Here is a 72,089-nt window from a genome sequence, read left to right on the forward strand (position 1 = left end):
AACTAACAGACTGCATAGCCTGAAGACCTAATGCTAAGCTATTAATTAATAATTAAAAATTAATAATAGTTTCTCATAATTCGGCCTTGGTTGCATAGCCTGTAGTTTATTTTTTATTCCAGATGTGATCAACGTTTGCGTAAGTACTATATGTGTTGGGGAATTTGACATGTAACATTTTAATTATATTCTGCTGAAATAAACGAAATGATTTGGAAAAAAAATTCTTTGATTTTGCTGAACGAGATTCAAAGATCCGAGTCAGTAAAATGAGCTGAAGGCCCCATCACTATTACTTAGTCTTAACGCTGAGATACGGGGAATTCTATGGTAAGGTCTGGCAACCCTGTCTACGCTCTTCTGTTGGTAACTGGTTACCTGTAAGGAAAGGACAGGCTTCAGACGGTGGAGAAATATACCAGGTAATGTTGAATGTAGAGTAATTCTTCAGCTTTGTGAGATTTAGATGAATTAATGAGGTACAGATTCACTAAAACATCGTATGAGCCAGTGTTAGACTTATATTTGTTGCAGTATTTGGTGTGCAGTTTGCTAAGCTAGCATGAACTAGCGTAACGCAGGTTTGCTAGCTTGCTAGCTAATTACTTCCTGTCCGCACATAACTATATTTATAACAAAAAAAATTATTATAATAAGACCAGATATTTTATCTAGCTAGTTGCGAATATGAGTGAGTTGTAAAATGAACGGACAAATAGTTATCTATTTATTTGTTTGAGAGAGCTCTGCTGGACACTGTATGGAAATGGTTGGCGGTGAAAGTTTTTGGTGTGTGTGTGAGACATTAGCTAGTCAAGATAAACTAGCAAAGCTGATTTAGTTATTTAAATGTGCTGTGAGTACACGACTGGGGTTTATAAACATGATATAGCAAGCTAGGTGTCATATGTGCAACATATTTACCCCTTAATTATGTATTTGTTTTCGTGATACAGAGTCCATGGAGTCTAGTGAAACTTGTTGCCTTACAATAATAAACTGGCCACAAGCCTTGCATGATTGGTTTGTGTTTATTTCAGGTCCTGTCCTGAGGTCAGATATTACCATGTCTCACAGCGACGAGGGATACGTGGTGCGCATCCGAGGCTTGCCCTGGTCATGTACCCAGGAGGAAGTAGCCTCGTTTTTTTCTGGTAAGCTCAGACGAAAGGAAAAGTCACTCTTGGGAGAATGTCATTGTGATGAACCTGTATATCCTCTTATTGAAAACTCCTTCTACTGGTATCCACCCTGCAGAGGGAAACAAAACAATTGAAACCATCACAGAAATTGTAATGGTTTCCACTACAGATACCATTACAAATCATCAGCTAACCATTCAAATGATTTCCATTACCGTAATTGGTCCTTAATGGTATCCAGTAGACATAACATGCCACCAATAGAAGGCAACAAATTACCAGTAGAGACCCCCATGGACCAGTACAGTTTCCATTCAAACCAATACAGTTTCCATAAAACCAATTCAATTCCCATTATAACCATTAAAACCAATACAATTCCCATTAAACCATTACACATTCTATGAGTTTGTTTTTTCCAAGTAGGGCAGGAAGAGCAAATGTCCTGATTTGTCTTATTTCCTGTCTTGCAGACTGTAATATTGTGGGGAAAGTGAACGGGGTGTGTTTCACCTTCTCGAAGGAGGGAAGGCCCAGTGGAGAGGCTTTCATCGAGCTAAAAACAGGAGAGGACTTTAAAAAAGCCCTCTCAAAAGATCGCAAATATATGGGTCATCGATATATCGAAGGTAACAGACACACCATTTCAAAGTGTATAAACCGAAAACATCTGGCTTCATGTTTTGCATGAAATTGAAATTCTATTTCCCTAATACCACAGGCACGTTGACACGGATTCAGGTTTTGTTTTTGGTGCTAATTAATGAACAACAAGTTGTAGTTTTTAAAATCAGTTTATAGTTACATGGAACATATGCAAAACAAATTCAGAATGACTTGCGTGGTTACAGCTATGAAAAGTCATTTCCTCACCAGCTTCCTTTTTTTCTCTCCTCTGTATTGATGGTTTAAAAAATCTCCCCTGTGAATTAAGCCAGGGGTTTCCGAATTTTACCAGGGCAAGGCCCCCCAAATGGCATTAACATTTGACCGAGAACTCCCTTTTGCAAGATGTCTTTAAAACACATTAAAAATACAGACTTCTGGATATATCCCCATTTTTATTAATAATTACATCTTACATCTTTACATTACATTAAATTAGGAATTGATTGTGTGTGTGTTGTTGTCTGAGAGTGAGAAAGAGAAAACATACTAGTGGGAGGGATGGGCACACCAAATTGTTGAGGCCCCCCGGGCGGCCCCCACTTTGAAAACCACTGAATTAAGCTATAGAAGTAATGTATTAGAATGAGTGCATGGGTTAATCCACAGCTAGGTGTGCATTACATGATTTTTAATGCACAATGTGGAGGCAAAGTTTGACTGAAAAGATAAATGAGGGTTAATTTCAGTTCTGAGGCTTGCATTTACACTGCAGGTCTTGACGCCCAATTCCGATTTATTGACTATATCCGTTTTTTTGACGACCTGCTTACATCTTTTAAAAGTGACCAATATTTGCATTTACAGTATACATTTTGTGAAACAACCCAAGGTAGACGTCACTACAAGCTTTGGCCGAAAAGGAAGTTAAAATGGCGCAATTTGCAATGGACGCAGATGGAAAGATGATACAAGCTTTTTCTTTCCGCGCCGTATTTAAACGTAAGCAAAACACCAGCCTCTTAAGGCGTAGAAAAAAAAGAGAGCTCTTGTGGAAAGTTGTTTTCGCGGTCAGTGTCCACCTGAGTTGATGTCATTTTTTCAGTGACGTACGACTCACATCGACAGGGGAATATCCGATCGGTCTGCTTACACGGCAGACGCAAATGCATGCATCCGATTCATATCAGATTTATTTCCACATATGAATGAGGCCTGAAATGGATCTGAGAATATGGGAAGCCATGTGCTTACATGTTCATGGGTCGTATCCGATCTGTGTCACATGGGAGGAGAAAATCGGAATTGGGTCACTTGAACCATGTAGTGTAAACGTGGCCTACATCGTACACAGAAATAAAGTGCAATAAGATTACATTTATTTGAATGACTTGCTGTAAATGGAGTTATTAGAGAGAGAGCGAGAGAGAGAGAGTGTGTGTGTTTGTGCCACGTCTCCACGAACAACGAAGCTGTGAGTTTAACTGTATATTACTATGGTTACAGTTGTTTATAGGCAACAGTGATCAAACTGACCGGAACTACTAGTGTTATATACAGTTTTACCGCACACCTTCCAGCCAATCAGAATCGAGAATTGACAGACCATGGCGTAAATACACACAATGATTTGAATTTTAGCAGGCACTATTGTCAGAGCTGCTGATATAAAAAAAATTTTTATCAACACCATCTGATCAGTCAGTTTGGAGAATTCAACAGGCTTGGGTTATAATCAATTAATTATTTTATTTTATTTTAAACCTGATGACCGATTAAATCCATTTTGCTGTTAACATGACCACTTAAATAATGCCCAAATCGTACTAGGAGTGGATTATGAGTGTGCCTGTAAACGCAGTCACTGAGTGTATCACACTGTGCAGTGTTCAAGTCAAACCGCAGTGAGATGGATTGGGTGCTGAAACGCTGCGGCCCGACAGATTATGACAGCAGCAGCGGCTGCATGCTGAGGCTCAGAGGACTGCCTTTCGGCTGCAGTAAGGAGGAGATAGTTCAGTTCTTTTCAGGTATGCTTTCTAACCTCAATAGGTTTTGTTCTGTTTTTTTGTTAGTTCTGTTATTCTGTGAGAGTACTGTCTTCTATAAAAAAAAAAAATATATATATATATATTTTAAACATAATACTCGTGCATAGTAAAGATCAACATGTATGCCTTATACTTTCCCAAACGTTGATCTTTTAATGTGTGACTAACATAGTCTCACTAATTAACATACCATGAGTAAATGTCAAGTACACTTGACTGTTTAATTTGTACAGAACTGTTAGTGAATATGTTGCTAAGCATTAGTTGTGTGATTTTAGGAATTTTTAAACTATATGGGATGATTTAAGGGACTAAATTTGGGGGGACTTTCTTTTCTACACATGAGAATGTTGCTATTTAACATGTCCCCCTCTGTGGGGTTATTTGTCCTTGGGTTAAAGGGTTGAAAATCGTGCCAAATGGGATTACATTGCCGATGGACTACCAGGGGAGGAGCACAGGGGAAGCCTTCGTGCAGTTTGCCTCAAAGGAGATAGCAGAAAAAGCTCTGGGGAAACACAAGGAAAGAATAGGGCACAGGTGGGGCTGGCAAGACTGGGCTGGGTGATTAATGCTATCTGTAATGTGGGATTGGGGGGTCATGCATCTTTTATACTTTAGAAAAAGATGATTGTTGTTATTTTAATGTTAAACTTGGCATGTTTCTTACATATTGTAACATGGGTGGAAAATGATCTAAGAAGGAGTAACCTATATGTTTAGCATTATCTTGTGTGGGGAAGGGGAAACATTCAACTGTATTCAAAAGAGTCTTTTTAGGATTGCTTTTTAAAAGTTTAAGGGCTGTTCATAGTAAAGTTTTGGAGTGAGAGTAGCATTAGGCCCTTTGTCCCTTCCTCTGATCTTTAAACATCCACTCATTTTTGTTTGCTGAGGTAATTAAATAACTCATGGGTTTTTGGGTCATTGACCCACTAAGCTCTCGTCATTTCTGTGAAACAAGTGCAACGGTTCATATTTTTATGTGTTGCTAATACCCTGCATTTCAACAAACTCAGGTACATAGAGATATTCAAAAGTAGCCGAAATGAAATCCGTGCATACTACGATGTCCCCCGGAGGATGATTGGACAGAGACCTAGCCCATACGACAGACCAGTGATGGGTCGCGGGGGCTTCTTTGGTCCTGGACCTGGAAGAGGAGGTGCTGTTCTGGACCAGATGCGCAGTGGAAGTAGTTACAGTGGTGGTATGTATTCAATCAGAATTGGACTAAAAAAATTAAAGGAGTGAACTGATGTGAAACCTCTGTCTGCAATATCATTCCAAATCCTTCCTCTATAAGCGTGCTTCATCCAAAATTGAAGTGAAGCTCACAAGGAATTTTTAGCATGCACTAATTTGTTGTAGGCTTGCTTGTAGGTGGTCTTTTTTGCCCCATACTCAACCATGGATTCTCTGCCACCCAGACTATTTGATTAGGTGACTCGATTATGTCTGAGGACGTTTGGTCAGGAAGTTCAGTTCAGACTTGGTAAACAGTCAACGGAGCACAATTTTTGCATTGCCATGCTTTAAAATATTAATTATAACCACAGTGTTAAGATGGTAAAATGGATCCAGACATCATGCATTTAATGTTTCTTAGGAGTTGGTTTTCAATGAAAAATAGTCACCCTTGTATTATAAGGTTCTATCTTTCATTCATACTTAACCCGGAGAGAAAATAATAATGCTAAGGTCACTACATAGGTAAACACTTTGTTTTGGGGCTGAGCTACATGTAAACTCCATATCAAGGCTTTGATAGGTAACTTGCCTCTGTTCCGCAGGTTATGGTGGTTTTGACAATTACAATGGTTTTAACAACTACTGCTTCGGTAATGGGATGTTTGAAGAGCGTGCAAGGGGAGACCGAGGTGGAAGAGGAACAATGGGAGGTCATGGCTATAGTGGAGGGGACACAGGCTCGGGCTTTCACAGTGGACACTTTGTGCACATGAGAGGTCTTCCGTTCCGTGCAACAGAGTCAGACATAGCCAATGTAAGACACACCACAGGGTCCTTATCACCTTCAAAACCCTCATGACTAGCTTGGTGGTAAGAATGTCTCTCTTATTCCAGTTCTTTGCACCACTTCATCCTATCCGCGTGCACATTGACGTCGGGCCCAACGGCAAATCCACAGGAGAGGCAGACGTAGAGTTTGCCACTCATGAAGATGCTGTATCAGCCATGTCAAAGGATAAGAATCACATGCGTATGTGCTTCCTGTTTTTGTTCCTTATCATAGCCACAGTGTCCAGAAGATGGTGTGTTTCTCGTCTTATGGTTTTCCTTGTTATTTCCCCCATAGAACACCGTTACATAGAGCTTTTCTTAAATTCAACCTCCAGCGGAGCGTCTGAAATGGGTGAGTGTCACTCTTTTTACTGCTTAAATGCCCTGTCAAAAAATATACCTTTCTAACAGGCAGTTGCATGTAATTATTTCCTTTGTTCTCTAAAAAAATGTATGGATGACCAGGTCGTGGAGGAGGAAGTTACTATGGCAGCTCTGGGAGCATGGGCTCTCGAGGAAGCGGGCCAAGAGGCATGTACTGAAGACGCCGTTTTACAAGAAACAGTTTTCACCTGAAGTTGGAAGGGTTTTTTTTTTTTTTTTGTATATTCTTAGAAAATTGAAGCTGAATATTTTCCAGTCAGAGTGGAGTTTAAAATATAAATGAAGTATATAAATAAGTATATATAGGTTGACCAGCTACTGTAAATTTTGCTTAAAATTTTTATATCTGATTCTTCTGTGTTTGAGTGTTGCTTTATTTGTTGTCATCTATGTAGCGCTGCAATCTCAGAGGACACTGTGATGGGCTGCCATCTTTAAGAGTTGTAAGCCTCCCCCCCCAACAATGAACATTCTTTGGCTGTTAATTTTTTTTTCTCTTAGTTAATTATGCTAACTGAGGAGTTCTTGTTTGAATTATTCTTGTTCATGTAAGCATTAGTTGGCCGTTGCATTTAAAACCTCCAAAGTTAAACTAAACGTTTAGTTTGTGTTCGGTTATTGCAAATATGTGAATCTGAATGAGACTTAAGATGTTTAGCGAATTTAAGAATTCGCTATATTTAGAGATGTCAGGAACCTTTCGCTTCTAATATGATGTATGCTGTAAAGAAATGGCAATTTTAGCCATTCTCACAGTATGTCTGATTCACAATTAAATGATGTTTATATTATTTGATGAATCATGAGGGTCAGTGTGTGGAGTCCTCTTTGAAATAGCAAATTGGCAGAATGGCAAATAAGAACTTGTGTAAAAATAACTACACTTCATGTATTCGAAGTGAGTTCAAATTGGAGGCTTATATATATTGTTTGGAGACTTTGGGGAAAATGTGCACTCAACAAAAGGTTTTATTTGTATAACTTATTTGCAGTATATTTAAATGGATATTCTAGGTATTTATGCAGATAGTAGTAGATGCTGCACTGCAGCAGTGATTTAAAAATTAATTCAGCTAAATACATGCAGGAGGCAACTTCAGATTTGTTCATATTATTTGAGATATAACTTAAATCTTAAAATTCTGACTGAAATTTGTACTACAAAACTTGCAAATACAGGCAGACATCTTATCAGAGTTTGCCTTCATGCATAAAATACTAGTTCTAAATTTTAGTTGTCTAATCTTACCCAAGTGTAGAAATGAATAAATAGGAAAGAGCACAGAAACTGTAAGTATTCACTTTAGTGATTAAAGAAATGTACACAATTCCATACATCTTAATATTCAAAAATTATCATTTTAGCAACTGTTTCCATAACAGTTTACATTTAAACTCATTAAGATGAACTGTATTGAACATTCAAGGCAAGTAGCAGTCTAGATTTGCACTTTATGAAACATGTTTTGGCATCTAAGTACAGCCTGTAATGTACTATAGTGTGGAATAATACTTTGTTCAGGACGTCGTGACTGCTATTTCATGGAACCGTCCCAATCAAATGTGAGCAGCATTGGAAAAACATTAGTGCCTTATGAAAAAACTTTGCCTATTTGAGAGACAGGCACACATTCATTTTAATACAAAACAAACTTAAATAAAATCCCCACCATATTTCCCTAATACAGTGTTTCATTTTTTTTTAACACTATACAAAGATTGTACTGTTCACCCTGCGTTCCTCAGAACAGAGACTGGAATGTCGTTCACCTGTTTGGAGTATTAATACACTTTAGTGCTGCTCAGTTGTAGTGCTGAAGGCAGTTGATTATCTTTATATAATTAAGAAAAAGAAATTAAAAAAAAATACAAGGACTTGAACCAGTATGTTCACCAGACCCACATCCTTCACTGGGCACTTAACATTAAATGGCTACCTCACGTCCACGGGGAGAACTGCCGTGTGAAATGTAAACTTCAAACACTGGGAAACAGCCGTTTTGGTCACTTGTGTTATAGCTTGACACACTGCAGGAAATCACGGCACTCTGGGTTAAAGCCAAAGCCGGCCGCTTGGGCAGCACACGCTGATGTACGTCTTATGTGGCATTGGAGGAGCAGCGCTGGAGGAGTAGCGCATGGCATGTATCACATACTCGCACAGGCTTCGGGGAAGCAGGGAGGGGTAACTCGTTATCTGAGCAAGCATTGCAGAAGATTTCCCCGCAGTTCCTACAGTGATGCTGTGAAAGGAGGAAAGAGCAGTGATGAGAATGACGCAAACTGCGGCGGAGCCTTTCACTGGAGTTGCATGACATTCTTTAACTTATTATGGAGAATGTGTCATAGATCTTTTCGTACTAGAACCGACCCTATAGGTCATTTCATTCTTAGAATAATAAACAGACCAAAGTTGCAAAAAACATTGAATATATTAGTCAGTCCCTCCAGGATTTTGTGATTTTGCAAAATGACTGCAGATTTTCTACGGATTTGGGCCAAGATGAGTCATGTGATGTCATCACAACATGCATTCAGCCAAAGCCCTCTTCGTTTCATGTGCGTCGAACATGAGAACAGCTAAAAGATCTCGTTTACCAACAAGCATCACTGTGAAACAACGTGCAATTTCAAAGAAAAAAAAAAAACAATGCAAGTTACAACAAATTTTGAAAAAAGCCGCCATAAAATCGAGCATTTTTGGCCACATCACAAAAAAAAAAAACTTGATGAAATCCTGTACGGACTGACTAGTGAATCTTTTCATAGGTCACTTAACGTTTCAATGAAATTTTATTAAATCATTTCATTTTCAAAATACAACATTTTTTGGGGAGCGTAAAGAGTAAAGCACAGGTGAGTTGTGGTTTGTGGCTCTGACCTTTCTCCTGGAGATGGAGAACTCTTTCTCACAAAGTTTGCAGTGTGTGGCATCTTTGTCCTTAAGCCATACCTGCCCACCCTAAAATTACAACCAGCATACAATATAGCCAATCTGCATCAATTACAGCTACAATTAATAATGCATCGATCCCATTTTCGATATTTCTGATGTCAGAGCTCTGAGCATCGTCCAATGGTACTGAGGAGTTTGAGCATTTGAATTGTGCTTGCTTGTTTACACTTAATACAGAATGAGATTTAAAATATTATTTAAATGATGTAAGTTATAAATTGTGTTAAGATTTTGTCTTGATCATTATTTACTGATTGACCTACGTGTTACTAATGTGTACGAAAAGTCAGGAACCAATCTGAATCAAACTACATATACTATTTGTATTAGGGATGTCACAAGAACCGATACTTCGGTACCAAGTCAGTACCAACATTCTTAAAAGGTCACAGTACTTGTTTTTTTGCAGTCGTGTTGGTACCGTTGGTTATGAAGGTACTAAGGTTGCAATTCTTCTGGAACTGATGGGGCAGCAAATACCACAAGTGGTGAAGAAGAAGAAGAAGAAGAAGAAGAACGCCTACAAGCACACGGGAAAAACTACAGAAAATGGTGACAATTTTAGCTCCACCCCGACTTGTTGAGAGGCAGAGAAAGGAACGCTCATTGAGAGGAAAGGTAGCATTAGTTGCAGGTTTACAGCCGATGCTATCGTTCATGTCAAACAAAGCGAGGAAACACCTGGAATTTGGCGAAGCACCTGAAAGACGGTCCTATATTATATTTGTTTGAGGCAGCTGGCATTGTGGCTGTGAAACCAGCTAACGTTATGCTCCATGTGATGTTAGCGACAGCCAGTTATTTGTTAACGACCCTAACACATTGCAGTGTTATAAACTACCTCCGAATGGACCACCATGCATCGCCATTCAGCCCGTGTCCTGTCAGCTAAATGTAGCCTAATGTCACTAATAATTATTCAAATGTGCATGCTTTTAATAAATCTTTTTGGCCTGCCACCATATCAGTGAATTTAAACTAATGCTTGCATTCAGTGTATAAGAGGGGTGTGTGTGTGGGTGTGTGTGCGTGCGTTGCACGTTTAGGAGTGCACCTTAGCACTTGTGATTAGCACTTAGCACTGTTTTATTGGTCATTGTCAGACAGTGTTTGATAACTAAAATATCCCCCCTTCTCCCTCTCTTTCTGCCAGTATTAGCCAGAGGAGAATGTCCTCCAGGAGTTTTAAATTTTATTTTAAATTTTTTATTTATTTTTATACCACACTCTGGTATCGACTTTGGTATCGAATACCGTGTACTTTTGGTGGTATCGGTACCGACTACTAGATTTTTGGTTTCGTGACATCCCTAGTTTGTATTTATAAACACTTATGTATATATTAATTTTTATTTTACAGGTGAAAAAATGACTAACAGTGGATGAAAATGTAGAGATCGTGTTTCTTGGTACTTGGTACACTTATTGGTTCCTGACTTCTCAGACACCCTGTATATCCAGCACAGTTACACGCATTTGGTAAAAACATTACACTAACTGCCTGAAAGGAGATTAACAACACAAAATAAGGCAAAAATGTTATTTTGTAGAAACAAATGTGTCAAACTGGAAAATATTACAAATGTCCTCCAATGTCAGTCCAGAGCTTCAGGCTAACGTCAGCCACAGTTCCTATTCTCAGTATTGGCTCGATGCATCACTAGTTAAAGCTTGCGCTTCATAATCAATCACAATTTGTATTTCTGAATTCGATCAGAATTCAACATGTTTGTTGAAGTACATACCTGAAGTGCTTTATTGGCCTCCTTTATGTCTTCGATTTTTAGTTTTGATCTAATACGAAACACAATTGGTACAATACGGATCACAGTGATTTTCTCTTGAAGTGTAAACAATAAATCCAGTTCTAAATAATGTGACTGAGAACTCACTCGCTGAGTTTGCAGCCCAGCTCTTCTAGTGCCTTTTCTTGTTCCTCACAAATCCCCTTCAGCTGCGTGTTCTCATCCTGCAATCTGTGAAACTCCTGAAACAGCACACCAATTTACACTCCATTACCATCAGCATGAGACCTGATTTCATAAGTAAAGACGTATGACCCTATAACTACCCTCAAAAAAGTAATCATTACTGTTCATACTAATGCATACTACATATACAGTATGTAAAAACAGTGGGTATTATGCTGGCATGGTTTGGTTGCACTTGTCCCTTTTGAGGGAAGAGTCATAGATTCTTCTGCCTGTAATTAAACATTTGTATTCTGATGGGTCTGGTCTCTTCCACAATGACTCCACCCATATCTACAGGACAAGAGGGCTCACTGAATGATTTGATGAGGATGAAAATTATGTAAATCATATGATATGTTCTTGACAGTCACCAGATCTCAACCCAGTTGAATACCTATGGGAGGTTTTGGAATGATTACACTCTCCCTCCAGTGTTCTTCCCTCCAGTATAGCTACAGAGAATGTGTTTTCCTTGTCCTTGTCACCCGTCTGTCTCTTTATCAACTGACTTGCAGCGACTCTTCTCTCAAAGGGGACAAGTGGAAGCCCACGTGTACTTGTTATGTGCATCCACTCATTTTATCAGTATTTGCCATCCATTATTGCGAGCTTGCATGTATATGTATGTATGTGTGTGTACACGTGTGTGTATACACACAGAGCCAAGAACAAAAGTAGGGATGGGTGATATGGACTTAAATCTATATCACGTTTTTTTCTGGTATATATTGTGATAATGAAATATCAGTGATGATATAAATATAGTACCATGCACCACTGTTTTTGGCTACAAGTGATAGCTGTGATCTTCAGAGTGTCAGAAACACAAACACTGATCTAAAGTAAAACTGATTTTCTGTAACCAAACCAGTTCCAGATTGTAGAGTTAGCTCTTCGTTTAGCGATAAACTCCTCCTCAGATTCACGTCCGCCATCCACCGTACTTGTTTTCTCTCTGCACTTGAGCTGCAGTTACACACAGCAACACGTCATAAACTAGTCTTTACCGTTATTATCGCGGGAAGACTAATTATTATTGTGGCGAGAATTTCGACCCGTATATCGCAAACAATAAGATATCACCCATCCCTAAATAAAAGTTAAAATTACAAAGTAATGCATCGTTTTACTTGCTTTAAACTTAACAGTGACTACATTTATATGCACATCAAATTACGTTTAAGGTCTATATTCGGGTTGTAGTCATATTCAGAATGCCATGTTTATATGCATACAGGTATCAGAATATTCCTATAAACATGGCTGTTGTAAGAATTGCCATTCCTAAATACCAAGCCTACAGCTAAGCATCTATTAGACCCACAATTCCTTGTTAAATGAGCATGCGCATACATCTCCTTTCAGTGGATTTTCTGAAGAAGGTGTTTACATGCAACAAATTTCCAATTAAACCAGGCATAATCCAGGGGTGGGAATCAGAATATTGTCTTAATCTGAATTGTGCAATGGGATTATAGCGTTTACACGACTCAATACGAATTACAATATTGCCAAATTCCGATTAATATCCGAATATGGATGTGCATGTAAATGTAACCACTGTCTGTATTTCTCTTCAACATGGTGAGATTATAGAGAAAGCATTTGTTTTGACCTTCTTGAGCACAGTAATTTGCTGTGCTTCAGCCCTCAGTTGGTTGATGGTCTCTTGTTCTCTTTCCAGGTCGTTCTGTAGAGTTTGTCTCCACTCCCTCTCGATTTTCAAGTCTGTTTCCAGCTGCAACCTTCAGAAAACAGGAACATTTCAAATGAAACAGCTCATAACGATTTGTAAAATTTTTAAAACGACAACTTACATCTGCTTCTCTCTCTGGGCAATCTGCTTTTGGAGGCTGTCTGCTTTGTTGGCAAAGTCCTGCTTGAATCGGCGCACACCGTCCTCGGTGCTGAGTCGCTCCCTCTCCGCTTCCTGCAATCTGGTGTAATTCAAACCAACTGGGTAAAACTGAGGCTCCGATCACAAAGGGTAAAGGGGATGGGAATGGGATGGAACAAATAATAATAAAACTCTAGGGCTAAAACTCAACAAGCAAGCTACCTCATGATCGAACAAAATATGTCCAAAGCCAGATGAAAGGATATATATATATAAAAAAAAAAAAAAAGCTGCACAGAAATCTGAAAAGAGGTCAATTTAAAATGTAAGCGCATTGGGTTCGTTTTACATTAGCTGAAGCAGTTGGACGTTTATTATCAAATAATTCACAAAATAAATCTGTGTCATTATTTTAAAAGGTCAAATTTATTGATGATCTGGATAAAAGACAAAATTAATCATAGTTTTGCCTTAAAATTGTACATTAGTACACTTGCCATGTTACAGTGCCATGAAAACAAACTTTGATGAAATCATTAATTGATCAAGTGGAAAAAAACAATATCAGTTAAACAAAACCCTTAAAAAAAAAAAAAGCCACTATAGGGAAGTAAAACCGGTTACTTTCACAATATTTATACTACCAAACATGTTTTGTTACAGGAAAAAGAGTAAATGCATCTTAATTTCAGAAAGAAATATCTTTAACGAGTTTGTACTGATGTTCTGTATCTGTACTGGCACATTTTACAAACGACATGGCAAGAGTTCGTGTCTGGCTGAGCAGGTCTTTATCGCTAGTTTCATGTTTAATACAGGAAGAGTTTTTAAAACATTATAATGAGGAGAGACAAAAAAAAAATGGCGTAACATGAGTGTTAAACGGGATAGTGGATGAGGAGAAAGAAGAGAAAAGAAAGGGGAAGAACAAAAAGGGAAAGAGGATGTAAACATCAGTGAATTTCCATGTCATCCAAAGCTTTGAAAAGTCGTTTAGCAATGCATTCTTTAAATAAGCACAACCGAGATGGTGGTAAATCAATGAAGAAGAAAAGGGAAAGATGGTGTACGTGTGTGTGTGGACAGAGACAGGTCTGCTCTGACAGCATCACGCCACACAACCGAATAACAAAAAACACTAATGCATGAGTGGCCAGATGGAAGAAAGAACTTCAGTACTAATACGAAAAACACAACATGCAGAAATAATGTGCATGCCAGTCTGGCAGATAAGAAATGTTGGAGCCTATTTAATCAGGTGCTGTTAGACTTACACTGACCTTAGTCAACATTAGCCTAATATGCACACACACACACACACACACACACACACACACACACACACACACAAATACATATATCCAGAGGTGCATTGTATGTACATTGCATTCTTTATTTTTTTCTTTATTTTTTTTAATAATAATAATAGTCTCATGATTAAAAACAGTTACATTTTGTATTCCTCTTGCCCCCCCCTCAATGAAAGAGCTGTGTAATTGTAATATTAGTAGTAGGGCTGGGCAATTTTTTCAATTTTTTTTTTTCAGATTTTCCCTCCATCCATCCGTTTTCTGTACCATTTCTCCTACACAGGGTTGCAGGGACTTGGGGTACAAGGTGGGGGACACCCTGGACAGAGGGTACATTCGCACACACTCACACACCACAGACGATTTGGAAATGCCAATCAGCCTACAACGCATGTCTGTGGGCTGGGGGAGGAAACTGGAGTACCAGGAGGGAACCCCTGAAGCACGGTGAGAACATGCAATCTCCACACACAGGGAGGAGGTGGGAATCAAACCTCCGACTCTGGAGGTGCGACGCAAACATGCTAACTACTAAGCCACCATGCCCCCTTGTTTAGTTCTTACATAATGCAATTAGAACTAACATAATTTATCCAAAAAAATTTATTAGAATAGACTTTGGAAAATGTAGATGTGCAAAAATAGTAACAGTACTATCTATAGCAATTAGTGCAAACAATGGTTCTTTTAAATAAAGGATATTTAAATGAAAGATTAATTAAATAAAGGATATTTAAATGAAGGATTTTTATGAAAGAATTCCCACTTACAAGGTAAGCTGAATGCAGCATTAAATTTTACATGAACATTTCGACCTTAGTGATATTTCTACCTTATTTTGCTAAGAGCTTAGTCCTCAGCGAGGTGCTGCCTGTTTATCTTGCCTGTTTATGCTGCCTGTTTATCTGTGCATCTTAATTTCAGAAAGAAATATCTTTAACGAGTTTGTACTGATGTTCTGTATCTGTACTGGCACATTTGTGTACGATGTGCACACAGTGTTTTGGTGTATCGCTGGCTGTACGATGCGTTTATCTGGTTAAGAAGGCTGTGTCTTGCTTCTTATTGGTTTAAAATTTGAATAGCATTTGTAGAATTTGTTCAAAAAAATTTTAATGGAAAAATGTTTCTATGTGAAACATGTACAATCTCGATTAGAACAGTTTGAAAATCGCGTTAAAGCATTAATTTGCATTATCTGAATGAATTGTGAAAATCGCCCAGCACAAATTTTGTAGTAGTTGTCTCCTAAAAGCTGTTTGCACCGGTGGAATATAACTTAGCATTACGCCAGACAAAACATCATTCGGTACGATATTAAACGTCACTCACCTTTGCTCTAGCTGTTTCATCGTAGCAGTTATCTGATTGGTCTTCTCCTCCAGTCGTGCAATCATGTCGTTCTTCTGCTTCATGCCATCATCAGACGTCTGGTGACAATTACAGTAAAGGATTATTTTTACTGTGTGGCCTTTATAAATAAAACAAAACAATATAAACTGTTCACATTTAGAAGTGAAAACGGTTGCAACAGTACCTGCATTTTCTGGTACATTTCCACATTGATGGCTTTAACCTCGTCTAGTTGCTGCCGAAGTCCAATCAAAGTGTCCTGCTTCTCATGGATGTCCTTCTCTAAGAGCTTCATGGCCAGTTCCATCTCCTGCTTCATGCTAACCTGCACCACCAGCTCATTCTCCACATCCTACAATACAGTGGCTTCATTTGTTATATTAAAATATAATTGGTTACAAGCAGATTAAAGGAAAAGTCCACCCTGAAACATGTTTATATTTTAATATTTGTGATGTTTGGTGATTCTGGTGCTACTCTGTTGATTGGTGCTGTTATTTCATTATTCCTGTGAGAAGTTAGTGAGTGTAGACGTTGCAGTTACAATGGTGTTCAATAGGAGAAAAAATGTCAGTGAAATCAAACATACGTGATAACAGTCCGGTAAACTTCTAACCCCTTCATTTCTTATTCACCATTTCCAACAACATTTGATGTACAACCCCTGGCAAAAATTATAGAATCACTACACTTGGAGGATGCTCACCTGGTTTTTTATTTCGTAGCAAATAAACAAGTCACAGATATGACACAAAACCGTTTTTGCTTAATAGCTGAACATTCTGGCTTCATGAAACATACCTCAAACAAATTAAATAAAACAGTTTTAATTAATGGCCTATTTTATCCCAACTCAAGTAGAGGAAAAAAAATATGGAATCACTCAATGTTGAGGAAACAATTGTGGAATCAACAACACCACCAAAACAAAACACAATTAGTACTTTGCTGCTCCTCTGGCTTTTGTGACGGCCTGAATTCTTTGAGGCGTGGACTTCACTAATGGAAAACAATATTCTACATCAAGCTGGTTCCAACTTTCTCGAATAGCGGTTGACAGATCAGCTTTGCAGGATGGAGCCTGGTCATGGACCAATATTTTAAATTTCCACCATAAATTTTCAGTAGGATTGAGATCAGGACTGTTTTCTGGCCATGTCATTGAGTTGATTGGCCTTTCCTCAAGAAAAGCTTTAACACTCTTTGCTCTGTGGCAAGATGCATTATCATCTTGAAAAATGACCATCACCACCAAACCTATTTTCTGTCAATGGAATGTGAAAAATGTCCAAATTTCAATGTACACCTGTGCATTGACTGTTGAGATCTCCCCTGGTCCTTTACCCGACATGCAACCCCATATCATAAATGAGTGGGGAAATTCTATTGTTTTCTTCAGGCAGTCATCTTTATATGTTTCATTAAAACGCCACCAGACAAAAGTCCCAACATCATCTCCTTGGCCAACGCAGATTTGTGATTCATCACTGAATATCACTTTCATCCAATCATCCACACTCCATGATCGCTTCGCTTTAGCCCACAGTAACCTTGTTTTATTCTGTTTACGTGTTAGTGCTGGTTTTTGTTTGGCTTTTCTATACGTAAATCCCATTTCCTTCAGCGATTTCTTACAGTTCTGTCACAAACATTGACTCCTGTTTCCACCCATTCGTTTTTCTTTTATATTTTAAAGGCATATTGCTTTGAGTTTTCTATCCTGACATTTGCAATCTTCCTTGGTATACCTGTGTGTTCTCCTTTTATAACCTTCCCATTTTGTTTATACTTTTACCAAATTTTAGACACAGCTGACTGGGAACAGCCAACATCTTTTGCCACACTCCATGTCAGATTTCCTTCTTGTATGAGTTTTATAATCCTTTCCATTGTTTCAACTGACAACTTTCTTGTAGGGGTCATGTTTCCTTTCAAAAAGTCCAAGGTTAGTGTCTGTAAGCACTCTCTTTTAACTGCAGACATATTTGCATTTTTACATTTATGCTGGTATTTGTTTTAGAAATGCAAATTACAAGGTGATTCCATAAGTTTTTCCTTAACATTAAGTGATTCCATAATTTTTTCCTCTATTTGATCTGGAAAATAATATGCCAATAATTTCATTTAATGTGTTTGAGGTAGGTTTCACGAAGCCAGAATGTTCAGCTATTAGAAAAAAAAGGGCAGTGGTAGCTCAGTGGTTAAAATGTTGGCCTACTGATCGGAAGGTCGCGAGTACAAATACCAGCACTGCCAACATGCCACTGTTGGGCCCTTGAGCAAGTCCCTTAAGCTTCAACTGCTCAGTTGTATAAGTGAGATAAATGTAAGTCACCCTGGCTAAGGGTGTCTGCCAAATACCATAAATGTAAGTGATTTTGTGTCACATCTATGAATTTTTATTTGCTATGAAGTAAAAAAGCTGGGTGAACACCCTCCAAGTGCGGTGATTCCATAATTTTTGCCAGAGGTTGTAATATTTAATCAGATATCCAAAGTCGAATTAGGAGAGACAGCAAATGCTGGTCTCAAAGTCTCAGAATGCAATGCAGCTATATGCGTTACAGCAGAGACTCAGCTCAGCTAGTTAGTTTTCATCTATGAGATGAGAAACACAATGGTGTTGATGGCAGTGTTCGCATGAAAGTTGAAGCTTTGGAACCCAATATGTTTGAGCAGAGCATATAGATGAGGAGGTGAGAGAGCTGGACAGACTAAAGGACTAAAGTGCTGCTGCTGCATCACTCTAGTGTAAAAGGACTCAATCCCACTTGCACCACTGTGAATATGTAGCCAATTGGCATTGAGGGTAATGTAGAACCCAACATTTCAATGAATGAAGTCCCTACGAAATCAAAACTGAAGTATTGTGGTGTTTATTATGAATTAGTAGCCTTAATTTTAATCTATGAGCTAGTATTCTCCATAACAATAACAAAATTCGCATTTAGAAGATACATGCATTCAAAATTTACAGTCTCTCTCTACCACCAACATGGATCAACAATTTTGATGACATCATTCTGCACTTCAGCTTCTCATCAGAGGCTCTCCAGAGTCTGAAGTGTCCTGCCCCCAACAGTTGTAGGTTTCCTGGCTGTGAGGTAACCTAATGCTATTGGATATTTACAAAGGGGGAGGAGCCACTGAATATGTCCCGTCCTGACTTCCTGTTTCAGTGGAAATTAGGTCAACACATCGATTAACACTGCGTGTTTCAAGGAGCTTCACAGGGACTTTAAACTAAAATAGTCAACTCAGTATTTCATTATAAAATGAATCTTGGATGCCACTAAAGATCACATGTTAAATATAAAGATTTATATGCAAGTTGTTCAGGGCGGATGTTTCCTTTAAGTACACATGGTACAACTGATAACCAAAGCCCATATGTAAATCATTAAAAAATACATGGTCGATCAAGCGTTCAATGTCATGATGTCCTGAATTTCAAAACATACTACAAAAAGACTCTGAAGGTCATTTAAAAGAGACCTGCCGGAGCTGACACTCCTCCTTAAGCTGCCTCCGTGCCTCGTTGTACATTTCGTCCAGGCCCTGCCTGGACTGTTTATAGGTGTCCAGCTCACAGTGTACGTCCCCCTGTGTAACCTATGCACAACAGAGCAACATTTAGCCTCAGACTATTTTTATTAAAACCACACGGAAATTGTGATAAGCCATATTCCATAACTATTATCATAAGCTAATTATTCAGTTTTTACTCCAATTGTCTCACAATTTTGGAAATTTGCAAATTCCCACCTACGAGCGAGCCATCACCAAGGCTAGCATGTTCTTCTTCTGAGACAAGTAAAGCCACCACATCTTTTTAAACTGCTGCACATGCTATGTCAGAAGGCAATGTAACACTTGGAAGAAAGCACCACCTGCCCTCTTCGGCATACATGAGCTCACAGATGCCCACAATTGGCTAGTGTTACTTTAACTGACAGGGGAGAGAGAGTATGCCATCTCTTCTACCCAGAGAGCACAGTCAATGTTGTTCTCTTAGGCTCCTGGCCACAGATGGCTGTGGCTTCTTCGGGATTTGAACTTTAATTGGCTTTGTATTCATTCAACCTAATTAAAGAGCAAGAAAATATACGTTTTTTTATTTGCAGAAAAAACACACGACACACTCAATGCAGTACCTCAAGACGCCGCTGAGCCTTCATGATAATTAATGAATTCTCATTTCTTAGCTGGTGGTTCTCTTCCTGTAGTTTGATGATGTTGTTTTTTGCTATTGCCAACTACAGGAGAAAAACAAAACTGCTGAGATCATATCAGGCTTCATAGTTGACGTTGAGAATTATTCTACATCGTTAGTGTAAACTTTCCTACCTCCTCAATGAGTTTGGAATTTGATTTCTCTAACGAGTCCACACGGCCCTGCAGACCTTGAACCGTGGAACTAAGGTGGGGAAATGGAGTGCATTCAGCTTTAAAGTCCTTAAAATAAATATTATCATACACCTCTTACATGCTGATCTTACAGAACAATATATGCTTACTTGAGCTGCCTGTTTAGTTCTTCAACGTAGTTCTTCTGGTCCAATATTGCAGCAATTTGACCATTTCTATTTAACGAATGATAAAGTAGACTATTATTAGTCTTGTAAAATACTCCACTTTGAACAAAGTAATGTTCTGTGGTTCTTCTCATGGTACAAAAAGAAGACTGTATATGAACATCATATACGCATGCAATTAGAGCTGCACAATTAATCACATTTTAAAATCAAATCTTATCTTTCACTGTGTGGGTGCATACTCATCTAGCCTGATAATTTATGAATACATGTATGTATGTATGTATGTACAATATGTAGTGATAATTTATTATAATTGCATTTTTACTGAATATTTAAAGGATACACTTAATATATATCCATCCATTTTCTGTACAGCTTATCCTACACAGGGTTACGGGGAACCTGGAGCCAATCCAGGGGACTCGAGGCACAAGACAGGGGACACCCTGGATGGGGTGTCAACCCATCGCAGGGCACAATCTCACACACTACGGACAATTTGTCACACACAAAGTGCCAATTAACCTACGGCGCATGTCTTTGAACTGGGGGAGGAAACCGGAGTACCTGGGGCAAGCCCCCCGTAGCACAGGGAGAACATGCAAACTTCACATAACCCCGGTAGTGCAAGGCAAACGTGCTAACCGTTTCCACCATTTTGAATACAAAACTATAGGCTTATAATGTACAATATAAAAAAGAAGGCCTGGTTTCTGTTTATGTAAAATTATGTAATAAAATTCCTTTGGTCCCAGAAAATTCTGATGAACAATCTTCATTTCAATATTAAACGAAAGCCCATTTTTGCCATTATTGTGCAGCTCTATATGTCATAATTTAGAATAACACTAATACATATTAATTACAATTTCATTAACTTTCTGGAAGAATGAAATAACTTCTTACCTTTCTTCACTTCTGTAGTCATCAATGTCATTTTTTAAGTACATGGAGAAGTCAATCACCCCGACCTGAAGAGTTCATATAAATTAAGGCAAGTTAAATAGAAATGATAGAAAACTGAGATTTACTTTCGTACGATTTGTTACATAAGGAAATATACAGTACACGTGTTCTTTACATAAAAATCTACCACCACTGGGTGGCCTAAATTTTCTACAGCAGATGGTGCTAATCTGCTTAAATATTTTCCAACCAATCTATAAATGTTCCCAAAATTAAAAAGCCTCTTTGAAGCACATATTACCTTTTCTGAATGTAGGAGCTGTTCATTTCACTTGACCACTTATGTTACCTTTATATACAGTAAAGCACCTTCACCTGTACTTGTAGTATAAAATGTATTAGGCTCAATAAATATAGTTTTAGAAAATCTAACCAAAGGAATCATCTGAGCACTATAAAATTGACATATAATCAGATAGCTAATAATATGGTCCCTAGTAGAAGAAAACAAATCCAAGAGGATTCCCCATACTTGGGTGTCCAAGTCCTCGCCCTTCACACACAGGTTGGCATCAATGACGTTGAGTCCCACCAGGAGACCAACGATGACGGCTCCCTCCTCCTCCAGCATGACTGCTGAGCTTTCATAGAAATCACTAACACAACACAAAATAGCCAACAATGAACTTATGACATTGACTCATGCTTCAAAAACAGCACTGACAGTGGGAGCGGTAGCTTGGGAACACATTCCTTAGCAGGAAATAAAGTGTCAAAATCCTATGCAGAGGACAAATAGATTTACACCGGAGTACTTCAGACGTTTCAGCTATTCTGCTCAATGTCCTATTTGATCGTGAACAAGGAAATTTAATTCACTGCTTTACATTTACAATCCTGAAGACTCCATTTACTGTGCTATTTGCATGTCCTCCACTTTCTCAACAGCTCATAAAAAAGCTTAATAATTACCAGAAGAGGGGAGTTTTTTTTTTTTTTTTAAAGAAAGTATTGAGCACACTGAAAGGCTTCCGCAGGACTTGGATTAAGACAATGTAAAGATCTTAAAAACATACTGTAGATTAAGGTCAGCACCATGATGCATGTAATGGTTAAATTTAAAGCTTGTTACCTCAGTATGTCTTTTCTGGTGATGAGTACACGCAGGTAGTCTGCTAATCTCTTCTGCATCAGTGCCAGTCGCAGCCAAGCCCTCGCTCGGCCCAGTGGAGTCCTGACAAAAGTGCATACGGTACACACCTCATGAGGACCAAAAAATCCCTTTTCTAAACAATCCACAGTCACCTCAAACCCTGTGTACTAACAAGCTGAGACATTTGGTGCAAACTGAGGATAATGTGTTGAGTACTGATAATAATTAAGTAATTTACAATGCAGCGAACAAGTATGTCTTGTGTTTTTGTGTATATCGCATACTAAATAGCTTTAGATGAAATGAAATACAACATGAAAAAAGGCAGGCTGAGTAAACAAACAATAATATTTTTATTTACTTTTTTATTGAAGAAGAAAAAAAAAGTGATTATCCCCCTTAAATGGATGCCATTTTTGCCCTTTATTGCTGCAAGAGAGGCCTGTAGATGCTTTGATGCTGTTCTTGGGTGACTTCCAGGATGAGTAGTTGCTGTGCTCTTGAAGGAATTTTGGAAGGTCAGCCACTTCTGGGAAGGCTCACTACTGTGCTGAGTTTTTCCATTTGGAGATAATGGCTAATTTGCCAGAGCCTTTGAAATAGCTTTGTAACCCTTCCCAGACTGATATATTTCAGTAACCTTCTTCCTCACTATTTCTGGAATTTCCTTCAATTTTGACAGTGTTACTGGGTAAGACCTTTTAACCAATTTCATGCTGTTGAAAAAGTTCTATTAAGTGTTGATTTGATTGAACAGGGTTTGCAGTAATCAGGCCTGGTTGTGTCTAGTCCAGCTGAACCCCATTATTGATGCAGTTTCATAGATTTGGGGAATTAGTAACCACGGGGCAAATGCATTTTCACACAGTTGGTATTGAATAACTTTTTTGCTTCAATAAATAACTATCATTTAAAAACTATATTTTGATTTTACTCAGGTTGCCTTTGTTTTATCTTAAGACTTTGTTTAAATGTCTGAAACAATGTAATATGAGATACACACAATAAATATGAAATCAGGATACTTTTTCACAGTACTTTAAATGACTGGAATTACAGCCAGCATTCATATCTGATGCCTTTATGTCCTACGTTTTTGCACTGACACACAGGTGAAGGTTTTTCAAGTCTTTAGCAGGGAACAACAGACCGACAGCAACATGTTTAGGTTAGACACAACACAAACCACAGCGAAAACTTTCCAAACCCCTAACCTAATTAATCATTTCAAAAGTGAAATACTTGAAGAAAGTAAGGCTGCCAGCACTAGCAAAAAAGAAAAAAGCAGTAGAAAAACACTGTTGTCTATCCATTAGAGATAATACTTTACAAGGAAATGTTCTTTCCCCTTTTATTAACAGCAGTGCATGTTTATAGTAATGTTATGTCTGATTTAGTTGTATCCTAGCTATGTACAGTTCATCAGTGGGACATCTTTAAGACAAAATCTGACACTGTCTGCACTTTGTATAATAATAGCTTGTTATAAAGGAGCACAAAAGGAAAGCAACCAGCTGTAGTTATCAGCTCTAGCAAGGTGTTAATTATTGGCTCTCATTCTCAGCCCAGAAATCTTATATACTGTAAATCTCTTGACTTTGTGTTATGGCTCCTTGCTAGACATTTATTATGCAGAACAGGTTTATGCCTCTTACATCACAGCAATTTGCAACATTTACAATTTTTTTATAGATTGATTAATCACACAATGCATGTTCTATCTGCTTATAAGTACATTTAATGTTATAGAACATCCCTATGAAACAAGTTAGTTCCTGTTGTCACTTATCACATACTATGGCCACTATGGAGAGTTGGTCTCTCACCAGCCTCTATTTTTTTTCCATCTCTCATATTTGTATAATAATAGCTTGTTATAAAGGAGCACAAAAGGAAAGCAACCAGCTGTAGTTATCAGCTCTAGCAAGGTGTTAATTATTGGCTCTCATTCTCAGCCCAGAAATCTTATATACTGTAAATCTCTTGACTTTGTGTTATGGCTCCTTGCTAGACATTTATTATGCAGAACAGGTTTATGCCTCTTACATCACAGCAATTTGCAACATTTACAATTTTTTTATAGATTGATTAATCACACAATGCATGTTCTATCTGCTTATAAGTACATTTAATGTTATAGAACATCCCTATGAAACAAGTTAGTTCCTGTTGTCACTTATCACATACTATGGCCACTATGGAGAGTTGGTCTCTCACCAGCCTCTATTTTTTTTCCATCTCTCTTAAAATAAATAAGACAAAAAAAAAAGAATAAGAAAAAACCCACAGCTTGTTATGTTGCAGACAAACCACAAAAGCCACCGCCCTGATGACTTTCCCAAGTTGGAACTTTCTAGCTTTATCTCTGACTGTTACAAAGCATATACATTTATACATTTATGTAACGTCAGCCAAACAAGTCCCTGTGTAAGCTGTTACTCCAGAAATGATAATGTATTCAAACGAGTGCGTTCATATTATAAACCCGTGATTGGCCTTGCAGCCGCAACTGCTGTCAGAGCTGCTGCTAAAGAAAATTAATTTACACCTTCTGACCAACCAGAAACAAGAACTCAACAGTGCTGTGGTATAAAAACAATTATATTGTGGAATCTACTGTCTGTGTTACTGTAAATTAATCTCTAGATTGTGTGTCCAAAATGTACACATGCAAATTCTGAATGAAAATTCATCAGTAAAAGTGAAATATCCTCATACAAAAAAACTGGCTCAATAGAATTCTGTGGCTTTTTATGCTTACAAGTTTCATGTCTGTCAGAGAAACTAAACTGACATTTACACTTCCCCTTTCAGTTTAATATATCTCTAAAGAGAGCTCCTGCACACAGGAAAAGGACTGTTTTCCACAGATGGTTACAGGTTTCAGTTGCCTGTGAAGCTAGCTATTTTGATCTAAAATGAACGTACAGAGAACACAAGAGAACAGGACAGAGCACTTAGAGAAGATCTCTACATGAGTAAATAAATAACATCTAATTAACATTTTAAACACTTGGGTTGATATAGTTTTATTTTGCTATATATATACACATTAAAGCATTTCTCCAGTGTAATTTTCTGTACGACACTGGGTTCAGAATGATTGACAGCCCACAGTTAACATTTGGTGAAGCCTCCTCTGAGACAACAGCAGCACTGAGCATTTTTCTGTAATATCCAACAATGTTACAGACACTTATAGAGGGAGCCTGGGCATTCCTGCACGCAGAACATTTCAAGATCCTTTATATTTTATATTCAGTTTTATGAATGTGGACCGACCTGTTCATTTCAGACTGCAGGTTTTCAATATGGTTCAAATCCAGAACACAATGCTGCTGCAAAGCATAGTTTATGGATAATGTAAACATTCCTGTGTTGATTTGGATGCATGTTCAGGATCATTATCTTGCTGAAAAATCTATAGTCAAGTCTTAACCTCCTGGCAGAGGCAACCCACATAAAAAAAAAGCTTGGTACGTATTTTTCCACTAACTGCCACATGATCTCCTTAACCATCAATGACGCATCAGTGTTATAATAACTAAATTATTTCGGGTACTTTTCCTTCCCCCTCCCCAAACTATGGTGTAACCAGACTCTTCTAACCACAACACACCATTCTAATTGTAGTTCCAATGCTGTTTGGAGACGTTCAGGCACTGCATTTTGTGGGTTGCTCTCTTTACAAGTTTTTGTTCATTAAAACCATTACAATAAGCTTGTTGTTACACAGAGGCAGCATGTAACAGTCGATTTTTGAAGTTTAATTGTTATAACCAAAAGTGAGCAGTTTTTTAATTATTTTTAAATGTAGTCAAAGTGTGCTATGCTCATGTGTCCTTTTCCTGGCAAACGCTCAACTGTTTCAATCTTCTAATTTATTGTGATGGCATATAATGGTATTTAAACTGCTCATTTTAATACATCTATTACCTGCACTGGTCAACGACCTGTCAACCATCAGGGAAAAACAGTAATCCTTATGAGAGTGATTTGTTAAAGTGAAAGGTAGGTAGTCTCTCCAGTTGCTTGAACAAAATTTAAGTCACTGCATTGAATTTTTAGTTTATACAATATTTTCTGGCCCATTCTGCAGACAGATGCAAATAATAATAGAATTAATGCAGAAATTTGCTGAATTTGTATATGGTTTTCACTGAGCTATTATTATTTAATCAAATATACAGTCAGGTCCATAAGTATATGGACTGTGACACAATTTTCAGAATTTTACCTCTGTAGACCACCTCAATGGATTTGAAATTCAGTCCAATGAGTCACCTGTCCGATTACTTTTGAGCCTGTGAAAATGGAGGGACTCTGTGAAAATGGCTGTAATTCCTAAACCGCAATATTTTTTGTTAAACCCCTTAAAGATGAAAGTCTACACTTCGATCACATCTCTATTTCTTCATTTCAAATCCATTTTGGTGGTGTACAGAAGCAAAATTACAAAAATGGTGTCACGGTCAAAATACTTAAGGACCTGACTGTACAACTGCTAAATTAAATTAAAGCTGGTGCTGCTAGCAATAAAATTCAGTTTGCATGATGATTATTATGGCAGTGAGTGACTGTTTGTGTGAGCGTACTTGAGGCCGGGCAAGTCTCGAACACTGGCTGCAATCTCCCCTGCCTCCGGGCAGAGCTTCTCCACCATCTCCAGAGGCCCCCACAGTGACTTGTTGTATCCAAGAAACGTCTTCTTCACTGAAGCAGAGACAAACTAGTTCATTGCCCAGACCCAAATTCTTAATAGCAGAAGCACTACAGAAGCAAGTCGGGAGTTCAATCAGTCAAATGCATTTTCTCTGAATCAGTCCAAACCCTATGATTTCAGTGCTCTTTTCAATAGTGTACTCAATGTTTATAGTGATGACATAATGGGTTCCTATGATTTAGTACCTACTGTACCTCCTGGCATGACTATCTGTCCAATGCTAAAATAATAATAATGACGAATTAAATGTCAGACGTGACTGGCAATAATTGACTTGTGAAAATTAAACAAAAAACAAGAACAACTTGTTTGGTTGTACATAATTCACTTTATGTACAACCAAACTTAAAAGATTTTTCCATTTCCAGACACAGAATAAATGAATGCTACTTTGACTAAATCTTGACACTCTTGATTTTCCGAACGTTGACTAAGAACAAACAACATAAACGCTGCCTCCATTCCTACTCAGAAAGTCAGGCAGATGTCCTCAATCCCAAGTTCAGTACATGGTGTTGTATCGTTATGGCTTCTCACAGCATCAACAATAAACAAAGCAGCAGTTTACTCTTAAATGAGTTACACTGTATATACTAGTATTTGCTTCAGATGAACATACAAAAGACAAACCCTATTATGCTGACAATACAGCTGTTTTGAGGAGTGTAAAAATTAGTCCACAATGATAGCTGATCTGTGTCTGTAAACAACTGTGTATACGTTATACAGGGTGAAGGGGATCTGTGCTGCCTGCGGTACCTTTAAGGCCGTGCTTCAGACAATGCTCCATGACCACAAAGAACTGCTGCAGTGGGGGATAATCAGAGTCCAGCGTCCGACCAAAGCTCAGAGCTGACTCGATCAGACCTTTAATGCTGAGCTTGGCCATGTTAAGCAAGTTGGCCCTCTCCATCGCCATAGGATCCCGGAAGGCTAGGAAACAAAGCAAAAGAGAAACTGCATTTGGATATAGTTTCATAATAAATTATAGTCTGACTGAGACTGTGATTTAATTTTTCTTTTTATTGTATTTTAGTTGTTCAGGAAATGTATTAGTAGAAACCACAACTATACAAACCTCCATCATGTTGCCAATTAGTAGCCAACTCAGCTGACAACTTAATCTTTAACCTTTAGGTAGCTTTGTATGTGCGAGTGTATGTGCTCAATCACTAATGTGTGTGTGAGAGAATTCAGGTGTGAAGCTGTAGATTGCAGAAGGTGTCACATGTCCTTTTCCATGCCTGTTTTGTTTTTTGTTTTTAAACGACAATACCCGAATTCCAAATAAACATATGAGAAATAATGCCTTCTGCACTACACAGTCAAGTGAAAAAAGATTCCATGCCCTTAGGACAACACAAAGAAATTTACAAAGATATTTCACAGGTGTTCCTTCAGTATCGAAAGTAACACAATCGTTCGAGTATTCCCATGTGAAAATATTAATCTATTAAGACATAATTTAGATATTAGTGTAACTATTCTCTAAAACATTTGTCTTTATTAATGCCTCCAACCTCTTTCTCTATCCTCTCAGTAACATTTATTGCACCACCTGCACATTCTTCCTGACGTTTCTGTTCCAACTCTGCCAGATGTCATACACTGCCTTCTTCAGATCAGATCAGGAGATCGAGGAGGACATGACAAGACTTTGTTTTCTTTCTCTTGGTTCTTTTCAAACATTTTTTACCGTTTTGTTTTGGATCACTGTTTTGTTACAGGATATGCTCCCCCCCTTTTTTTTTTTTTTTTTTTTTTTACTTCTTTGATTTGTTTTCCTTTTAAATTAATTGTAAAAAATAAAAATAAAAGTTGTTCTTTTTCCACTCAGAAACCATGCAACATGCAAACATTTTCATTCAACTGTAAGTCCAATAGATTAATGGTTCTCAAAGTGTGGTCCAGGGATCCCCAAGGATCCATGAAGCTAGAGGGTCCGTGATTTATTTATTTATTTATTTTAAACCCCACCATTATCAAAGTTATTTTATTTATTGAGGTTTTTTTGAGCACTTATTGAGCATGTTTGCCTCACACCTCTGGGGTTGGGGACTTGAATCCCACTTCTGCCCTGTGTGCACACGGTTTGCATGTTCTCCCCGTGCTTCGGGGTTTCCTCCGGGTACTCCAGTTTCCTCCCCCAGTTCAAAGACATGCATTGTAGGCTAATCGGTATTTCCAAATTGTCCATGGTGTGTGAATGTGTGTGCGATTGTACACTGCAATGGGCTGGCACCCAGCCTTGTCCCCAGAGTTCCCTGGGATAGGCTCCAGGCTCCCTGCGACCCTGCGTAGGATAAGCATTACAGAAAATGGATGGATAGATTAATTTTTTTTTTTTTTTAAATTTAGCTTGTACGATCGGTCTCGATTGGTATCGGTTAATCTGAATGGATTCACACATCAACGTTAAAACAAATCGACCTATAAATGATAACATTAACTAATGTCTTCCGTTGGACAGAAATTCATTAACAAAGAAAACTATCGCTACAATAAATAATCAGAATATAATTGTTTAAATAAGGAGCCTAATATTTGAATAGTTACACTATGTCCTGAAGGACTTAGTCCAATTTATTTTATTTACTTTAGTTAAAGGGGTCTGCAAAAGGTTTAAGCACTGACAGCAAATTAGGAATCTGCCTCTAACAGCTGGTTAAAGATGTCGTCATGCCTACAGATGTCTCCGAGCACGGTGATTGGACAAAATCTCTACCACGTGGTGTGATACATCCTTGGCTCCATCCACAATGCCTACGGTATATAATAAAGGCTTTTACATCATAAGCAGTGCACTATACGCCCAAATATACACACGCCCGCTATTTAATCCTGCGTTTTGAAATGAATTTGACATATTCAATATTACGTAACGCTGAATTATTTCATTATTAAACGTCATTTGGATTTATCACATAAGCATCATTATAATTAACATCACAACATGCACATCCAGAATAATGTACAGTACAGACTATATTATATGTTTATCCACGCTTTTGTGTTCTTGTTTTTCTTTTCTTTTTTCTCGCTTTTACGTCCTCCCGAAATCACTAAACTCACCCTTGACGCTCCATTCCTCTGAAAAAGGGCACACTTTAGACTCGGCCACTTTAGGCAGGACGTGAATTCCGCTTGAAAGGGTTTCCGAGGCTTTCCGAGCTAAAGCGAATATGGGCGCCTGCCATCTCCCGTCTGTCCTGCTGCTGCTGCTAGCACTAGTGCTGCTCGTGGCTTTCTCACCGCCGCATTTACTCTCCTCCTGCAGCCGAAGGATCCCGAAAACCTGTGATTTGTCTTTACCGGAGTCCGCCTCCGCCAAGGTGAGGTCCTGCTCTGCTGCTGCAGGTGCGGCCATCACTGCCCGGGAACGCGCCTGTCACACGGCCGGGAGGAGCGCCGTCTTCACCTCACTCACCGTGGTGGACATTTTAAAACGACGCAGAGAGAGTTAATAAACCGACAGCTTCAACCCGTGGATACAACACACCTAAAACTGCGGCGTCTATTCATGTAAAAACGACCGTGTGGATAGAAAAGCGCAGAATGGAGGGCTACATGGCAGATTTTGTTTACAGCCGGGGAACAGGGACACAGAGAGAGAGAGAGAGAGGCGTTCACTACCACAGCTCTGCGCGATGACGTCATCCTGTAGAGAATACAGCGGGATCTGCTTCCCTCTGCTGCTGGGATCAAAATCAGTGCACAAACCCAACATCAGCTGTCTGTACACAAATACAGTACTTTCCATAAATGTGCACAGATGTACACTTTCCAACACACAGTGGAAACATTCAGTCACAACTCCTGTTTAGTGTTCACATTTTGAATCTTTAGTTTAAGACTAATGTAGGTCAGGGGTTGTGAAATGTTTCGCAACCCCTTAAAACTGTCAAATCAATCTCCGCGACCCTCTCAATTTAATTGTTTACAATAATATTATGCGTATTTACTGGTGCCCTATTAATTAATATTTTTTAAATTAACAGAACACATTAGGTGTTGGTATTATTTATTTGATTATACCAGACGTTGGTATTATTTATAGGTTTGAGTCACTGAGTTTTGGATTAAACCTATTCAATACGAATGACCACAGAAACAGGCTAATAACTATAAGGCCGCAACAATAAATAAAATAACTTTGATAATGCAGGGTTGTAATTTGCACCAGTGTAACAAAAAATCACTGACCCCATGGATATGCATCACAGACACCATTTTGAGAGTTATAGAATCCTAGGCTAAAGGAAGCGTCAGGCCACTGATGAGCATCATGCACACCAGACAGATAAGCAGTTACTCAGTCGCAGGGTTATTCCTCGAAAAGTACAGAATTTATGGAAATATGAAACACTCATTTCTCACTCATTTCAAACCATTCTGGAAGTATGACATAATATTGACTCAGGCACTATAGTTCCCTATTTTCTGCATTAATGCAGCCCCATTAGTGCATATCCATCCATCCATCCATCCATCTTCAGTACTGCTTAGTATCGCAGAGGAGCCTGGAGCCTATCCCAGAGAACTCTGGGCACAAGGTGGGGGACACCCTATAGGGGGTGCCAACCCATCGCAGGGCACAATCTCACACACATTCATACACTACTAATTTGGAAATGCCAATCAGCTTACAACGCATCTCTTTGGACTGGGGGAGGAAACCGGAGTACCCAGAGGTAAAAATGCAAGCTCTACATGGGATTCAAACCCCCAACACTAATGGTTTGGAGCAAACATGCTAACCACTTAGCCATCAGTCATCAGCTATTAGTGCCGATCACATTTCCTATTTTTTATTGTTTTATAATGAAGGCAATGACCTTCAAAAGTTAGCTCAAATAAGGAATTGACTTTTGTTTACAAATCTTTATGAGTTGAATGAAAGGACTGTTAAAAATAACCCACAAAACTGTGTCAAGTATTAAAAATACTTTTAGTATTGTTTGGAGTTTATGAGATGCTGCTATGTAGCCTATTGCAATGAACAAATGTAGCTTATAGAACATCTGAATACTGTAGTAGAAATCATATTACTGCTATTACTAATTGAATTACTAATAAACCAAAGTTCCTTTAAGACAATTTTATGATGCATGCACAGTGCTTATAGGGCACACGGTGGCTTAGTGGTTAGCATGTTCACCTCACACCTCCAGGTTGGGGGTTCGATTCCTGCCAGTCCAGTCCAAAGACAGTACTCCAGTCGAAAGACATGCATGGTAGGCTGCTTGGTGTGTCCATAGTGTATGAATGGGTGTGTTAATGCGTATGTGATTGTGCCCTGCGATGGATTGGCACCCTGTCCAGGTTGTATCCCATATTGTGCCCTATGCTCCCTGGGATAGGCTCCAGGTTCCCCATGTCCCTGTGGTGTAGAAAATGGATGGATGTTTGTCTATATGTTAAATGCTGACTGAATTGGTAAATCCCCATATGGTTTTTCCTTAAACCATTTTAAGCTCTTGTAACTGAGTAAGAGTACTGTTGTTAAACTGTATCATTGTAAAATATCTTATTTGACTTCTCTGAAAAACAGCAAACCTAATATTAACACTTTATAAATTATGATTAGTGTATTCTCAGTTACCATAGTCGGTGCAAATGGTGACTAGGGACAATAGAGAGATGTTACTTTGAGTTAATGATTATAGCTTCCTCATTTGTGTACAAATGAGACAAATGTAGCTGATTATAAAAACTGGAAAGTCTTCTCTTTTTTTTATCTCACACTTGGATCATTTTGCTCACACTGATGATGAATTAATAGTAAAGAGCAAACCAATCCTATACTGGCATGTCTTACCTTGACAGTAGGCAAGGCGCTCCATGCTTTCACTGTGGGTGATGCCCCAACGATGAAGACTCTGAGGTGAGTACATGACTGCTCCACCTCTGGCCTTCTCCTTTTTCCAGAGTTTTAATAATCCTTAAGCCTCAGCCTTCGGGATCCAGTCCACTGATTCCAGTGACCTAACACACAGAACTGCTCCCTTTAAACTGGTTTTGCAGAAAATTCTCCATTTTAAGTTATATGATGCGGCTTTCTAGCTGAAGCTTATCCATACAAGCTGCAAGACAAGACATAACATGTTTAAACTGAGGATTTTGTTTCTCCCAATCGCCTTAACCTATCTAAGCAGGAAATACTGTGTAATGTTATTATGAATAACTGCTGACTAGGATCTACCATTCAGCAGGACTTACATAGTGAACACAATGTATTCATGCTGCCCTGCCCTTAGTGTCATATGACTCTTGTTTCCTGCATCTCCTTGCTCATGTATTGGGATTAGCACAAATTTGATCTAGAATAAAAACATAGCATTTACATAACCTGAGAACTATGGACACGTGCAAGTTCACATTAAACATGCATACAGACCTATACAAGCAATGCATCTTCTGTGGCCATGAAATGCACACAACCTCACACAAATCAATCAGTGAAGCCACACACACACACACACACACACACACACACACACACACACACACACACACACTCTTACCGCTCTCAGGCTGAACCTGGCTGCATGAAACTGGCTCTGATTGCACTGCCCATGAAATGATGGAGCCTCATTTGGTGCAGTAGCAGTAGACGGTGGGGAGGAGACGTCTCCAGCTGGAACGCAGCACAGCACGATGGGGGAGAGCACCAGCATGGCAGGAGGTGGAGCTTCACACACACTGTTAAAGGGGGCGGGGCAACCGTGCAGGCTTGCCAGCCAATCAAATGCACGCTCTGCTATTGCGGAAGTGGAACTGATAGAGTGACGGTGCACTACATTTGTTATTTGTTTATCTACTCACAAAAAAGAGAAAAACAACATTTCGAAAACACTGATAAATTAAGAGAAGTGTTCATATTCATGATATTAGAATTCTGTTTGTGTCTGTGTATTGAGCCTTGTTGTCTTAAAGTAATTCTTATTCTTTTCTTACAGTAAATCCACACTGCTACGATTTATCCAGTAATGCTATACAGATTTAGAGGCTGATTGCAGATTCCTTCGTATAAATCCAAATTTGAGCAAATGGAAAAGCTCAGACGTGTTAATAATATTAGAATAGGTTAATAATGTCTGTTGGCTGTTCAAGTGAATCAGCTAAATGAAAACTGAGCTGCAGAATGATGGGTGCATTAAAATATGAAACAGCCAAAGTGTACATTTTAAGGTACTGCACACAGAGACAGCCAGTAGAGAGTAGAGATAGAATAAAAATGCCTTATGTGTAGCCTACAATGTGTTTCAATATTATTTTTTGACTCTAGACAAACAGAACTTAGTAGAGAACTTGTGTTTCATTTCTAATCCAGAAGATGGCAGTGTTTACAAAAAATGAGAAAAGGCCATTTTTGGTACTCATGCCATAATATATTACTCTACTATAACACTGTGTAGACTTCCAACAGAAGGAATGCTATTAAACAAGTCATTAATTTGTTTTACCACCATGTTAAACAGGTTTTCTGTAATGACCTCTTTGTCTGCCCTGAGCACCAGATGCCTAGTTGACATCCTGAAGCCAAAAATATCTTTCTCCTCTCCTTCAGACTACAAGACCCTGCCTGATTTACCTGTAAAATAATGATTCCAGTTATAACTCATTTACCGGTGTTTTTTATTGATAACATCAACATAATATTCATTATAAAATGGGATTCTTAGCATATACAGTATGCACACAGCTGGAAACATTATATAATACTAAAAACTAAATTCCCATGAATTAACATTAACAGGAGGAAAGGGTCATGTGGTGAGTCTTCATCCTTCATCCTTGGTGTGCTCACTAGGGGTTTAAGGCGCTGATGATTATAACACTGCTTTGAGACAATCAATATTGCAATGAAAAAAAATCCTATAGAATATAAATTCTATCCTATTCCTTTCCTTGTGTTATAAACAAGTGTTATTCTGAGTAAGACACTGTATTTAGACCATTTCAACGTGGATTCTCAAAAAAGATCGATTTTGGTTTAGACCAAAGTCATTAACCAGCACCAAACATAGCAAATACTGTATGTTCACTATTTTTCTTTTTAATTTTTACCTGTAAGGTACCAGATTGCAAAGCACAGAGCTATTGATTTTATTTTTCATTAAGAAATGAGTGTATGGAAAAAATGTCTGCTTGTGTGTGTTTAACAGTCGGAAATTTGGTTGGGTCCCTCGATTATATAAAGCTGGTGTCTTATTCTCAAAGGGCTGATAGACAATTTCCATCTGTTACATCAGTTAATCTTGATTTTCAATTGATTATTAGGGCTGGTTCTTATCTGACTGGAATGAAAGCCTGCAGCCACACAGGCCCTGTGCTGATAAGCTTGAAGACCCCTGATCTAAACCCTCCTAAATGTAAAGGTCTGAATATTAATAAGTGAAAAATGTGTATGGTACCCACAGACACTTTGAATGGCCTGAATTAATGACCAGCTGCAAGCTTACTACATTATGTATGTATGTATGTATGTATGTACAGTGCCCTCCAGTAATATTGGCACCCTTGGTAAATATGAGCAAAGAAGGCTGTGAAAATTTGTCTTTATTATTTAACCTTTGCATCTTTTGTTAAAAAAAAAAATTCACAAAAATACTCTGCTCTCAAGGATATCAAACAATTGCAAACAAAACACTGGTCTCTCTCCCTCTCATTCATATATATATATATATATATATATATATATATATATATATATATATATATATATATATATATATTCATATATATATATATATATATATATATATATATATATATATATATATATATATATATATATATATATATATATATATATACATACACATACAACTGTGAAATATAGGTGTGCAACAATTATTGGCACCCTTTTTAGTCAATACTTTACGTTACCTCCCTTTGCCAAGATAACAGCTCTGAGTCTTCTCCTATAATGCCTGATGGGGGTGGAGAATACATGGTAAGGGATCTGAGACCATTCCTCCATACAGAATCTCTCCAGATCCTTCACATTTCAAGGTTCACGCTGGTGGACTCTCCTCTTCAGTTCTCCCCACAGGTTTTCTATGGGGATCAAGTCAGGGGACTAGGATGGCCATGGCAGGACCTTGACTTTGTGGTCAGTAAACCATTTTTGTGTTGATATTGATATATGTTTTGGATCATTATCCTGCTGGAAGATCCAACCCCAGCCCATTTTGTCTTTCTGGCAGAAACAGTCAGGTTTTCATTTAATATTTGTTGATATTTGATAAAGTCCATGATGCCATATATCCTAACAAAATGTCCAGGTCCTCTGGCAGAAAACAGCCCCATTAAAGAGTGACCACCATATTTAACCATGGGCATGAGGTACTTTTCCTTATGGCTACCTCTCTGTGTGCGCCAAAACACCTCTGGTGTTTATTGCCAAAAAGCTCTATTTTGGTTTCATCTGGACCATAGAACCCGATCCCATTTGAAGTTCCAGTAGTGTCTGGCAAACTGAAGATGCTGGAGTTTGCTTTTGGATGAGAGTAGAAGGTTTATTCTTGAAACCCTTCCAAACAACTTGTGTTGATGGAGGTGACTTCGGATTGTAGTTCTTCTAATTCTAGGTTGATTCATAACATTTCCAGTTGACTGGAACGTCTTAATTATTGCCCTGATGGTGGAAATGGGCATTTTCAATGCTTTTGCTATTTTCTTATAGCCACTTCCCATTTTGTGAAAATCAACACCTTTTGCTGCACATCACAGCTATATTCCTTTGTCTAAACCATTGTTAAGAATGACTAAGCGAATTTGGCCTGTGTTACCTCATGTTCATACTTGTGAAACACCAAATATTTGCTCTTTAAACCTAGAGTGCATAAGCTCGATTCCCTACATGCTGAAGGCTGCGGTGGAAAAGATAGCAGCTGTAAAATGGTTAAAATGACAGCTTGAATGTACAGGAAAGCTACCCAATGTACACAGAAAACCAACATTACATGGATTTGAATTTGGTAACGGCATGACCATTAATTTTTCCCCCCAAGCAATTTACTAAAGTCACATAGAACGGATTGCCTTCGGCTAAATTGCTAGAATACTAAACGTGGTCAATTTGCAAACAAAAACATCTAAGAGTCTGCGCTATGGGTTTGTTGTCTGTTTTAATCACATCTTGATATCCACTTAAAGTCGTGTTATAATTCAGAAGGTGTAGAAGTAACAAGGGATCCCAATCATTTTCACCCCTGTATTATCATGAAAACACATTTGTCTGAAACTGGAGGGTCCTTCAGGCATTAAACCTTACTTTTGGTCTCTCTGTTCTATTGATGTGTTTTAAATATAAACAGCACTGCTTTTTCACACACAACAAAATCAGAATGAAACATTTTCACAACTCCTCTGGGAGACATAACACAAAAACAAATTCTTAACTGGGAACTCCTGTGCCCCATTGTAAATGTGTACGGGAAGCAGAGGTGCAAATCATTAGTAACCTTGGAGTTTGTCTTATTTATGCAGGCACGTGGGCTGGCTGACGTTATATTTAGAACCCGTGCCTAAAATATTACTACTCTTTCGCTGTATTATATCCGGTCAGTAGATTTGTCAGTGTGAAAGGTCAGCAGCAGCAGTCATCAACTTTCAATGCATTCAGGTATCTTCCGTGATATTCAACACTTAATTATTCATTCAAGTATTACTATCAGATAGACTGTCTGTTTCAGACATGAACAAAGACTGCAGTCCCAGTCTGCATTTCTGTTCTGTAATGAAAGGATGTTATCAATCAGTCTTTCCCCACAGTTATTTCCAACAACAAATATTCTAAGCCAAATCCACATGGGCACAGAGATAATAGAAACCACCAAAAGGCACCACTAAGAATAGATTAAGCTGTGGTAGACTTTTGAAGTTCAAGACTGAAAGAGAGCTGATGAGATCAAATATTAGAGAAGACAGTATCATTATTTATTTGAAATGTAAATTACTCTTGAGGTTAATTAACTGAATTTCTTGATTGGAATGTAAAATTGACATGTCAAATAACTAAGAACTAACAAATAACTGATAATTATTAGTAATTTAACTGAAAGCCATTCATTTTGTTTGATAAAAGACTAATAGGGTATTTCCTGAGGTTAAGAAGGGACTGTTTTACTGAGTCAGTATTGAGCCTGATCAAATTAGCAGAACACAACACAAACTTCACTAAAATAAACAAAAAGACTCAATGCACCATATGGAACTTTTGGTTCTGGTCATTAGTTACTGTTGTTGTGTTCGTTTTTTTGCATTCCAGTAATGCTGTCTAGGCATCCTTTGTGAAAATGAGTACTGATGATTGTCTTAAATAAACATTACAACATTTCCCACTCCAATTTTTCAGTCAATAATTTCCGTGTTGATATTTGTGTATATATTTGCAATCGTTATTTTGTAAAACGATCCATCCAAGGCCAAGTCTTAACCTTCTGGCACAGGCAACCAGACCCAACCTAAATTATTCTAAAATAACCTGGTAAATATGAGGAGAGCATTATTTATGAAAACCTTTCAGATTTCCAACTGCAATGTTTGTGTGTGATAAACCAACACAAGCCAGAAGGCTACAGTCTGGCAGAAGAAGCATGATATCCTGAAACTTGGCAAAATTCATGATGCCATCCATCTTCATAAGAGCCACAAATCTACAGAACATCAAGGACTCAGCACCAATAATGCCACTATTTGCTAAACATTCTGATAGTAATAAATATATAAAAGTTTAAGTGCTTTTCATTATTAGCATTTAGATTTAGCATCTAGTTAGCACTAAAAGACACAAAATGCCTCTACACTGTTGCTGATATAATCACAATTCCACCTTTATTTAATATTAAAATACCATAAAATACCATGAGGTTGGTTGTTTTTTTTTTCGGGCATTTTTATTAGTTTCTGTGTCATTATATAGCTCTTTGAAATTTCTGGCATTTTTCATACCACTTACCTTATACAGATTTGGTGTCTCAGGGAGCTTGGGGCATAGCCCATCACAGGATACAATCTCACACATGGACAAGTTGGAAATGCCAATCATGCATGTCTTTGGGCTGGGGGTATTGGAGGAAGAATCTGAAACACAGGGAGAACATGCAGTGAACCCCCAACCCCTAGGGTGTGAAGCAAACATGCTAACCACTAAGCCACAGTGCCTTTGTCTTTGTTCTTTGAAAGTGAATATTGTGAAGTGAAATAATAAGAAATTTAAAGGTAAAGAGCAGAATAAATTTGATTTCTATAAGTTTGCCTCCCAAAAGTTGTTTGCAATTGTATTTTGCAGAAAAGATCGTTTGTGAAATTACTCTATAAGTGGACAGATTAAAAAAAAGAACATCATATCACAGCTCCAGCATTATCTTTAAAGTTGATTAACATGCCTTAAAGCATGTTTCAGGAATATAGACACTTCTTATTTCACCAATCTTGTGTCCTTGCCTTTGAAGGGTAGAAGTGTAAGCTTGATAATTTTTTTTTTTTTTTTTTTAAAGCATTGTGTCCTACACTTTCCCAGTTGTTGGATGAATCCCAAAGCACACCTACTTGGCTGATTACACCTGCCTAATCTACACCAGCATTCATAAATTCGCTGAGAAAAATACATTAAAAAACACTGGACGCCAGCGGGACGTTTGGGACAAATGATTGCTAATTACTTGTATCCAAAAGAAACATAGTACATATAGGACTGCAGAAATGAAACTGATTGTTTCCCATCACGAAAGACAAAACCGCTTACTCCTTTTCAGGGTCACGGGGAACCTGGAGGATCCCAGGGAGCATCGGGCACGAGGCGGGGTACACCCTGGACAGGGTATCAGGCCATCGCAGGGCACAATCACACACACACTCACACACCCATTCATACACTACGGACACTTTAGACACGCCAATCAACCTACCATGCATGTCTTTGGACTGGAGGAGGAAACTGGAGTACCCGGAGGAAACCCCCGCAGCACGGGGAGAACATGCAAACTCCGCACACACAGAGCCACAGGAATCGAACCCACAACCCTGGCGGTGTGAGGCGAACCACCGTGCGCCCCAGGAGGGGTCCTGATTTCAAAATTTTCTTACAACCCATTATTATATTTATTATTGAATTCTTACAGTCATTAGCCTGTTTGACTGCTCACTTGAATCCAGTGAATTTAATCCAAATCTCGATATCAAAAACCAAGCAAAATGATAAATAAGGTCAGCATGAATCTAAAGTGTTCTCTCGGTGGAAAGTCCAGGACTAAAAAGCTTTCTCTGACTCCAATAAATAAATAAATAAATAAATAAAAAGTAATATTCAAATAGTAGAATTATGTTCATAAAATAAACCTGGACGGAGTGGGTTTGTGATCATAATTTTACAGTTAAAGGGTCAGTGACTGGCAAAAAACAAACAAAAAAAACCACAATATTGCACAATATGTCGATTGTTATTTAGTATTCTTTGTATGGTTTCATCAAGTCAGAATAACAGTTGTAGTAACAAATAGAAAACCAGCACTTGAGATGAGCTTGTACATAAGAGTCTAATCCTAAAACTCATTAAAAATAAACATAATGTAAATTATGTCCGCACACATACAGGTTACTTTAAAATACATAGCAGCAAACATTTGATCCTTTTCTTTTTAGCGTTATTCATAGCTCCACTAATGCTTGAAGAGGTTTCATCTAATCTCAAAACGCAATCACATGACGCTGTTTGATAAGATTTGTTCTTATCAAACAGCCTACGGAAATACACAAAGCAAACATGATTGCTCTCTTGCTCTTGGACCTCCTGGAGCAGGACGGCACAAGCACAGCACATTTCAACACCGTAATGAAAACAGCAAATTGTAGCAGGCATGGCGGACATCCACCCAGCCAAATGACCTTATTTCCTGTAGATCTGAATCCTGTGGGACACAATGGCGTCTCGGAGCCTTGATGCAGCAAACAGGAAAAGGGTGGTCATGTTCCCTGGCTCCTGTGGGCTGAATGGGAGAATGCTGACTCATGAGGAGTCACCCAGAGAGCACCATTAATGTCAGAGGGGGTTGATTCCCACATATCCTGATACCTGGGGAGGCAGATTCATTATACGCTGTTAAACAGTAGGGGTGAAGAGGAGATGAGGGCCAGAATTGATATGCAGCCGGATAGCCCCTTGGCTAATTAGAAGACATCCCAACCTCCCATGAGCTTGACCCTTATAAAACGCAGGCACCAATAGGAATAGTGCCCTTTTGTTCACTTAAGGGAGAGACATACACACATGCACAATTTCAAATGATGATTGGAAGTGAAAGTCTGCTATAATATGAAAATCATATCTACAGTATTTACTAGCTGTGAAATTTGAACTGAAGTGGGGGATTTCACCTGAATTCTATAAGTCCGGCTTCTAAGTTCAGTTATATTTCACCTACAACATTATATATACACACTATGTTCATTCTGTACACACTGTAAAACCGGATAAGTTCATTTAACTCCTAACTAAATTTTTAAGTTGATAAATCAATTTCTTTAAGCCAAATACACTTATATATAACAAGTTTGAGTTACATTTTTGTTATATTTAAGTGTATTTGGCTTAAAGAAATTGATTTATCAACTTAAAAATTTTGAGGTAATTAGTTTCCTCGAATTTTTGGAGTTAAATGAACTTATCCGGTTTTACAGTGCAGAGGTGGACTAAATCAAAGCAATGCTGGACAGAATATTATTATGTGTACTTTTAGTCTTCTCCAGATGCAAAAACCGGCTGATAAGCATGATTATATCTTGAGGAGGGGATTTATTTAATTTTTTTTTTACATGTAACAACATGGTTTCGCCCAAAATACTGGAATAAAGCAAAAATCCTCTATTTAATCATTCCTGAAATGTATTGTTGACAAACATTAAAGATATTACACGGTCAATGCACAGCAAAATGAGTAACGTTAGTTATATGGAAAACTCATACTTGTAGTTTTATCCAATTTACCTCATCATGACTCCAACAGTTAGTGAATGGACAAACGTTAATGACATGGTGTCTATTGAAGCAAGAACAAGGTTTAATAGAGCACAAACAAGTGAGAAAATGACAGTTGTGCTCTGAAATTTACATACCCCTTGAAGAATCTGCAAAATGTTAATAATAAAAATAAAAAAAGAGGGATCATTAAAATTGCGTTTTGTTTTTTATTTAGTTCTGCCATGAAGGAGCTATTTCACATAACAGATTTTTACATACAGTCCACAAGACACAATAATAAGTGAATTTACACAAATGCACTATACAGAAGATGCTGGAAAAGCAAACAATGTGCAGGACCTGGAGGGTTTTTCTGATGAACAGTGGGCAGTTTAACTGCTCAGGACAAACAAGGGACTCATGAACGACTATCACACAACACAAAAACAGTTGTGGATCATTCAAGACTCTTGTAATTACAGAACATTTTAATGTGTTTATTATTAGGCTTATATCGTGTTTAGGGTCCGTCCCTCTGAATGAGCTGTTACTACAGAGCTGATAAAGCACAAGGGCATTAATATAAACCTGTGAGTGAAATTATCGCTGGCACCGTTGTCGAAGCTGCCGTTATAGAAAATGAATCAACACCTTGATCACCAGAATCGAGAAATCAACAGTGCTGTGGTACAAGAAGAAATTAAAATCCAACATAGTGTTTTCTATCACTTTTACTGTTCAATAGGACAATTATGTTACTGTTATTTTTTTTGTGCATTTATTCATCAAATGAAATACAGAGAAAAACAGAAAGCTTTGTTTATCGTTCATTCAATTTCAGCTAGATTAAAAAAGTGTTGACCCATAACCCGTATGCCCACAAATACAGATACCCTTTAAAGAATAAATAAACAACTGAAATCTGTAATTAAATTAAACAAAGAACTGTTTTTATGGTAACAAATACACTGCATAGAATTAAGATTTTCCTATGTTGTTAAAGAACACCTTTATGCTCAGTAGAGGCACTTACACTTCATATTATATAATAGTAGAATTGTATAAACTTTTTAAAAGAGACAAATGATTGAAAATGATGAAAATCAAAATAACCACCACCCAATTTTACAAGAGTGACAAATTTCATTAAATGATCATTATAGTATGAAGTGAACAGTGGCGTACTGACAGTCATTAAGCTGCATGTCACTATAGTACAGTTTCTAAAACTGCGTATTATTCAGCACCTTCCAACTCCTTTTCTAAAGCCTGTTCTGTCAAATTCATCAAAAAAAGAATAAGTTGGTGTTTGTATTACAAAACTTACATCAGGTGCTCAGATGAATGAGAGCGAGTGATCTTACAGGTTTAAACATTTGCTCAGATGTGTATTAATCTCACGGCTCTGAAAGAGAACTGGGGAGATATTGGGAATGATGTGAGTATTAGATTATGATGTTAACCATGCCAAATACATCATATTCAGGGAGTAAAACAGTCAAGGCCAATTACATTTAGACATGTTAAATGAGAATAATCAGGGTTGCTTAAATTTGGAGCTTAATATGTACATACAGTATGATGGCCTTGGAAAACCTCTCTCATTGTGAAATTAGAAGTCTGAGCTCTACATGAAATAGAAACGTTTCTCTTTTATCTCATTCACAAGTATAGTTTTAACATTTTAAAGCCTGGTTACCTACAAAAGTGAAAAGGGAGAAAATCACTGAAGCATGGTGGGCAGGCTGATAATCAGTATCTGGCACATTTTCTATGGCACATAACTTTCCAACAACTTGATTAAAGCCTGATGTTCACTGTATGAGGAAACGCACACTAAGGTTACATTCACATGAGCAGCTTCATTACACAAATCTTTTTTTTTTTTTTTGCTCAGGTTTGTCCCATCTTGACTGTTCACATTCATAATAATAAGTGACTTCTGTCTGTCTTTAATGTGAATGCATCTCCTGAAAAGCCCTGCGCATGCACATCAATATCAGCAACCAGTCTGTATAGGATTTCGCCGAGTTGTTTTGTGATTGTTGCGACCAGAAATGTTCGATTTTGTGGTGGCTTTTTTTCAATATTCCTGATGCAATTTGCAGAGGTTTTTGTGCATTTTTTTTGGCAGAAAACTAGGCAAAATTGCAATTGATTGAAATTGTCTTGCACGGGCTTTCACAGTGATGTTTGCTGGTAAGTTAAGAATTGTGTTCGACGCACGTGAATCGAAGAGGCACGTGTGTATGTGTGTATGGGAGAGGAAGTGTTGGAACTGCGGTGTGAAGAATATTTATATGGGAGAGGATTTCTTTAGCACCGAAGCCACATTTTTGGCTACGTAGTTCCACATTCTGGGCAATTGTTTCGAACACTACTCAGTGTCGGTAGCAATCAATTCAATTCCCTAAATATCAAGTAAGTCACTAGTTTCCCCATCTTTCCACTCAATATAAGCATGGGTGTTGCTGTTCTCTATTGTTTTTCTGCTGACACTATGATGATGATGATGATAGTGATGTGCGCATACACGTACAATCTGACCATTCTCATATACATGGCGTAGACAAATATTGGGTCCACGTACAAAAGTGGCTCAGGTCTGATTTGAAAAAATCAGATTTTTGTGTTCACAAATTCCAGAAAATCAGATTTGTGTCAACTTGCGGATGTGAACCTAGCCATCTTTAGACAGACTGACTGTTTTGTTAAAATCGCTCCTGATGTCCTGATGAGCTGGGCATGGTTTTATAGAGTTCAGCCACAGAAACCTCCACTGGGTTTTCCCAAACAACCCTGAATATAACGCAGGGAATTAAGGGGTAGGATTTTTTCCCCCTTAATGCTTTACAAAGTGGTTAAAGCAAGACATACCACTTACAGTACAAACGATTATATGAAAAACAATCTTCTGAGAAGCAAACCTTTAAACCCTCACATCCGTTATTATAAAAGGCAAAATTTGATGTGTTGAAAAAAAGTGTTGCACAATGTATATTGGTTCAATTAAAAAAACAACAACATATCAATAATAAAATAATTCTGAAATGTTAAACACTATGTAATTATCTATTTCTAAAAACAGATATAGGTTTAGTTATCCAGTGCAATTATGACAAAAGGTACAATTTATCCAAAATGAATGAATTATAACATAGCTGTGCACCGTGATATTTAAAATCGATTTTTCAGCTTTACCTTTAAGGCAGAGGCTCCAAAAGTATGTTTAATTGCTGTCTTCACCTACAGTAAAATAATAACAGTAAATGAAGCCTGCGGAACCCTGAGGATTGTCTAAAATCAGCAGCAATTCAACCCAGTAAAAGCACAATTTAATGTGAAAGTAACACTCGTGTGTGGACCATGTACTTTAGGCTGATGCTCTTTGGTTAGGGTGTCAAAGGTCAAAGTTCACTTAGTCAAACAGAGGCATGCATTTACAGCACTTGACCAGCTTGCCCTGTTTCTTGGCTTCGGTGTTTATCAGGCTGTCCTGATAGTTTCCGTACTCCTCGATGGCGTCCTCCACACGAGTGATGTACAGCCAGGCCACAATCACACCAAAGAACTGAAAAAGAAAAGGCAGAGTTCGACATAATCCATCCAGGACTACAGTAGTTAAGCTGGTTACAATGGCAGTCTGTAGATTCAGGAAAGAGAATTTGGTTCTGAAATGTTGTAAATTTGCTGGCATACTGCTTGTCTTCTCTTGTTCATTTGCTTTGCAAGGAAAGAAAGAAACAGAAAAGAAAACCAGAGAATAATAAGTCTTTTATATCTAGACCTATATCCTAGTGAGGGAATTTCTTTGCAACTGTAGATTAAAATCATGAGCATTATCCAGCTACTTTATTATTCAACCCATTAAGCAAATATATAACATTATTTATTGAAACTTGGGGTGACTTTTGATGACAGCTTGACCTTTACAGACCACATTTCAACAACTGCACGATCCTGTAGGTTCATTCTGTACATCATCAAGAAAATCCGACCCTACCTCACCGAACAGGCTACACAAGTACTAGTCCAGGCTCTTGTCATCTCAAAACTGGACTACTGCAACTCACTTCTCTCAGGCCTCCCAGCCAGCTCCATCAAACCCCTTCAAATGATTCAGAATGCTGCAGCACATCTCATCTTCAACCAGCCCAAAAGAACCCATTTCACACCCCTCTTCATCTCCCTCCACTGGCTTCATGTAGCCGCCCGCATCAAATTCAAGGCCTTGATGCTCACATACAAGATCTTGTCTGGATCAGCACCCTCTTACCTCAACTCTCTCCTTGAGGCTCACATTCCCTGTGCAATCGATTAATGACCGGCGTTTAGTAGTGCCTACTCAGCGTGGCTCAAGGTCCCTTTCCAGAACCTTCATACTAACTGTCCTTCAGTAGTGGAATGAACTTCCAACCTCAATCCGGACTGCAGAATCTGTCACTATCTTCAAAAACTACCTAAAGACCTACTTCTTCTGTGAGCACGTAACTAATCCCTAAAATGCCAATCCCACATTATTAAAAAAACAAAACACCTCTACTCTGCGCACTTTGCTTCTCTAGAACTAATTATAAATCATGTAAGGTAGCACTACTTGTATTGTTCTCCGCTCGATATATCGCTTTGCTTGTATTTCCTCATTTGTAAGTCACTCTGGATAAGAGCATCTGCTAAATGAATAAATGTAAATGTAGAAACTGACTATTCTTATTAGTAGTTGATAAGTTGATGATCTCCAAAATCATTTCATTAAAAATGGTACCCAGTATACAATATTAGAAAAGAAATATTCCAGATAACAACAGTCATTTTTTGAAACCTGTAAATCTAGGGCTCACATGAATCAACAATGACAAACTGCACCATCTCTTCTTAACATCGTTAACTCAAACTCAAACCGTTCTTGTTTCATTTTAAACACTGACAACGCTTACATGCATATTATTCGGAATTTGGCAATATTCTAATTAGTACCGAGTCATGTAAACGACACAATCTGATTGCCCGATTCAGATTAAGACAATATTCTAATTCCCACCCTTGGAATATGCCTTTAATTGGAAATTTGACACATGTAAACACCTTATTCAGAAAATCCACTGAAAGAAGATATATGTGCATGCTCAGTCTGCAAGGAATTGTGGGTGCTAACAGATGCTTAGTTGTAGGCTCGGTATTTAGGAATTTCAACTCAGGCGTTCTTACAACAACCAGGTATACACAAATTTTCCGATGCCTGCGCACTTATTCGTGATAATGTAGAAATTCCCAAAAGGTTAATTTTAAGAGATTACCCTTCAGGCATAAACATCTCAAGTTGCTTTTTCTCAACTTGGGCTATGGCACTGCCATTTACAGAAAGAGATCAGTCAGTAAGCCATGCATAACTTCATTGCTGATACAGTACTGGGCAAATGCCAGCCTTAAACACACACACACACACACACACACACACACACGACAGATTTATCCATCATAGCCTCGAACTCTGCTGGATCTTGTTCCTGTTTAATGATTAAATATATATATATATATTTTCCATAAGAATTTTATTATTTTTTTAAAACACACAAAATGAAAATTTATCCATATCTGACTAATGTTCATATACTTATTGCATATTACAGTTCAAAAGAGTTTATATCTTATAATATATGAATAAATCTACACATTTGGAACAATATTTTTTCATAGATGGATAAATTTTTACTAATCGTCAAAATGATATAGATAAAACATTTTACAAGGTTAGAAATAAAAAGCTGAGAATGTTATGAGTAGCATACAAATAACTGGCTTCGAATAGTATTATGTTCATCTTTATACTTGTATACATATACATCAGTGCGGAGAACTTCATCGGAGCACCGGAGACACTTAAAATTCTTCAGCCGTTTCCTCTTGATGGCAACATCACAGCTCATTCCTCTTGTCCTCTCTGCCTCATTTCCTGTGAAGTGACTGCCTACAGACACAGAGCGGCTAGTCTAATGTAAACTCCACCATGTTTGTACTCCGCCAACATAACCGAGAAATGTAAAGTATTGCGATTTGAAATTGTGTATTTGTAAAAAGCAAAAATGAGAAGCGCAACACCCACAGTAGTCAAATCTATAAGCATACGATGAGGCACATGGGCCTCTGTGTAATGATGAACACTTCATAAAGCGTTCTTTTAAAATCAAAGTTAGAGTGATGCACGGCAGACATCTGAACCCAGCTCTCAGAGGGAGGTGTTTATTTAAAGTGCTAATCTGATGGAACACCTGCACTTTCCCCCGTTTAAGCAGAACATTTAATTTAAAGTATGGCTTTGTTAAACCAGGGTGTTGCATAATGAGCCTATGAACACAGCTGGAAACACTAGCTGAATTAATACTTAAAAATATTTTTACTGAAGGTAACCATTCAGAACTTTTTTGAACAACTGCAATTAACAGAGATGAGGTACACACACTGATCAGCCATAACATTAAAACCACCTGCCTAACATTGTGTAGGTCCCCCTTGTGCGGCCGAAACAGCTCTGAAAGGTCGAGGCATGGACTCCATAAGACCTCTGAAGGTGTGCTGTGATATCCGGCACCAAGACCTTAGCAGCAGATCCTTTATGTCCTATAAGTTGCAAGGTGTGGCTTCCATGGATCGGACTTGATTGTACAGCACATCCCTCAGATGCTAGATTGGATTGAGATCTGGGGAATTCTGGAGGCCAAGTCAACACCATGAAGTGTCTGTCATACTCCTCAAATCATTTCCTGAACAATTTTGCTTTGTGGCAGGGAGAATTGAAAGAGGCCACTGCCGTTAGGGAATATGAATGGGTGTACTTGGTCCACAAAATAACATCCACATGAAATCCAGGAGCCAAGATTTCCCAGCAGAACATCCTGGTATCATTTCTTCCCCAGGTAAGCGATACACACACACCTCGCCATCCACATGATGTAAAATACAATGTGATTCATCAGACCAGGCCACCTTCTTCTATTGCTCCATGGTCCAGTTCTGATGCTCATGTGCCCATTGTATGTACTTTTGGTGGTGGAGAAGAGTCAGATTTTCATAGATTTAAAAAAACAAAAAAAAAAAACAAAAGTGTTTACCTTCTCTGGTCTGATTTGTGAAGTGAAAACAAAAACTGTTTATGGACAACTGGACAAAGAAATATGTATTTATTCTTCACCTTAAGTTCAAAACAGATCTCTCATCCATTTAGAGACCAGGGCACTAGTCAAAAGTCAAAAGGTCTGAGGCCATAAACTAATTTTAATGGTTATGCATGGAAAGGTAACTGAGGTTAACAGCCAGTGATAATAGCTGCTTATCTGGGCCTTTGTAAGGAAGAAATTTTATGTAGCTGGACCTTAGCCAACTTTCGTTGAATAAACCTGCTATGATGTTTCATGACGTAAAAGTTGGTAGTGATAGTGGACACATATAAAAAGCATAATGTAGGGTTCCAGAGTGGCATACTAGAAAAATATTCTCATTATCGTCTTGGGAAGGTTGCGAGTTCGATTCACGGCAATATCACAGTTACTGGTGTTACTCACTGCTCTGTTGATTAGAGCGTCACTAGCCAATCATTTGTCTGTCAGCATGTATACACAGAAGATTATGGTTTAAATAAATAAAAAAAAATTTCTGCGGTAATAAAACACAACTTTGGTGATGTTCTTATTATAAGCCAAGATTAGTAATCCATTGTCATGACAAGATTTCTAACTTTGGTTTTAACAGATAAAGAATGAATGTTAGAATTTCAGTTTCACCCTGGTTCAACAGTAAAAAAAACAAATATTCTGTGACATCCAGTCAAAAACAATACTAATCTTGTTATTGATATACTCTGAACTTCAATAATGGGGACTATATATCAAACACAGTACTGGTATTTGATAGTAAATTGACTGACCACAGACTATTCAGTAATTTTACTACACAGTTACCACAGTGATTTATTGCATTCAGGTTACAGTAGGTACAGGATTTCGCCTATTATTTTTCTAATTGTTGTGGCCAAAAATGCTTGATTTGTAGGATTGAAAAAATGTGCGTCTTTTTTGGTGCATTTTTGCGGAAAACAAGAATTGGCGAAATCACAATTGTACGAAATTGTTTACACTGTCTTTTGTAGTGATGTTCGTTGGTAAATGAGACCTTTCAGCTGTATTCACACATGAATTGAAGTGGGCTAAAATTGGCAAGCTGCTCTGAATACTGTGGAGTTTCCTTTCTGCAATCGCAAAATACTAATATATATATATATATATATATATATATATATATATATATATATATATATATATATATATATATATATATAGATATATAGATATATAGATATACAGATAGATAGATAGATATAGATATATATAGATATATATAGTATCTTTGTGCTTGGTATTGAATATCCAGAACATTTTTATATAATGTGCAATTTCATGGAAATTAATTAATCACATGATGATGTTACTTGTTAAAAGCAAAACACTTGCAAGAAACCAAACAGGGCACCAGCACACATCAAAATCACTTTGACTTGTCTAAGAGAGTGCGCTAGGTAATATGTGCTGGGTCAACATTTTGATGAATAAATGACCAGCAACCTCAATAACAAAGTGTCAGTCTGCCAGATCACACAGCTTCTCATCTTAGCCTGCAGTGATGAGACAGAATATCAGCAGACACAACACCTAGACCTATAGCCTTTTAGTAAGAACAAAGTGTTCTAGTGTTTTAGACCAAGAAGAAATCAGCAGCAGCAGCTCTGAAGATGATACTACTACTACCACCACCACTACTACTACCACCACTATCATTACTACTACTACCACCACCACTACCATTATTACTACTACTACCACCACCACCACTACTACTACTACCACTATCATTACAACTACTACCATCACTAACATTATTACTACTACTACCACCACCACTACTACTACCACCACTACCATTACTACTACTACCACCACCACCACCACTACTACTACTACTACTACCACCACCACCACCACCACCACCACCATTACTACTACTACTACTACTACTATACTACTACTACTACTACTACTACTACTACTACCACCACCACCACCACCACTACTACTACAAGATTGACCAAAAGGAGAACACAACTGATTTGCAGTTTGCCAGCAGAGTCAGAAGGCATGTCAGGACCGTAATTAAGACAAACTTTCCTGCTTCACATTCACAGATCTGAAGTATTATGTTTGTATTCATTTCTTAAAGGTTTAGTCAAGCAATTGCTGAGACATCGTCTTCCAGAGAATGTGTTTGTGTGATAAAGTTATCACTAAGGGTTTGAGAGATTTAGTTAACACTATCTTGAGCTGTTTGTCATGTATTGAGCGCCAAGTAAAAAAAAAAGTCCAACGTCTAAGGTAGCAGTATAAAGCTAGAATGACTGTTACCTCGCATTTCATTTGGTGATGGTATTCACTTGTTTAAGTTACTGAGACCGCCACTTCTACACCGTGTCTCAGCAGTAGAAACAGATGGATGGAAAAAGAAGAAATAAAGCTTTGACGTATGTGACGGAAAATCAGAAAGAGCAGGAAATGTTATACTATTTCAAAATTGCACTTTAAATCACCATAACCTTAAACTAAAAACTGCAAAGGCTAATTGAGGAAAGGTGATTTGTGTTGATGTGGCATTTATGTAAATGTTTTTTTGCTACAAAGACAAGGAAATGCAGCAGTGTTAAGGCATAATCACTGAACAGAGAGCCAAGCATTGACGACATCATCTCTGAAGATATTTCTCACACTTCAAACAGAAAACTAAGCGTAAGCATCTGATTCTAATATCACTTACTCAGATGCAAAAATGTAAGATTTATCCTTCTATAATACGGTTTGTAAAATGTGAATATGAATTAGTTTAGCAAAACTCTACGCCTGATACTAAAGTAAAGAAAAGGTTCCTTTCCTTTTTGCTCATTTACCTTCACCTCAGTTGAGTTAATGAAGCGAGGAGTGAGTGAAATTTTTGCGCTCACAGTCTGACAGTTTCATTCTGCACTGTTGTTGCTGTGAACAGTGGATTTGCATGAAAGCACAATAGCCTTTCAAAATGTCTTTTAATCAACTCGTTCAGCTTTGTCTAATCAGCCTCTGTGGCACAAACGTGAATAGAGCGAAACGGTTTCTTATACTGTTACAAATTCTGTGATAATTAATTATGCCATATTGTATTGCTGTAGGAGCTATCACTCATGCCATGGATCTGAGAATATTTTCTATTCAAATCTTCAGAGCTTTTTTTTTTTTTTTAGAAAAAAAAAGAAAGGGTGTGCTGTTATAGGAAAATAATCCATGACAGTGTGGTCTGACAAGCAATTGTTTTCACCATGAAGTTGATTATTTTCCTATAACAGTATGCCTGAAGTGTTTTATTCATCTTATACCAGAGCAATTTGACATTGATTAAAAAAGTTAATGTATTAATGAACAGCACATCATTCTTTTTTAACCATTTATAGTTACACTTTATAGTGTGGAACATCTGTGAGACAAGTTCCTGTTATCGCTTATGTTACAGCATGTATTAACAATTGTTTCCTCACCAGCCTCTCTTTTACTCTCTCTTGAAGCTAACAGCACAAAAATAGGCAGCTTTTCTTACCAAGATAACCAAAAAAGCGCAAAGTCCTCTCTCCTGAAGATTTTCCCATGGTGGAAAACGTACCGAGAAATCTAAACAGCACATTTATGTTTGTGTGAGAGTCAAAAAACTATTTTGATAAACCTTGGAACCCATTACCTAATTCGTTCCAAATTGAACATATTATGCTTGTATTACTACAATATTTTCAACAGCTTTTAGTCCTAACATCATTTTAAATAAAGACATATAATTTTAATGTTATTTACACCTGTACTAGGCTTTTACCAAACGACGACAAGTTTCAGAAACATGCACAGAAATCACAAATGAAAGGAAACCATTATAAACACTTCTACATACTTACAATGCTTTCATTACTGTGAAAGATAACTGTCATTTGGAAAAACATGAGAGAGATTCATATCTGCCTATGCAAGAGGCCATACTGAACTCTCATCCTTCAGGTCAAAACTTTAACCACTGAGCTACCATAAAGTATCTCTCTAGCCACTGATTATTAACTGATCTTGCAGTTTTGCAGAACAGAACATTCGTTTATGGATTTGTACTGACCTCTGACTGTCCTGATTTCCTGCATGAGAATTCCTCTTTCAACTCAGGAAAGACAAGAGTTTATTGAATTTATTGCCATTTTGTTTGCAATTGCACAGGATTTAAATTCTAATTTCTTCAAATTTAAATTCCTAAGTGTGGCTTCTTTTTTTGGTGCCTTTTTGTATGTATGATTTCCTGAAGCAGGATGCGGTTCTTTTTCTTCATTATATGTTTAATGAAGTCCAGAAAACTTCAACTGGTTTCATCTGTCATAAGTCAGGTTAGTTCAATTTATTCATGAGACAGACAGGACAGAGTAGTAGAGTTAGAGTTAGTAGTTTTCTATCCTGCCTTGACTGCACAACATTTTCTTTTTACCATGATGCTAGTTTTCAGGATTTTTGGTTAGTTTGTAAGACTTCCTCGTTAGTTTGTAATGTATTCAAATAAACAGAACATGTCTATGGTCCATGTTCAATTCTGGACTTTTTTGTGTTGAGCATGAAGATGAAGAAGATGAAGATGAAGAAGAAGATGAAGAATGAATTGGCAAATATGATTTCATAAAATTAGAGAATATGGGAGTATTCTTATTTTGATATATTATTTTTTAAATAGAATATTATTATTTTTATTGTTACATTCATTTGCTAAGTATTGATAAGTATGACTCTTACCTGAGGAAGTAAAATACCAAGTAGGAGTCCAGCCATAATCTTGTAGTTATCCATTAGCCAGAGAAAGACAGCATCAGTGCATCCTCGCACATATATGGTGCCTATGAGTTCTAATCTCTGATGGTTCCCAAACAGAAAGAAAATATTTTACCATTTCAAACAGCTATAAATCACATTCATTATTTTATTGTTTTTTTTTTGTTTTTTTTGCAATAAACTCAATAACTAAACACTTAAACTCATTAAGTGCCAGAAGCATATGAGCCTATTAAAACGGCATAAATGTGAACCAGTTAAGCTTTCACATTCAACAGCTGAATCTATTAATTTTATTATTTGGTTGTATCTGTAAATACAAAAATAATTAAAACCCTGCGCTGTGTTTTCCGTTTGTCTGTGAGAGAGATGGGTAATTGTGAGTCAGTATCATTGTGAGTAATCAAACCTACCTGTTTTTCTAGGGCTTTGTACCCACACAACGTATTTGTAACTTCATTTAACTGAAAAACAAATTAAATGCAGATTAACATCAACAGAGACATGACAAAACAAGAAAAAGCTGCATCATAACATTAAAACTGTCCTTTTAAGCATTACTGATAATATACTGCATTAATGCTGGTGAAAACCATTTGGCTCTATCTTCTGTTCACTGTTTTTTTTATTTTTTTTTTATTTTTTTATATCTGTTTTACAGTATATCGGTTCTTTATCTGTTTACACCCTAATATTATCCCTTATATTAAGACAGTAGTACATTCTTAAAACTTCTCTCATGATGAAACTTGCACATATTTTACTCATTTCATTTTACATTATTGGGCTTTTCAAGGATTTCCGTATTTCAGCATAAACTCTTTTACTACAATAAACATTCAGGAGATATAGAGTGCTACAAAGGTAAAACGAGAAGAAATAGTGTGTACAAATTAACGACCAGGAAGAAAATCTGCTACTGTTCCTTCAACTATGTACAGAAGTTTGATTAGCAAATGAAGCACCAAGCCTCTGTGCAATTATTTCACTCTCCATCCAACACGGTCATAGAAATACTTGCACATAAATGTTAAGGGTAACTCTCAGAAGCGGTTGCGGGGCAGCTGTGGCTCAGGTGATAGAGCGGGTTGTCCACTAATCTTAGGGTTGGTGGTTCAATTCCCGGCCCACATGACTCCACATGCTGAAGTGTCCTTGGGCAAGGCACTGAACCCCAAATTGCTCCTGATGGCAAGTTAGCGCCTTGCATGGCAGCACTGCTACCATTGGTGTGTGAATGGGTGAATGAGACACAGTGTAAAGCGCTTTAGATTAAAGCGCTACATAAGTGCGCCATTTACCATTTACAGTTGTGGATCATTTCTTGCTGATCTCCCACAGTGCTCTTTAGAGAGTTCCCAGAGATGTTCTGCTAAACAGCATTTTCCAATCATACAGCTGGTACCCTTTCAAATCCATTACTATAAACTCTGATTTCATTTTCACTAAAATTCATTTATCATATAATTCCTGATATTTTGACATCATAAATATTTGATTATAGACTAGATTAGATTTCTTCGGTTGAGTCTTTGTATATATAATTGGAGTGTGAAACAAGGATTTGGTTCAAAGACATGGATTTGGTTAATCACCTTGCTGATGAGAGAGGTCAGAGGAAAATGGCCAGACTGGTTCCCTAACTCAAATAACCAATCTTTTCAACCATGGTGAGTATCTCAGTCTGGCCATTCTACTTTGATCTTGCTAATCAACAAGCCATTTCCACCTGCAGAATTGCAGCTCATTGGATGTTTTTTTGTTTTTCCCCACATTCTGATGTTTGATGTAGTTGCATGAATGAGCAGGTGTTACTATTAAAGTGGCTGCTGAGTGTATAAATACACTATATGGCCAAAAGTTTGTGGACACCTGACCATCACACCCAAATGTGGGTCCTCCCCAAACTGTTGCCACAAAGTTGGAAGCACACAATTGTACAGGATGTCTTAGTATGCTGTAGCATTTCAATTTCCCTTCACTGGAACCAAGAGGCCCAAACATGGTCCAGAATGACAATGCATATGTCCACAAAGCGAGCTCCATGAAGACATGGTCTACCAAGGTTTGAGTGGAAGAACTTGAGTGGCCTGAACAGAGCCCTAACCTCAACACCACTGAAGACCTTCGGGATAAACTGAAATTCTTACTGCATGCCAGGCCTCCTCACCTGACATCAGTGCCTGACCTCACTAACACTCTTGTGGCTGAATGAGCACAAATCCCCACAGCCATGCTCCTAAATCTAGTGGAAAGGCTTTGCAGAAGAGCAAAGGGGGACTAAATCTGGAATTTTATGTTTAAAAAGCACAGGTACGATGGTCAGGTGTTCACATACTTTTGGCCATATAATGTATTTAGCAATACAGAATTTAAAATATACTGGTTGAAATTATACTTGACATACAGTATATACACAATGTATGCAATTATAGAATATACAGTATGTAGAAATATAGCATTTAAAATAAGTAAAATATGCATACACTGACATATCAGTTCTGTAGTGTGTGCGTGTGTGTAGATTATATATATATATATATATATATATATATATATATATATATATATTTATATATATATATATTCACTGAAGATTACATTTTGTAGCAAAAACAGGCAGAATAATAATAGGTAAAGCTAAAGGATGGAAACTATGTTTTAGATCAGGCTGGAGTTACATAACCATGCAACAGGTACAACAGTGCTGACATAAAGCATGTTTTGAAATGCAATATATAATAAAGTCCATCTGGGGAAACAACTGAACAGAGGAAAGAAAACAACTGGAATTGGAAGTCAATTTACATGACTGAAGGGGAAGGAAATTTCAAAAATCAAACATGCTGTTCACAGACAGAAAGCAAAGCCAAGTAAAAGACTTAAGAGACTCAAATCAGTTAAAAAAAAACAAAACAAAAAAAAAACCCACAATTTTTTTAAAAGGTATATTAAAGTGAGGAAACCAGCAAACCCTAAGGGCTAAATCATCCAAACATCCAATTTGTGCCTTACCACAGTGATGCTGTAAACTCTCCATTAGCTCTGGGTCAGTTATTATTACATTCGTTAAAAAGTAACTCAAATTGTGTTAATAATTCAAATGAGAGTAAAGATCTTTATCTTGAGGGAAAACTGCTTAAGGCTGGCAGCAAAAACATTTATGTTTGTCTCTAAAGCAGCACCAAAAAAGGAAGTTATTTTGTGACTAAGAGTGTTGCACTTGTAAATTCTGAAGCTCTTGTAAAGTTTTCAGCTACAGACCCTTTCCCATGTCGCACTGCTTCTATGGGCTTCCATGGCAATTTCAAGTACACTGCGTTTTAATGGAAGGAAAGATCAACACTTATTGGACAACCGGCTTTTAATACAGATGCCGTGCATCTGGGGGTCAATAGGAGTGTGGGCGAGTGGGTTGTGAATAAAAAAAAAACCCAAAACATCTCAGCATTAGTTAGAGACAGTGCTCTCTTCGCTTGTCCAAAATATTCTAAATAAATTCTAAGTCTAAAGTTCCCTTTAAATTATGTTAAGTTAGTCACTACTCTTTTCAATTAAATTTAGCTAGCTTAGCTGCTTTGAGGGCAATATGGCAGACACTGCTGCCCTTACTTACAAGGAGAGACTGAAAACTAAGCAAGAAGCCAGACCAATAAATGAAACAGATAAAATAGAACGCAAAAAGATTCAAGCAGCCAGTTAAATAAGCTTACTTACTTTACTTACTTAATCCACTACATTCCAATGGGGACATAGGCGAAAGTTAAACATGCTGAGAACTCAATGATAAATACAATAGCTGTGAAAATGGTGGCTTGTGATTTCCATCACAGTAACACAATCTGGACCTATGAGCTATGCTTCACGAACCCCTGAGGGTCACCAAGACACCAGTTCAAGCACCAGAGGTGTAGAGGACAGTGGACATGCAAAGAAAAATAAAAGGTTGAAATCTTTAATACACTATCAAGTGTGGATAGTGAAAGAGACAAACCTTGCTATCACAGCATGTATAAGGCACTCCGCAGGCCAGTGGTCCTGGGGATGAACAGTTGTGGTACATGTTCACTGCCCAGTCGCTGTACTCCATCCCGCCACAGCATTTGAACTAGGTAAAATAAAATCACATTTGTCATCATATATAAATACATCAGATTAAAACCTGAGAAAGGACACATGAAAAATAAGTACACCCCATGGAAAAGGCTTTTTTGACATATTTGGACAAGCAAACATTTTGTAGTAATTTTCACAATGTAGATGAACAAAAAACAAATCAGTCAAATGGAAAAGTAAGTACACCCCTACATTTATCACACCTTAAAATCCATAAAATTAGAATCATATGCTTACGATTGGATGCCAGTGATTAGAACCTGCTTAGGGAGTGCAGGTGGAACTTGTCTTAATTATACATCTCTCATATCTAGTGTCTGGTGTTCCCTTTGTTATTGAGGTGTGTGGTGTCATCATGCTAAGATCTAAAGAGTTCTGTAAGGTCTTCAGAAAAAAGGTTGTGGATGCCAGAGTCTTGCAAGGGAGATTTAAAAAGATCTATAAATTATTTTAAATACATCATTCCACTGTAAGGAAAATCATCTACAAATGGCACAGATTTCAAATGACTGCCAATTTGTCCACGACTGGCTGTCTCAGCAAATTCAGCCCAAGAGCAAATCATCTGATACAAAAAGAAGTCTCCAAGAACCCCAAAATTTCATCACAGGATCTGCTAGTAAGTCTTGCAAATGTTGGTGTCAAAGTGCCTGCTTCTACAATCAGAAAGAGATTGCATAAATATGACCTGCATGTGAGGCGTGCCAAGAAATGTTTGCCTTTGCAAGTCTACAGTTTAAGACCAGGCTTCTTGGAATGATCACGGATAGAGTTGTTTGGCCACAGTAACAGCAGACATGTTTGGCGCAGACCAAAGACAGCTTTTCAGGAGAAGCACCTCATGCCAACTGTGAAGCACGGTGGTGGAAATGTTATGGTTTGGGGTTGCTTCGCTGTCTCAGGGACTGGACAGCTTGCATTCATTGATTCAGCTATGAATTCTGCATCATATCAATGAGTGCTTGAAGATAGTGTGAGGACGTCTGTCCCAAAGTTGAACTGAGGTTGGACCTTTCAACAGGCTAATGATCCTAAGCACACTAGAAAACTAACCAAGGAATGGTTCAAAAAGAAGAAATGGAGGGTTATGGAATGGCCTAGTCAAAGACTGGATTTGAATCCCATTGAAATGTCGTGGGGGACTTGAAATGGGCAGTACATGCAGGAAAACCCTAAAACATCTTGCAACTGAAAGAATATTGCATGGAAGAGTGGTCAAAAATTCCAGCAAGCTTATGTCAAAGACTGGTGGACGATTGTGCAAAATGCCTACAAGAAGTTATTTCTGCTAAAGGGGGCAATACTAGCTTCTGAGGCCAAGGGTGTAATTATTTTTTCCACAGAAGAATATCGCATCTATTGATATTTCTGTTGAATAAATGATAAACAAAACCACAAGGAAAATTAGCTTTTTCAAAGTATATCAACTTCATTAATATCCACTGTTTCAAAGATGATGAAATGGTTGCTTGTCCAAATATGCAAAAACAAAACAAAACAAAAAACCCAACAATTTCCATGGGGCATACTTAATTTTTCACATGCTTATATTTTGATGAAAAATATTAAGAAACTTTGAGGGTACTACTGTGATGCTATGCTCCAGTGTTAGGTGCTGCAGGATTATTATACTGCCAGAACACATCAAACAACACAACACTTAATTATAATGAGTAACTGGTAAGATTGTCTGAGTGAAATGAACCTGGGTCAACAAGGCATGATGTATGGAAAGTAAAATGAATTATCTATGCTGATTTGTATTCATTTATTGAGCCAAAGTTTTCAGGAGGAAATAAATGAATAAATATTAGTTCTCTTTCTCATTCCCTAGACATCACAATTCCCTAGCGCATCGCAATTCATATGCCAGTCCCTCATCTGATCTGAGCAGAATATATTCTGAGGCAATTATTTAAGCAGTCACTAGATCCTGTCCAACTTAACACAAAGTCTCTGCTGTGGCACATAGTTGATGAATGAGTAAAAATGAACAGCAGTAGTACTACTAATACGAATATTAATAATACTACAAAAGTACTACTACTACTACTACGGCAACTACTACAACTGCAACAACTACTACTACTGCTACTACTACAGCAACAACAACTGCAACTACTACTGCAACAACTGCAACTACTACTACTGCAACAACAGCAACTACAACACCAACTGCAACTTCTACAACTACTACTGCAAGAACAACTACTACAAAAACAACTACTGCAACAGCACCAACTACTACTACTACAACAACAACTGCAACAACACCAGCTACTGCAACGCCACCAATTACTACTGCAACAACACCAACTACTACTGCAACAACACCAACTACTACTGCAACAACTACTACTACTGCAACACCAACTACTACTGAAACAACAACTGCAACTATTACAAAAACAACTACTGCAACAGCAACTTCTATTGCAACGACAACTACTACTGCAACAACTGCAACTATTACAAAAACAGCTACAACACCAGCAACTTCTACTGCAACAACACTACTGCAATGACAACTACTACTGCAACAACAACACTATTACTGCAACAACAATAACTACTACTGCAACAACAACTACTGCAAAACAACTGCAACTATTACAAAAACAACTACTGCTACTATTACAAAAACAACTACTACAACACATCCAACTTCTACTGCAACAACAACACCTGCAACCACTACCATTACTGCAACTACTACTACTGCAACTATCATCATCAGCAGCTGATGATGACATGCATTATATCAGCTATAAACAGTCCTTCACAAGCCTCTCTTTTTCTCTCTCGCCTCAAGTTAATCAGCCCCCAAAAAAAAAAAAAAAAAAAAAAAACAGTTACTCATGTTACAGAGAAACTGCAAAGCACAGAGTCATCTGTCCAGAAGACTTTCCTGTGTCTGAAAACTTTTAGGAACAGCTTAACTTTGACTGTTACTAAGTGGTGACACTGGAGACTCGTTCCAATAATGCTAAATAAACATCTCCTCAGAAAATACCATATAAATAATTCCAGAGACTGAGTTGTTACTATAGAAACAATAAAATATTAGATTTGCCTTGCAGCTGGAACTACTCTAAGAGCTACTGTTTTAGAAAACTAAATCAATACCTTCTGACCAATCAGTTTTGAGATTTCATTAGTGCTGTGGCGAAAATATTATATCCCAATATTTAGGTTTGCTGACAGAGTGCCATCAAAATGCTAGTGCTGCATGCAAATCCTATTAAAAAAAAAAAAAAAACTATACTCAAAAGATACTCATAATCTACAATACTTGCATATTTAACAAAAATATTTTAATATGCAATCAGCTATCTGTGAGTAAGACAGTGTTATAAGTACTGATGATACCTGCAATACCCTTTGTGACAATTGTACTGTGCCATAATTTATCACTATCACATTATTATACAGTCATATGGCCCAGACCTACTTAATATAATAAGATGGATGTGACAAAGCTATAATGTGTTTTGTAATTAAATAACGTCCAACATTTGCAGAAAATACAGAGCTTCTCTGACAGATTCCAAAAGCTCTGACAGATTACAGACTGCCATTAACTGCTACCACAGTTACATACTTGTAAACTAAGGTCAAGAGGTGAAGACCACGTGATGCCCAGAGAGAATTGATATTTACTATCTTGGCAGGAATTTAAAAACAGGTGAGTAATGGTATGTGGAGCCAAACAACTCAAAGTCTCACTAGGTAACACGATGCGAACCACTGACCAGCGCAGAGTGGGCAGATTTTAACCGTGCTCTGTGGACCGGTTTGGACCTCCCAGCATGAGCCACAAAATCTGCATGACCCACTGAGCCGTGGGTGTTGTATTGGAAAGGATCTCAGACAGGTGGAAATGCCAAAAGGCTTACGCTTACTTTGAGGCCCTTTGAAAAGGACAAATGTGCATAATGTGACTGTTGATAGGCGTCAGACATGAGCCTGAGAAGCAATGATTATACAAACCATTGGCAACTACTTGCCTTTTCAGTAAAATTCCGAAATAATAAATCTCTATTTATTCAAACAAGGCATACCATCTTTGCATAAATTGTGAACATCTAAACAGATTCGAGCACTTGGGCAGTGAGCAGACAAAAGTGAAGGAGTTTAAGCTATTGGCATGCAAAGAACTGAGAAATCTGTCAGGATTTTATGAATGCACTGTGCTGCCTTCATAAACGTACTACTTCTTAAATCCTAGTCACAAACCAGTTGAGAGGAATGTTTAATAAGGAATTGTGAGAATTCATTCGCTAAAAGAAAGAGCAGGTTTGACCTGGGTGCTAGAGATGATGGTATGAATGTACATCAGCAGTAATATAATGAACGTATATCAGCAGTGATTGGCACAATTCACATTGCCATATTAAATTGTGACTGATTTCATATATAAAAAACAAAATATACTTCATACTGATTACTCTGTGTCAAATATATGTTTAGCTAATTGATAGCTTATATACAGTAGGTGGCACATTGTTGATTAACTAAATGGTAGTATTTCATTTCATTTAATAGAGAAGGCTTCTCAGGGGCATTTGAGGGGGTTTGAGAGACTGTGATAGAAATTGTAATGGAACAGTAAATTTGATTTTAAAAGTATACCTTTATCTTTCATTACCCCCCCAGTGGAGAAGACTTTTTTGTAATGACAGCTTCAAGATGCTTCCTGTATGAAGAAATTAATGCAGTATTGAGGTGTGATTTTGGTCCATTCTTCTAAACATATTGTCTTTAAATCTTGTTCAATTGGATTCAAGTCAGGAGATTGACTGGGCCATTCTAACACCTTGATTTTTTTCCCCCTGAAACTAATTGAGAGTTTCCTTTACTGTATGCTTTGGATCTTTGTCCTGCTGGAAGGTCCACTCACGTCTCATCTTCATCATCCTGGTGGATGGCAGCAGATTCTTCTCAATAATCTCCCAGTAAAGGGCTCCATTCATTGTTCCTTTAATTATATGAAGTCTGCCAGTACCATGTGATGAAAAACAGCCCCACACCATGATGCTTCCACCTCCAAACTTCACTGTTGGTATAATGTTTTTCGAGTGATGTGCAGTGCCATTTCTTCTCCAAACATGGTGTGTAGTACAACAGCCAAAAAGATCAATTTTGCTCTCGTCTGACCAGACTACACTCTCCCAGTATTTCATAGGAGTTGCATCAATGAGTTGTAGCAAACTTTAAACGAGCTTCGACATGCCTTTTCTTTAGTAATGGAGTCTTGCGGGGTGAGCATGAGCAGTGGAGTGTGTTGCGTACTGCTTTCTCTGTGACGATGGCACCTGCTGCCTTCAAGTGTTTCTGGAGCTCTTACCGAGTGGTCCTTGGCTCTTGGGCTACTCTTCTGTCTATTCTTCTGACTCACTGGTCAGAAATATTGCGAGGAGATCTTCTGCGTGACTGGCCCCAATGGTGCTTACTGGAGGATTCAGAAGATTTGAAATATGTCTGTATCCAATTGCATCAATGTTTCACAACAATAAGGTTGCAAAGGTCTTGGGAGAGCTCTTTGCTTATAAAAAAAATACTTTTTATAGGTATAATTACTTACAGATTTCAGCTGGTTCATTGCCTTACTTGCCTTCTAGAACTGCTTTTCCTTAGTGTGTTCAATGCTTTTTTCCTGTGTCATTCCACTTTATTACACATAACTTTATTTATGGACTTTAATGTTGTGAATTCTTTATGTTTCTGGATTTCTTGAGTCAATATTGATGTCTGTTGAAAATTTCATGTGAACAGCCTCATTGGAAATATATTTACTGAAAAAAATGTTGTCGCATCCAATACTTATTTCCCCCACTATATATCTTTGTCAGGTTAAACATGTAAAAAAATAAAGAGGTTGTCAAAACTGGTTGGAAACATCTGAACTAGAGTATTGATTTAAACAGCTTTCATACTTAGCAGACAACTACGCCAGAGTAACCATGACTTTGTAGCTGGTGAACAGCAGTGGTCTTCAATCTTATCTGCAAAGAACTGCAGGCTTTCATTCCAACAAAGCAGGACCTGATTTCCTTGTTTAATCAGTTCCTCTTAGTCACCAATCAACTGTGTTCTTCCAATCAAGTGTGCTTCCTATTGGCTGTAATGAAAGCCTGCAGTCAAATCTTGGTCTCTAGTGGTACTGCTTCCCATATGACAAGGCGACTGTATCCCTTACTAACTCTACACTTACATCAATAGCTCTCAATTACTGTTCAGAAATTTTTGCAGACAGGTGAGCTAAGGGTAAAACTTGTTGAGAGGTGGTGTTTTTTTTTAGCTATCAGATGATGGGAAATCTATAATGATGTAAGAAATCACAGACTGCCTCTCAGCAGATTCCACCCCGAACTGTGTTAGGATAAGTTTGTTCCCCAAAAAGGCAGAATTATCAAAGGGACAATTTATCTGGGACTCAGCAATATGCATATAATACCACCTAAAGTCACATTCACACAGTTATAGCATGGAAGCGGCAGTGGGACATCAAGATCCTTCCCTGAACAAAGGGCTACGTGACCATAATTAGCATTCAGAAAGACATTTGTCTCGATAATCCAATCATCATCCTTCATCATTTGGGGTCATTTGTAACAACATCAGTACTGTGAGAACGAAAGTGATCACATCAAATGCTATCTGTAATTTACATTTAGAATGAAACTTCTTTGCATTACATACAGAAAACCTGGTTTGAAACACAGTATAAAATGTCTGTCCTGATATTGTTCGGGGTTCACTTTGACTCCAACGAACCAAAAGTGCTTAATGTACTTTGTCACTGCCATGCTGTAATAAAGTTATTCTTCTTTGAGATCTTCGTCGACATCTTAATTTTTTCTTACAATGATCTCTTTAGAACAGTCAGTAGCATGGATACTGTCTTAGAAATAATCATGCTATCATGGATATGGAAAATAAACAAAGACTATACGCAAGAAATCTAAAAAATCTATTAAAATCAAATTTGGACTCTGCAAGTTCTTACCTGCATTTGAACAAAATCCATCAAGTTTTTGAAGTCTAGATCGTCGTAGTAATTCACCATGCCTTTACGAACATTTTTGTTAAGAAGATTCATTGTCTGAAATAGGAAAACAAAATACAATTTAACTAAATTGTACACTGAGATAATAAAAACATTTTTGACATTTCCAGTCCAACCTCTTCTACTATTACAAACAAGCATGATTTTTTTTTTTACTGCTCTCAAAGCTGAATGTCAGCCTTTAAATATAAGCTAAAGTAAAGGCAATTATCTTCTTCAGAAGCCATTAAACTCTGAAATAAAATAAAAAAATGACCCAAACAATTTAATTTATAAACGAATCAAAATCCTTTACTCTGTTCACATTTTGTCACACTGAAGTCTTACATTAACATGGATTTCTGCTCCATTTTACTAATGAATTTCTGAACTACATGTCAAGATGGGGTTGACTGTTGCTACAGATGAGGATATGTTTCATGAAGGAATATCAACGGTGATTGCAGCAAATGCAAACATAATCTCAATGTGCAAGGCCATAAAAAATACAATTAAAAACAATCAAATAAATGTTCATATGTCCAATCTATTTTCCAAAAAGGGTCAGCACAGTCTGTACATCTATAGCACACTATACTGTAGTTCATCAGTGGCTATGCACTTTGAAAACTATAGAAATCTCTGTCTATCAATCAATTTATGAAAAGTGCCACCATCAGTAGCAATGACTGACTTGTTATTAGCAGCCTGGAGAGGGTGTTTATTGTTAGACATAAAACCACAACTTGTAGAAATTTGTAATACAAAATGCATAACTGTATTTTCCATATGGCCAAGTAGCGGATAGTTGTGTAACTGGAAACACATTGCTTAATAGACGACGTGACTGAACTCTAGAATCACTGAAATACTCCTTCCTGATACATTAGTAACCCTAAAAATTGTGTTTACATTATGATTTTAATTTGAGTTTTAATAGGAGTAGAAAAAGCATAGCATGGAAAGCATACCCATCACACACTACTTCATCCTAAGATGGCACTCTCATTGAACACATTTCAAACCTATTGCACTCGGAGTGAGAAACTGAGACCTACTCGGTTCCTGAACAGCAGAGCCGCAATTCCACCTGTGAGCTCCAAAATCAGACAGATTGCCAATGTGTAGAGGAACTGCAATGAGCAACAGAAGAAGGTGAGCACAAAAATCAATAATCTACATTTAGGAACAAGAGGTGTTTTAATAGTAAACATAAATTGTGCTATTGTTGTGTTTGCTCAAAAAACCCAGAAGAAATAAAAATTGACAGACTTGTCAAGGGTCACAGGCTTCAATTTTTATTTTAGGCCTGAAGCACGGTGTACCCTGATGGTGTTTGTCACTCTACATGATGGAAAAATAAAGCTTTAAGAAAGTATCCCTGCGAGAGGAGAGTATGTTCAGCATTACATAAAGAGAGAGTTGGATAATGAGGATTGGTTAGTTTATTTGTCACTGACTATGCTTACATGGACAGCAGTAATCTAATTATTGACCTATTCTGAATAAGACAATATTCTGATTAAGGTGTGTACATGAGTTGCTTTTAGAATATTCCCTTCATGTTCCCATTTTACATGTTATAGAGCATAGATCGATTAACAGCACACATCATTAGGTCCCCACGCCACGCCGTCCGACGTTCCCTTCATACAGTTGGTCTTCGTTATGGTACCGTATACAGTTTTGGGCGTTTAATTTTTAATGTTACGAAAGCTTCAAGTGCAGTTAATTATTTGTCATGCTATACGTGCAAATAGATGACTGATGGGCTGTCCGAAACCAAGTATTTCACCTACTATAGACGTGTATTTCGCCTACTATATAGTAGTTGATTATGCGGTTTCACACACAGCCGTGCTCTCTTGTTTGCCGTCAAACGGTTGAGCACTGCCGTGTGTGTACATGTCCTGTCGCAAAATGCGGTGAAAACGGCCACCCGACGTTAATAGTGTGATTAAGGTGTGTACATGTCTGTAATGCACGTTGATAATGCGGCTAAAATAGGAATACTCCACATGTCTTAATTCGATTTGTGGTTACTTCGAGTATGACTTTAGTCGGATTACGTTAATCAGAAATTGCTGTTTACATGCTAGTTTCTTAATCAGTGTATTGTTTTAATCGGGTTGATATCGGAATATTGTTGTCCACGTAAACGTACTGACCGTTAGGGTCAGGCATGAAATTTTAATTCATCGTGTATTCATATATAATTTCTCTATCTGTTCCTGCTTCTGGAAGACCTGAATTCTTCATTAGACGATACTAACATATTGACTATATTATTATGACTAATTATACTATAATTATTATTTGTGTTCCTGGAATTAATGGACTGTAAAACGTAGGCAAAATTTTATCCATCATAAAAAATATTATAAATATTAAAATTACTTTTCCCCAGCTCTTTTTAACAGACATTTACTGCTAAGCTTGTCTCACTGTACATGTATTCTATGCAAATATATCTGGTGCTTGACCCATTAAAAATGTGCAATTGAAAGTCAAAGGTCTGATTACTTTCACCTGTAAATGAACTGAATTGTGAAAGCAGAACCCTGGTGAGTACATGGATATGATTACTGAGCTTCTTCAATTACATGTCAATTACTCCATTGACCTGGAAACCCGCCCCCACCCCATTTCCTATTCAACCACAGATTTAGCTTCAGTTGCACTTCAAATCCTCCATCTGCATCAAACCATCCTTCTTCAGGTCTTCTTAAATTGAACCGCTGTCAAGACTCTAATGTGAATCCACTTTAGATCTTAAAGACCTTTGCACACATTTCTCCAGAATCAAAATGCGAGACTGGCTATAAAAGGCTAAAAGAGACAGAGAGGGTCAGGTTCAAACTCACCACTTTGAGGAGAGTCAAGTTGTCTCGCAGCGCCGCCAACACACCAATGAAGGAGACGATAAACATGACAACCCCTAGTATGATGAGGATGATGGCTGGAGCAAGGAAGACCCCCTCCAGAGTTTTGTACCGCTGCCTCTCCACCTCAGCATAAATGCCAATGGCCAAGATGAAGCTGCCGATCAGCTGAAACAGGCACATCACCTGGGTTATTCATTCTGCTGTAAATGCAAACTGCAAAGATGTTCTGTAAACTAAACAAGAGAAAAATGTTCCTCATAGATTTAGTTTCATACATGAAGTTCTTTCTGCCCCAAATGTATTTATTATTATTCTTGAAACACACTTAACAAGGTCAGACCTAACTTAGAACCAAAGACATCATAGGAAAATAATGCTACTACTAAATCTTAGTAATCATTATAATAAAAATTATGTTTATAATGACAGATATTGAAGCTGACTCCAAAATAAAGTGTGTTAGTAAGGTATTGGACCACAACTAGCCACCAGACAAGCTTATATGTTCCTCGGCATAGATTCTACAAGTCAGATGGATGAACATCACTTTTCCAAAGGATATTTCCCCAATTAGTGTTTTGATGATTGTGTTGGAGTGCACTATAAAACACATAGATCCAAAATCTCTCGTAGATCTTTAATTGCGTTGAAATCTGGTAACTGTGAAGGCCATAGTACATGATTTACATAATTTTCATTCTCATCAATCCATTCAGTGAGCTCTAGTGCCCTCTGCATGGGGGTGGGGTTATCCTGAAAGAGACCACGCCCACAATTTGGCTTTGGAGGAGGATTTTGGGATTGAGTACCTTGAAACATTTTATGACCGTTGCAAATGCTTATGTGTCTGTGATTAACATAACACATACACAGCACAGCTCATAAAGTATATACAGGTCAGTCGTCAATTGTGAGAGTAATTATGCTGTAGATGTGCAGGAAATCAGTTGGTAGGTTGCTCTGGCCTTTTTGGAGAACCTCTATCTCTGCCGGTCAGACGTTTTTTGGTTTGCTTGTTTGTTTGTTTGTTTTTTTAAATCAGAAACATGATTACTTAGTATTATCTACACCTGTCAGCCAAGAACAGAGATGTGAGGCTATAGTTGGCACAGATCCACAGAAAGTGGACAGCTGTGTTTTTCTTTCCAATATTCAACTGTACAAACAGTCATCGGTGAGTGTATACACCCAATATATAAATCACAATTTAATAGATTTGTTATAAAAATAAATATCTCTGCAAACCATTTGTACGATTAATAAAATCATTAAACAAATTTGTGTTTCTATGTTTTTTCTGGAACTTATAACTCTAAGGGTGTCATTCCTTGTCACTGTCCCCTTTTGACTTGCTCACTGTGCATCTAAATCCACATACAGATTTCTGTAAAAATGTCTATTGTTAAAAGCACTATACAAATAAATTGAAATGAACTGAATATAGGTCAAATCAAAGTATATCGCTGATATCCACAGAGAGCATATGGTATTTATACTGTTGCTGAATTGCTAATGCTATTCTGCATGTTTAATTTACATCGTCACTCTACAGGCTACACATGGCTGCTATCAAATTGAAAATGTGCTCCTATAATCTCCTAGTAAACACAAAGTGTGACCGAAATGACTTAATGGTGTAATAAAATAATTAGCGACATAATAGTGTGTGGATAATTACAAAACCCCTTTCATGCTAAATCACCTTGCATGCATTTGGGTTTTGCCCGACACAAGCGAGGCTAATGGGCTCACACATACACATTCAGATCTTTTCCTCTAAATAGCACCAGCATTAGAATAAAGCAATGTAGAATATACATGCTTAGTGTCAGAAATATGTCATGCTTAATTCATTACATATTTCATTCGCTATACACAAAACAATTAGATGTCATTTGGCAACGTCTAACTGTGGACTGAATTATTATTTTTTATTTTTATTACACAAACACGCAACAGTGATTTTATAAATGTGCCAGCTCACACCTGGGTCTAACTGTATTGTAAGCTCCATTCACAGTGAAATATCTCAGACAGAAAAACTAGTTCTTGGAGGGATTTAAGAAGAGTCTGCTTAATAAATACCTGAAAAGCCAGCTTGAAAACATCATCAGAAATCTATCGACCAAAGTTAACGACTTTGTAGGATGTTTGTCACGTTTGAAAAAAAAAACAACTTTAAATCGGGGTGTCCAAATCCAGTCCTGTAGGGTCAGCATAAAGCAAAGTTTGATGACTTCCCTGCTTAAAAGACACATGATTTAACTCAGCAAGTAATTACTCGTTAATTAGCAGAGTTAGTGGGTGTATTAGAGAAGGGAAATGATCAAACTGTGCTGGACTCCAACCCTCCAGGACGGAAACTGACTGAGCATCCCAGATTTATAGCTTATTTTTTCTTATGGCAATTTAGAGATATTATAACTGATATTATTTCAGTGGACCGACCTAAATATTAGATATAATAGCATAGCAGAGCTGATAAATACATGTTAAAAAACCTGGCAATAGTTCAGCGACTCCAGTTTTCTAAATACGAATTATGGGATTTCTGAAGCAGATCCTCTGTTGCAGCCAAACACGTACATTTATGTAAATGATTTGACTAAAGGCAGCTCATTGCAATGGAGACTAGCTACAGGGCTAGAAACACTGGGTCAGAAAGAGAAAAGTTTTTATAACCTTTCACCGACTTTTTCATTTAAATTACCCTCTCTGGTCTGGTCTAGTGAACTGGAAATGTTAAAAGAAAGTCGACTATGCAAACAGAATGTTTAAAGACAAATGGAAAGGAAAGTACATTCATGTGAAAAAAATAAGTACACTCCATGGAAACTGTTGGCTTTTTTGACATATTTAGACAAGCAAATATTAATAAAGTTGATATAAATAAAGGGATCTTTTTAAATCCCTTGCCAGACTCATAGGCATCCACAACCTTTTTTCTGAAGGCCTTACAGATCCCTTTAGATCTTGGCATGATGACACCACACACCTCAATAACAAAAGGAACACCAGGCACTAGATATGAGAGGGGTATAAATAAGACCGGTTCCACCTGCACTCCCTAAACAGGTTCTAATCACTGGCACCCAAACTTCAACACCTGATTCGAATTATATGGATTTGAAGGTGTGATAAATGTAGGGGTGTACTTACGTCCATGTGACTGATTTGTTTTTTGTTCATTTAAATTGTGAAAAGTACTACAAAATGTAAATTTTGTGTGTTATTTGATAGAGTGTATCAGCTTTATTAATAGGCACTGTTTCAAAGAGGCTCAAATGTTGGCTTGTCCAAATATGTCAAAAAAAGCCAACAATTTCCAGGGGTGTACTAATTTTTTCACATGACTCTACATGTTTATTCTCACAACATCGAATTGAAAATCAACCACTTCAGATGAACCAAATAATAATGCTTATGCATTAAAAGCTAACGTTTAGGTCATAATGCTTGATTATCAAATTTAGTAACTTTAATGAATGCTGGATTAAGAAAATATAAACATTTGTATAACTGGAAAGTCAAATATTTCCATATGACATGCTGATAACCATCTCCAGTGTTTCTCTCTACTTAAATCTGCTAAGGCAGAGCTTACAATTATTTCCATTAACACTTGGCAAAACAAAGGTTCACCCCAGGAAATGCCCTCTATGCCTTTAGGCCGATCAGATAATTGCTTTTTATTGAAGCCAAATTAAACAAGGTGCAGAGAAGTGGCATGACTGTGTGCCAATGATGACCTTTTTACAAATCCAAAGGGGAAAGAGTGATCATTCATCAACGGTGACAACGCGTGTACAGCACTCTGCCTGTATTAGTGGAATAGAGACAGAAAACAATCCAGGCACAATTAATCAGAGCTGCACAGAGATAAGCTTTCGTATCTGTACAGGCCATGTGTGTCTATAAATGATGGAGGAGACAACTGGTAACGTGAAATCATATTAATAATAAAATGTTACTCATTTCTCTTTAAATGTATATACACATACACACACGCACATACATAATATAATATATAAATAATATATACATATAACATATCATTCAACAAAGAAAAAATAGATCTGCTGATAAGGTGAAGTTTTCTGTAAGGAGATTTTTATTAAACTTTTATGGAAGCAGTCGAGGATGTCAGCACTTTGGAACAGTCAGTTAGTTTTCCGCCATGGGTTGGCATCTTCAGGACAGAGC

General features: G+C 37.6%; 3 protein-coding genes across 6 annotated transcripts in view; 1 reads left to right on the forward strand and 2 right to left on the reverse strand.

Moving 5' to 3' along the window:
* Positions 1-318: 318 nt before the first annotated feature.
* Positions 319-7,005, forward strand: hnrnph3 (heterogeneous nuclear ribonucleoprotein H3 (2H9)). Its single transcript, XM_017464423.3, has 10 exons — positions 319-422; positions 1,041-1,154; positions 1,616-1,771; positions 3,635-3,778; positions 4,201-4,339; positions 4,819-5,009; positions 5,593-5,804; positions 5,885-6,020; positions 6,117-6,173; positions 6,287-7,005. The coding sequence occupies exons 2-10, from the start codon at positions 1,067-1,069 to the stop codon at positions 6,361-6,363; spliced, it is 1,200 nt and encodes a 399-aa protein (XP_017319912.1). The 5' UTR covers positions 319-422; positions 1,041-1,066; the 3' UTR covers positions 6,364-7,005.
* Positions 7,006-7,494: 489 nt separating this feature from the next.
* On the reverse strand, positions 7,495-33,607 carry rufy2 (RUN and FYVE domain containing 2). 4 transcript variants are annotated; one of them, XM_017464421.3, is made up of 19 exons: positions 33,479-33,607; positions 32,773-32,939; positions 27,714-27,887; positions 26,827-26,944; positions 22,211-22,312; positions 21,611-21,734; positions 21,079-21,143; positions 20,152-20,217; positions 19,982-20,051; positions 19,789-19,890; positions 19,130-19,246; positions 15,819-15,986; positions 15,614-15,711; positions 12,952-13,071; positions 12,750-12,879; positions 11,054-11,148; positions 10,907-10,955; positions 9,087-9,167; positions 7,495-8,448 (listed from the first exon to the last, which is right to left on the reverse strand). In XM_017464421.3, the coding sequence occupies exons 2-19, from the start codon at positions 32,846-32,848 to the stop codon at positions 8,305-8,307; spliced, it is 1,899 nt and encodes a 632-aa protein (XP_017319910.1). In that variant the 5' UTR covers positions 32,849-32,939; positions 33,479-33,607; the 3' UTR covers positions 7,495-8,304. The 4 variants fall into 4 exon arrangements, with proteins under 4 accessions (XP_017319910.1, XP_017319909.1, XP_017319908.1 ...); XM_017464420.3 differs by having other exon boundaries at positions 32,773-33,037; positions 33,479-33,604; XM_017464419.3 differs by lacking the exons at positions 32,773-32,939; positions 33,479-33,607 and adding an exon at positions 30,027-30,582.
* Positions 33,608-42,002: 8,395 nt separating this feature from the next.
* tspan15 (tetraspanin 15) overlaps positions 42,003-72,089 on the reverse strand; it is a gene marked incomplete at its 5' end in the record, with an annotated part of 44,424 nt that continues 14,337 nt past the window's right edge. Inside the window, 7 exons of the mRNA XM_017464700.3 lie at positions 42,003-45,493; positions 53,802-53,918; positions 54,251-54,301; positions 57,832-57,945; positions 64,963-65,058; positions 66,060-66,134; positions 67,866-68,051. Coding sequence (XP_017320189.3) covers positions 45,341-45,493; positions 53,802-53,918; positions 54,251-54,301; positions 57,832-57,945; positions 64,963-65,058; positions 66,060-66,134; positions 67,866-68,051 — 792 coding nt within the window. The remainder of the gene's footprint in view (positions 45,494-53,801; positions 53,919-54,250; positions 54,302-57,831; positions 57,946-64,962; positions 65,059-66,059; positions 66,135-67,865; positions 68,052-72,089) is intronic.

Source organism: Ictalurus punctatus, chromosome 3, assembly GCF_001660625.3.
Source record: "Ictalurus punctatus breed USDA103 chromosome 3, Coco_2.0, whole genome shotgun sequence".
Lineage (NCBI taxonomy): Eukaryota > Metazoa > Chordata > Actinopteri > Siluriformes > Ictaluridae > Ictalurus > Ictalurus punctatus.

Excerpts from the sequence above, each read along its gene's own strand:
- hnrnph3 (XM_017464423.3), top strand. The coding sequence starts at position 1,067 with ATGTCTCACAGCGACGAGGGATACGTGGTGCGCATCCGAGGCTTGCCC. Across the intron at positions 1,155-1,615 it reads AGTAGCCTCGTTTTTTTCTG|ACTGTAATATTGTGGGGAAA; the intron begins GTAAGCTCAGAC and ends CCTGTCTTGCAG. Across the intron at positions 5,805-5,884 it reads CAGAGTCAGACATAGCCAAT|TTCTTTGCACCACTTCATCC; the intron begins GTAAGACACACC and ends CTCTTATTCCAG.
- rufy2 (XM_017464419.3), bottom strand. The coding sequence starts at position 30,321 with ATGGCCGCACCTGCAGCAGCAGAGCAGGACCTCACCTTGGCGGAGGCG. Across the intron at positions 21,735-22,210 it reads ACCAGAAAAGACATACTGAG|TGATTTCTATGAAAGCTCAG; the intron begins GTAACAAGCTTT and ends GTGTTGTGTTAG. Across the intron at positions 11,149-12,749 it reads AAATTACTGTGCTCAAGAAG|GAGTTTCACAGATTGCAGGA; the intron begins GTCAAAACAAAT and ends GTGCTGTTTCAG.